The sequence below is a fragment of the Neovison vison genome, chromosome X (genome assembly GCF_020171115.1).
Source record: "Neovison vison isolate M4711 chromosome X, ASM_NN_V1, whole genome shotgun sequence".
Lineage (NCBI taxonomy): Eukaryota > Metazoa > Chordata > Mammalia > Carnivora > Mustelidae > Neogale > Neogale vison.
In genome coordinates this window covers 70,730,042-70,800,026 of record NC_058105.1, presented here as the reverse complement: position 1 = coordinate 70,800,026, position 69,985 = coordinate 70,730,042, and the positions used below count along the sequence as shown (strand labels likewise).

The following is a 69,985-nucleotide window of genomic DNA, read 5'->3' as shown; positions in this document are numbered from 1 at the left end:
AGAGAGAAAGTCTGAAGCAGACTCTGAGCTAAGCATGGAGCCAGATGCAGGGCTCGATCTCATGAGCCTGGACATCATGACCTGAGCAGAAACCAAAAATCCAACACTTAACAGACTGCGCCACCCAGGTAGAGCAATTCCTCTATACCTTTTGGGCACACTGATCCCCACATCTCCCCTCTGCCTGACAAACTATGCTCACTCTTCATGGAAACCCAGCTCCCAGGTCACCTCGATGGGCTTTCTTGATTTCCTGGGAGAGAAGGAGCAACAGTTACATTGTAAGCCTGGTTGTTTTCTTAATACATGAAACTTCTCCAGGGTTGCGACTAAGCTAAGCCAGTGCAGGCAGCTAGAGTGCAAAGCTGTTTTTTTTTTTTTTTTTAAAGATTTTATTTATTTATTTATTTATTTATTTGAGGGAAAAAGAGAGCATGAGAGGGGAGAAGGTCAGAGGAGGAAGCAGACTCCCCACAGAGCTGGGACCCCAATGCGAGGCTCAATCCCAGGACTCCGGGATCATGACCTGAGCCAAATGCAGTGTGGCTCAGCCAACTGAACCACCCAGGCAACCGTAGAGTGCAAAGTTCAAGGAGGTGCCCACTCTCAGGGTTTTGCAGACACCTACCCTGTACTTGCATGACCCTGACAGTGAGGGCCCCCTTGTATTTTGCCCCCTAGATACCTTGATTGCCTCACCCTAGTCCCAGGCCTGGTCCTCCCACCCTATCAGACTAAGGGATTTTTCAACACCAGACCCCAAGTTTTTACTCGGCTTTATAACCGTAATGACTAGTCCAAAGCTAGGCACAGAGTAGAAATATAGTTGAACCGATGACATTGGACTCTTCTCTGTTCCAGTAGGGGAAGGAAGGAAGGGAGCCAGACAGCTCTAGGCCCCGGTGAGGATGGGAGTAGATGGCAAATTTGACGGACCTCTTGTTGGCCTGGGGATGAGGACAGTTTTGGCATCTGGCAGATTGGGGGTCCTCCTGTTTGGTCATTCCCTCTCTGTTCCTTACACCAGGTATTTGGAGATACTCTCCAAGGTACCTTTTTTTTGGGGGGGGGACTTATTCTCTCTTAATTCAGTTTCTCCTTTAGTGATCTTGTCCAATCCTGGAGCTTCAGCTAGCTAGTTGTTTGTAGATCACTTCTAAATTGACATCTCACGCATGACGCTAAGTAACAGAAGTCAGAGATAAAGGCAAATACTGTATGATCCCACTTAGATGTGGAATCTTAAAAAGCTGAACTCAAAAGAAACAAAGAGTGAAACTGTGGTTTCCAGGGGCTGGCGGTGGGGGAAACGAGGAGCCATTGGTCAAAGTCTCTAAATTTCCAATTATAAGATGAATAAGTTCTTGGGGATCCAATGTACACCATGGTGACTATAGTTAACAACAACATATTATGCACTTGAAAGTTGCAGGAACACCTGGGTGGCTCAGTCATTAAGCATGCGCCTTCGGCTCAGGTCATGATCCCAGGGTCCTGGGATCTAGCCTGGCATTGGGCTTCCTGCTTGGCAGGAGGCCTGCTTCTCCCTCTTCCACCCACCCCCACCCCCACTTGTGTTCCCTCTCTTGCTGTGTATCTCTGACAAATAAATAAAATCTTTAAAAAAAAGAAAGGAAGTTGCTAAGAGAGTAGATCTTAAATGTTCCCACCCCCAAAAAAGAGATGGTAATTTGTGATGGGGTGGAGATATTAGCAATATATAAATATATAAATGTATCAAATCAGCATAGCCATAAGCCCTAAACCTATACCATATGTCAAGTGTACCTCAATAAAACAAAACAAAAATAAACACCTCTCTTCTAAGCCTTAGACCCATATTTCCAACTGCCTAGTGTGTATGATAGTATCTAGCATCCATATTGCTCTTTTTTTTGGGGGGGTGGGCAGAGGGAGAGAATCTAAAGCAGGCTCCATGCCCAGTGTGGAGCCCAACATGGGGCTCTATCTCATGTCCCCGAGATTGTGACCTGAGCCGAAATCGAGTGGGATTCTTCACCGACTGAGCCACCCAGGCCCTGATACTGTTATTTTGGGTCCATTTTTCTGTGTGGCCTTTGCAATGGTTCTCTGAGAAAGCTGTGGCAAGGATATGATTTTTAAGGTGAGGCTCAAAAAAGCAGGACTGTCCAGGTCTGAGTGGTGGAGCTTTGAGTAGAAAGTCAAGTTTGGGTATTCTCCAGCACAGAAGTGTCTCAGGAGAATCTCAAACCCAACATAACCAAAACCTCCACTTGTTACCAACCCCGTCCTACTCCTACTCTCCGGCAAAGAAACAAAAACAGAACCACCACTCTCCAAGCAGCAAGGCTAGAAACCTAGGATTCACACTCATTTCCTCCCTCTCCCTCAGATCCTGCAGATTTAACTTTGAAATATCTGAATCCAGCCTCTCTTCCTACTTTATACCCATTGCATGCATGAAGGCCCACAGACTCTACCAGCCTCCATTCTTACCTGCCCCCACCTCCCATCCTTTATAGTGTTGTCAGGGTGGTCTCCTCCCTAAAGCAACAGATTGGATCCTGTCTCTCCCTGACTCCCTGACTTGAAAACCTCAGTCTGGCACTTCCCTTCCCTGTGGCTTTGATTGGGTGGAGCCCCCAATCCCTCCCACTTACCGAGGCCCAGGTCAAATGCCATCACCCTCAGTGAACTTAGCGCACATACCTCCCCATAAACTGGAAACAAGTTCCTTATTCCTCTGTTCTCCCACAGTACTGGATGTATTTATTTCACTCTGCCAGTCTTAGAACTGTGCACAGGTTCCCTTGCAGCCTGGGAGCTTGCTGGGGATAGGATCCGGGTCTAATTAATCTTGGTCTTCTCTGAAGCATGTAATCTGAGGTCCTTGACATAGTAGGTCCTTAATGGAGAGCTGCTGAATTGATTTTTTTCCCCCGTAAGTATTTGGAAACCCGTAATAAAGAGGACCGTATTCCCAGTGGATTCCTTCAGCAAGGCAAGCAAAAATGATTCCTAGACTGGGGCAGGACACCCCTACTTCTTCACCCCTTAAGAGCTTTGAAGCTGTCTGGCACTGGTCCCCTATATCCCTCGCTGCACCAGACGCCGCTCTCCCTCCCCCAGAGAAGGCAAAAGACAATTTTAACTCTTTATTTGAAACAAACAATTCCAGAGACAGAAGGTTAGTCGTGACAACAGCTTCTCACTACAACACAAGGGTGGGCATGGCTCACGGAAGGGACAGGCCAGGCGCCTCAGAACAATATATACAATTTAAACAGTGGCTAAACTGGTGACAGTTATAAAAACACAAAAAGGAGGCTGGGGAACAGCAAAGCCAACAGGGAAAGAACTGGGCACCCCCTTTGCTGGACACTAAAAGTTTTCTGGAACTACAAAGGCAAGGTGGGGAAGAGAGCTGTCGGCAGTGGGGGTGGGACCCCTGCCCACAACTCCTCGCCTGTCCTTTGACCACAGATCCCATCCTGCACGACCTGGGGCCCCTACAGGCTTGGCCTGGCTCTTAGGATGGGGCAAGAACAAAAGCGGGGAACCCAGCCCCAGTCCCAGTCAGAAGGTAGTTTTTTGCCTTGGGAAACTCTGTCCATTGAACTAGAGGGAGGCAGTTCCAGAAGGGGGCTAAGCGTGTTGACACCGTGGCTCATGCCAACCTAAGACGGCAGAGAGAGACAAACACATAGACCAAGGGGACAGGAGTCGGCTCCCCATACTTAGAGTCATTCTCTGCCTTTGAGGGAAAGAAAGCATTTGGGGGGTTTCAAACGTGCAGCACCAGGGGTCGGTGCTTGCAGGGGTGGGAATGGGGGATACAGTGGCAAGGGGGTTCCAACCACCAGTTATCTCACGGGAGGGGAAGAGCATCTAAGTTCCACGTCGTAGGTAGGGGGTCCCCTCATTACTTTCAGATCTTTCGTAGAAGACCCTCCAGCATGGTGCTGGGGAAGAGCAGAGAAGGGAGTGAGCACAGGGCAGAGAAGGCAGCTGGGTTTCTTTCCCTGGCCGAACCTAAGAACGGGGAGCTTTACCTACGCGGGATGGGTCAGGAAACCCAAAGCCAACAGGATCACCAGAGCTATCAACACTCCATCCAGAGTCTGGCCCCAGGAGAACAGGGTTTACTGTGAAGCGTAAAGACAGTGGCCTCGCTGGGTTTTGCCCATCACTGGGAGCCCAGTCCCTGGGGAGAAAGGACTGGGACCCTGGGGCTGTCAAGTGGTAATGGAAGGAGGTAAAAGCCAGGGGTTCCTAGGGAAGGCAGGGGACGGAGGAGGGCAGTCAAGGGCCCTTTCAAATGAGTAGCATTGGTTCCCGGGCCAGGCGCCCTGCGGGACACGACCCCAGGCCAGGTGTCGGTGTGAGAGACAGACACAGCTAGCACGCAGGCTCAGTCCAGGTCTTCCTCCCCAGGACGACCCAGCTCCTCATAAATCTCACGCACAGCCAGAATACGATTGAGCATACTCTCCAACATGCTGCGGTCCATGGGGATGACGGAATACCAGAGAGGGGACTCCGCGATGCAGGACCGCTCGGGTTGCAGGTAGAAGACATCGTTGCGAGTCCGGAGGCTTTCGGGACTGCAGTGATGGGGAAGGGGAGTGGGAGGGGGGAAGGTGGCAGAGGGGTGGTGGGGGGGGGAGGACAGAGATCAATGTGGGGCAAAGAAGACCCCTGGGGTCCCCATGCTAACGTCATTCCTGCATAGCCTCCAACTCACCATTTGGAGAGATAGAATTCGTAGAACTTGACCGGGCAGCGGAGGGGATTCATGCGGTTTTCACGCTGCTCCAAGATAGGGGCTTCGTCTTCTCTCTTCCGTTTCCCAGGCCCCGTGTCTGCGGAAGAGGCAAATGGCCCAGAGTGGTTAAAAGCACAGTGCTCATGAACCACCTTCCAAAAGCGCGGTCCAGGACATAGAAGGCCTCAGGATGCCCAGTACAGTCTCAGAGGGAAATAAAGGCAGGAGGAGAGCTGGTGACAAGCAAATGTCCTGTGTGCATGTGTGTGGGGGGGTGTCGCTCTGCAGGCCTCCCTGGTTCTCACCGCCAAAACCTCTCTTTATGATCTCCCCCAAACAGATTTCCTAAAGAAGTAACCTCAGAAGTGATGTGCACATGCTCCAAAACAGGCCTGACTCTGCAAGGCTGGGCTGGCCTTCCAGGCAAGAAATGGCCCCAGTCCCGGCCCCTGGGACATGAATCCAGGGGGAGGCTTGGGTCCAGGGCAGTGACCTCAGCAACCGCACGCAGAGGGGCCAAGACTCCAGGACCCAGAGCAGAAAGCAAGGTGTGGTTTCTGTCATGCCCACGAGCAAGGAGCCAGGGAGAGTCTCCCTTCCACGGGCATCAACTCTCCCCCACAGCCAAGCACACCCAATGGCTTCCTACCTGTCCGCCACCCCCTAAGAAAAGGAAACTGCCTGGAAATGAGATGAGTTAGGACATAGGCAGCTGGATGACCTCCCACGGATGCGAGAGCCACTGACCAGCTGTCCACACCTGCTTTGCCAGCCCGGGCATGGGGGGGTGGGGAAGCGGAGGAGAGGGCCGGGCCGGTGGTGAGGCAAGCAGAGGGGGTAAAGATAAGAGTGGGGGGTAGCCTCGTACCTCGCCCTTTTCTCTGGCGGACTGGGGCATAGTAGCGGATGCTCACCACCTTGGTGGTGCCCCGAGGGGTGGTACACTTGCGGGACTGCCGCACCACATTGGTGAAGGAGAGCTGCATATGCTCCTCGGCTGTCTGTAGCCCAAAAAACTTCGTGTTGAAGAACATGAGAGTATTGAGGAGGACGAAGGGCGAGTAGACCCCCAGCTGCTTACACTCCCAGAGGTGCTCTTCCTCCACCCGGGAGAACACCGTATCTGCAACGGTTGGGAAGGAGATGCCAGTCAGAGGGGATCGCCCGCCCACACCCGACCACCTCTGATCCCCGGATGTCCTGCTCACAAGCATGTCTGGCACCATCCCCATTCAGGGAAGCACCCACCACAGATGAAGCCGTGGCGCTCTGCCAGAGTAGACGGTGGGGCTGGGCTGGGTTTGGTTTTTAAGTAGGCTGTGCACCCAGCATGGAGCCCAGCGTGGGGGGCTTGAACTCAAGACCCTGAGATAGGACCTGAGCTGAGATGAAGAGTCAGACACTAGGGGGAGGTGGCTGGGTGGCTCAGTCAGTTAAGAATCAGATCACAGGGGCGCCTGGGTGGCTCAGTGGGTTAAGCCGCTGCCTTCGGCTCAGGTCATGATCTCAGGGTCCTGGGATCGAGCCCCGCATCGGGCTCTCTGCTCTGCGGGGAGCCTGCTTCCTCCTCTCTGCCTGCCTCTCTGCCTACTTGTGATCTCTGTCTGTCAAATAAATAAATTAATAAAATCTTTAAAAAAAAAAAAGAATCAGATCACAATCCTGGGATCCTGGGAGCAGGGAGTCTGCTTCTCTGTCTCTCTCCCCTGCCCTTCTCCCCATTCTCTCCCCCTGCCCCCGCAAATAAACAAATAAAATCTTAAAAAAAAAAAAAAGTCAGACACCCAACCAACTGAGCCACCCAGGCACGCCAAACCAGATTTTTTTTATGGTTTCCACCTGCATTTGAAGCTTCTCTTGCCACCCTCAAGTTATAAGCAGGCAGATGTAAACCTCAGGGAGTCCCACAGTGTCTTCTTTTCTTTCCGTGCTTACCGACCAAACCCAGACCACCTTCCTCAGACCCAGAGACAGCTTGTCAGACCCAAGTCAGGTTCAAGGACGGGGACCCCGGGACCCTAGCTCTGAACATAAGGCCCCAGGTCTGTAACTCCTGCCCTCTGAGTCTTGGTGAAGAGCAGTAGACCAAAGAGCCCAGAACTCTTGGAATGGCGCATTGAAAGACTGGAGGAAAGGGCAGAGGGACTGCTAAGTCCCCGTCCCTTACTGTTGGGGAGGAGCGTGGGCTGCCAGGTACTCAGAGACTTGTTGAGTTCTTGAACGAAAGTCAGGTAGTAAAGGTCCGTGAAGATGTTCACCATTCGGTTATTTTCCAGCAAGTACTAAAGAAAGAAAACCAAACGCACATAAAAAAGCTAGACTCTGGGGCACCTGGGTGGCTCAGTCAGTGAAGCATCTGCCTTCACCTCAGATCATAATCCCAGGGTCCTAGGATAGAACTCTGTATCGGGGGGCGGACGGGGGAAGTCCCTGCTCAGTGGGGAGTCTGCTTCTCCCTCTCCCTCTGCTGCTCCCCTTGCTTGTGCTCTCTCTCCCTCTGTCAAATAAATAAATAAAATCTTTTTTAAAAAGTGTTATATTTTAGGTTCTAAAGGAAAGACATGATGCCGAAGGCCCCAGGCTTGTTGACCTTGGTAATGAGGAGGCAGTGGGAAACAGCTGCTGGGTTATGTGACCCCGTGTGCTCTTCCCCAGGGATGCCCACCACTCCGAGGTGCTGGGACCTTGCTAGAAGAGGGGTTTTGGAAGAGATGTGTCATAGCTGGCTCCTCACCAACCCAGCCCCCCTCATCACATGACACATGGCCGACCTCTCCCTGTGGGAACTAACCACCCCCAACACTCAAGGAACCCAGGTCCGCCCACCCTTCCCTTCTTAGAAGGGTCTGAGAATTGCTGAGGGGACCTGCTCAGGGTAGGAGACAGGGTGGGGCACAGTGAGCAGGACAGGACCATTTCTGGTGGGACCCTGCCTGCTCTGCCGAGGGTGATGGCCAGTGAGGCAGTGTGCAAGGGGTACCTGTTGGATGCCAAGACACAGATAGTAGATACTGTCGGGTTCGTATCGTTCACCGTTGGGTCGAGTGATTTCTCTTACAAACTGGGCCAGGCCGTAGTTGAGTTCGGCAGCAGAGCAAGCCAGAATATCCTCTTTGATGCGCATCGGTTTGGCTGCAGGGATGTGCAGTAGAGGTGGATGGGATTAAGAATACTCCATGCGGAGAATTTCATTTCACTCCATTGTTAATCCCTTCATCCCTCAGTCGCATCTAGCTCTAGCACAAACCCACCCATCACACACACACAAAAAAGCCCTCAGCCTTGAAACCTAGGCAGTCCCTCCCCATCTTCACAAGATACCCCTCGGTGATCACAGCCTTATCACTCCCAGACACCATCACATCCTTCACATCCTAAGCTGAATCACAGCCCTGGCCCTCTTCCTCTTCCTCTCCCTCTCCCCACTCTCCTCCTTAGAGGGTACCCTCCCTCCGCCCCCAACCTACGGCCAAAACGCAGCTCATCCCCCTTGCTTGTTTCTCCATTGGCATATTTTGACTGCACCCAGCACTTCCAGGCATTGACACCATATGAATAGTTGAGCCCAGTACAGCTAGGCTGGCTGCTCATGGAGTCCCGGGAACAGCTCTCCGAAAGCACCAGCCGCTTTTGACCCTAGAAGGGGAGAGAAAGGAGAGGCGTGGCTGGGGCAAGGCCAGGGGCACCAAGGAAGCTAGGCAGGATAGTGCTGACCGCCGCAGAACCAGGGGACTGACATCAGAACACAGCAAGCGGCCAGAGCTCAGAGCCCCAGAAACAGCCCTGATGATCTCATGAACCCAGGACAGAGAAAGTTTGGTTGCGTCTCAGGACTCACCATGGGAGAGACAGGAGGGCAGGGAAGTCAAACTAAGGCTGCTGGCTTGGTTACGAGACACTCCCCCGAGTCCCTTGGGCCCTCTCCCTCTGCTGTGGATTCAGCACCCTAGCCCTCACCTTCCTCATGGTGCGGGGAAGGTCTTGTTCAGTAGACACGTCCTCGGGGCCTACCAGGCCGCAATCAAAGAGGAAGTCTACACTGGGGTTAATGTCCAAAGGATCTGTTAAGAGCAGAAAGGAAGAAGAAATCAAGGTTTTCAGATCTCAACCGGGTAACTCTCCTGCCCTACCCCTCCCACTTGGCCACATGCATGGGAGATGAGCATCCCACATGGCTTCACCATACGCAGTAGGAACCAGCAAAGCTGTACCGAGAACAGACTCAAAGGCACACAGACACCAAAGCTCCCAATGATGTGAATGCTTATAAAACTATGGAACTGTGTACTTAAATGCGGGTAAGATGGTAAATCTCAGGTCACGCTTTTTTGCCATGATTGGAAAAAACAAACAAGACACAGCTGTAAAATAGCGCGCCTATCCTGGGATCTCTGGCACTGGTCCCTGTGTGAGCCTTCTGTCATAGGGTCCCAAGGAGCACTCTTTAGGGTCATGCTCAGGCCACGAGGGTCACTCCTCGCCTGATGGCACGAAGGGTCCTCCTGGACTCCCTGGACACACTTTGCATCCTACTCACTCTTGGGGAAGTCAGCCTCCAAATCTTGCCCAGGCTCATCTAGGACATTGGCCATCTTCACAGCCATGGCCAGGACATCATCTCGAGCTGGCCCGAACAGGTCGCAGTCTTCCAGAAGCCCCTCTGCACTCTGGTTGCTCACAAGATCTGGGAGGCAGAAAAGGTAACCAACACTTCTGCCTAGGGCCCGACCCCAACTACTCCCCAGTCCTGCCAAGGCACCAAGATCACCACGCTCCACCCCCCAGGGCCAAGACAGGTGGGTTGCACCCTGTGTCCCACATCACTGTCTGTGGCATACCACAAAGGTCAGATGAGGCCTTGTCTAACTCCTCAGCCTCGGCAATCATTTCGGCCATAGCCAGGATGTCAGCTTCCAAGGGGTTGGAAGGGATCTTCACCTTCAGCTCCTCGATGGTCTCCACAATCTTGTCTGTGCTCTCCAAGGTGGTGGGCAGGAACATGGGCACAGGCACCTGGAGGCACAAGTCCCAACTAGACACTAAGAAGTGGAGTGGCCCGGGTGAGGGACAGCTGGCGAAGGGGAGGGTGGGTCTCAGTCCTGAGAGGGTAGAGGAGGCCGCAGTAGGAAGGGCCGTGAAACTCACCGGGATGGGCATGGAGAAAGGCACCGGGACTTTCTGGCAATACAGATGCATAGGCACTGGCACAAAGATGGGCACTGGGATGGGTAGCACAATAACCTGTGGCTTCCACTCTTCTGCCGGTAAGAAAGGGGTCTTCTCAGAGCCCCCACTCTGAGATTGGTCATGTCTGGCCTGGGGTCGGACGCTTGCTCATCACCCCCAAAGGCTTTGATGCACGCTTGGTGTCACAAACCCATGCCTGCACCAAAGGCTGAGAGACAATTCTCCGGTTCCACGACAAACATGCCCATGCTACATAAGCCGCCTCAAAACCCCCTGGTCCGGCTCCAGAGCGCATAGCTGGAGGCCTGGACTAAGGAACGCAGCCCCGGATATCTAGGTACCCCAGCTCACCTGTTTGACTTCCTTTGGACTTCATCTCCACCTTGCAGGAGACCCCCCGATTCTGCATCAGTGGTTTACACATGGCAGCTTTGTTTTTGCGGGGTGTGGCTGGGGGCGGTGGGGGCGGAGGAGGGGTGGAAGCAGTGGGAGCCGATCGGGTCTTTGCAGGGATCTGCAGAGACAAAGGAACGTTCGTGCCGCCAACATACCAGAGCCCCCGTTCTGAGACCATCCACCCCTCTGGCTTCGGCCCTGACCTTTCCCAGATTCCCATTTTCCTCTGGGGTCTTCACTGTATTGCTGTTCTCCACTTTGGTTTGAGACGGTGTCTGGGGCTTTGACTCAGGAGACTGACCTAGAGATCAAACAAATGAATGCTCTCATCTGAGGAACTGCTCTCTGTTTTCCTCGTCCCTGTCCCAGGAGAGCTCCGTTAAGAGGGGTGCTAAATGCAAATGGCCTATCTAGACTATCCTCTCCTTGCCACCCCAGATCTCGTCTTCTCTAGGCCCCAGTGACTCGGGCCAAGAAGACTTTGCTCCCAGCTGCCAAGAAGATCAAAAAATAGTTTCCCCAAGAACCCACACTTTAAGACCTTCCATGCAAATGGCCCTCAGAAGCCTGGGACCCCTGCAACAGTGGAGGGGCTGAGGGGACATTCTAGAAACAGTCGTCTTCAGTCTCACTAAAGGCAGAGCTTACGCGGACAACCCCTCTTCTCAGAAAACTAACCACAGCCCCCACAGCCCCCCACTAAGCCTGCCCCACTTGGGAAGGTGCTCCTTCGCTAAAAATACATCCTCCATAGAATCGCAGAGGACTCGAACTCGGAGAACCTTTAAACAAGGCTCCCCCTAGTCCTTGCACAGGCCCAGAAGCTGCAGGGGAACACGGCGCCAGGAGCTCTGGCCTAGGTGGAGGTAAAAACCAGAGCGCGAGAAGGGAGACACTGGGCCTGGGGTTAGAAGAGTCTGGGCAGGTTCTCACGGAGTGGGCACCCACCTCCCGTGGCCCCGCCTGGGACTTACTGTTCAGGAGGCTCTCAGGCCCACTTTGGGTGTCCAGATTGGGTTGGTTCTGCTGACTGTAAAAACGCAGCAGACACTGTTGGTTGCAGAAATGGCGGATCTGCCCACGCCAGTGAATGGTCTCCAGCAGCTTCCCCTGACGCTTACAGGCGTGGCACCGGGCAGCCTGAGGGGGTCGACCAGAGGAGGGTCAGCCCCACCTCCCTAAAACAGTGCTGGGCCCTCTGCCCTGGGGACAAGCCCTGGGCTCTATTCCACTGGGAGCCTGGGCCAGCCAGAGCCCCCTCCCCAGACATCGGCCACAGCCCCGCAGTCAGTGCATCAGCACCCCCAACACGGTGCCCCCACAATGTGCCATACTGTGCCCCTCACCTTACAGTACCACAGCAAGTACTTGCTCTTGCAGTCCTCGCTACAGAAGTCCCAGGTGCTGCCATCCAGCTGCTCGGTGACCCCACGCTGGCAGGTCTGGGAGCAGTAAGTACAAGTGATACAGCACAGCCCCAGCTTCTTCGTGAAGTCCTGTTTGTACAGCAGCACGCAGCCTGGGGAGAAGGCAAGAGGGAAGAGTCTGGAGACACAGAGATGGCCACGGGGGCTTGCGAGCGCCGACCTCTTCGAGGGCGTCCAAGTAAAAGCCCCAACAGCTTCAGGGGCCCGAAGCCTTCGGAGGAGCCCAAGGCTCTCGCCCCACAGCCCTCTGGCCTTCCCTGCCAGCCTCTAGGGCGGTGAGGTATGGGCCTCCTGCCCCTCGGCTGCCTCCTTACCTTCACTGCAGAAGCTTTTCTCCACCCCACTGAATCGAAGCTTCTCGTGCAGGAGCTTCTCCTGCCGGCAGTGCTCGCACTGGGATACCACCCCCCGAAGCCGCTTGAAGTCCTCGCAGCAATCCCGGCAGCAGAACTGGAATACCTGGTCCTGAGATGAGGGCACAAGGTGGGAGGACAGAGCTGTGATACCCGGCAGTGGCCACGGCCCAGCAGCCAGAGCCCCTCAGGCAGACTTCTGTCTGTCCGCTGTCCGCTCGGTTGTGCGGCAGGACAGTGGTGGGGGCGGGGGTCTTACCTGCCAATCCAAGACCTCAGGCTTGCCACTGAAGAGGCTGTGGCAGTAGTGACAGCTCAGGTGAATGCCCCCCTCAGGGCTTGTGCGCTGGAGGGAAGGAAGACAAGTAAGGGAGGTGCGTGGCGTTGGCGGCGGGGGGGTTGGGGGTGGGGAGTCAGGCTTGCTCTTGGCTCGGGCCCAGGGCCTACCTACCCCCAACTCTCATACCCTTTCTCTGTCACCACACCCTTCGTTAATCCCTGGTCCAGGGTTGGGAGTACCTGGAACTTGGTCCAGCAGCTCGGGCTGCAGAATTGGTAGACTGTGCGATCAACCTTGTTGTAGTAACAGGGGTCAGAGAGGCTGCGGCGGCAGAAGCTGCAGGGTCGGGGAGGGCCTGGGGCACAGAGAGAAAGGGAGAGAGAAAGAGACAGAGAGACAGAGAGAGAGACAAAGAGTACGCGCAAGAGAGAGACAGAGAGAGCACACAGAAGGTGTAAGGCAGTGCAGAGGCGGAACAGGAAACCCACGGGAAGATGGGAAGACGTGGCCGGGGCTGAGGTCGGGCGGCAGGGGTTACTTTGGAAGAGGGGAGTACGGGAGGTAGAAGGAAGGCCAGCAGGGGTCTCAGAGAAGAGGGCTTTGCACCTACCAGTGAGCCCTGCCTGCTTCACTTTGTAAGAGGTGGTACAGCACAGGGAACAGAACAAGCTGGTCTTGCCATTACGATCCACATGTGATAGCATCTCAAAGTTCTTACACAGGGTCTTGCACCAGACACAGGGGTACACACGTGTGTTTTTCTGTGAGGATGGGGAAGGAGAGGCTGAGGCTGGATTTGTCCCTTCACTTTTATTTGTTAAATTGTTTAAAACATGAAAGATTTCAGGCATACAAAAAAAGTAGAGATGGTGATATTAACAAAGACCTGTGTATCCACCAGCCAGCTTCAAAAATAAAACATAACAGATACAATTGAAACCCCCTTTATTTGTTTTATTCCTCCCGACCCTCGACCCCGTCAGGCACCTTTATTCGTCACCCGGGCACCGCACCCCCTTCCACAGCCCTCTAATGCACTACTCCCTCGGCCCCACCTTCTTGTACGCCCCCAAGCAGGTTGTGTTGCAGAACCGCTTTTGTTGGCCCTCGTGGAAGAGGAGCTCAGGGCCAGGGCTCCCGGTCTTGGTGTAGATGTAAGCCCCGCACTGGTCGCAACAGTTGGTTTTCAGTCCCTTGTTGGCCCGGAATTTGGAGAAGCATGAATCGCTGCAGAGCCGGTGTACCACGCTGCCGTTGCTGACCTCGTGCAGGACCTGCCGTGTACACACACGCACACCATGAGCAGAGGCCTGCGCACCACCACCCACCCCGGAGCAAGGACCGCCCACCCCGCCTCACCCTAGACCTTCAGAGCAGACAGTGGGCCCAGGGACCCCCCAACCTGCACATCGGGCTGCCGACTTGATGGTGAGGTCCTGGGAGGCAAGGAAGGCTGGCTGCGTACATCCTGGAGAAGCTCTATCCTTGAATACGCTCCCTCACGGTGGCTGCCTCTCCCCCACCACACACTCCCCTCTTCCACAGGGCCTGGCCCCTGCAGCCCCAGGAGTGCAGGGGCAGCTCAGGGCCAGCCAGGCTCTGCAAATCCGGCCCGCATCAAGCTTCCTCACCTCTCCGGTCTTCTGGCATATGCTGCAGCGAGTGGCATCGGCGGGATCCCCGGACTGGGGGATTGGGCGCTGCTGCTGGGCCTCATACAGGGACAGACAGACGGATGTGCAAAACTCATGGAAGGAGCCTCCTGAACCAGTCTGGGCCACAACCGAGTCCTTGGTGTTCCAGATCTCCCTGGAGGGGGTGGGGGGTGAAACAGGTTCAGATATTCACTCAGCACTACCCTCTCCTTTTACCAGCTCCCATCGCCCCCCATCCTCGGGGACTGGTGACCACGGGCCCCCCGAACTACTCTTACTCTACTCAGGCCCCCTTCCTCACCTGCCTGGCTCCCAGTTCTGCTCCACTAGGTGCTTGCCAACACGGTTTCTGTCTCAGCCATTATTCCCAGCCTGCTCCCCGCCCTCCCCGCACCTGGAGACCTTCACGTACTTCTTGCAGAAGGTACAGGTCTTTTTGCCCGAAGGCTTCTTAGAGAAAGTGGTGAGACAGGATGAAGAGCAGAAGAGCTGGGGCAGCCCCTTGCGCTGGTAGGCAGTCTGCCCCTTCTGCAGTGGCGTCCGGCAATGCGCACAGGTCATCTTGGTGCCCACTGCGGAGCGCCCAGCCCTTTGGGCCACACTCGAGCGGAGGGACATGCGAGGGGACCGCCGGGGCCGGAATGGCACAAAGTCCTCATCGTTGGGGTCATCTACCATGGCATCAGAATCCTCATCTGACACTGGAACTGAGGAAGTGGGGAAAGGGGCAGTGAACAGAGGCAACTGGACCGGACCAGGTCTCCTGCCATCCTCTGAACCCATCAGGTAGCTCAGCGGATACTGGATCCCCTGGTGCGACGGGCAGGGGGGGCAGGATCCCCATCCCCCTGGTTCCTGCCTTTCCACCCCCACCCCTAGTATACTGGTATCTTAAGCCACTGGTGTCACTCTCCCTCAGTCACTCCATAATCGCCTAGAGAGGGCACGGGAGGGCTCCAAGTGAGAAGACTCAGGACAGGGATGGCACAGCTGAAATAGGAAACTCCATTCTCATTGCTGTTGTTTTCAATTTCCCCCACTGCCCCTGGTTCCCATGCCAACCCACAGCAGAAACAGGCACTTCACACTCTGCAGGGTGCAGGAGATCCTGGCCAGCCACATCCCACTCGGTCACACTTCCTCAAGTCCTACTCACTGCTCTCAGTGGAATCCACAACCTCAGGTTTCGGAGGCTCCACTCTTCTAACGCGCTCGCTTCTCTTCTGTACCTTGGAAACAGCGGAGGGAGGAAAGCTGACACCAGGGGCAGGCTAAAGGGCCTGCTGCACTAGTGCAGGGTGGGGGGGGGTACAGAGGTGGGAGGGGGAAGGGAGAGTAGGGACCCTTGGCCCAGCCCTTAGGAGGAGGGAAGAAAAGGGGGCTGGACTTTCTCCTTCAGAAGCAGGAGACACAGGAGCTCCCGCCCTCCTCCTAACTCTCCTCACACACACCCTCCACTGAACAACATCTGGGAGGGAAAATGAAGGGTCTGTCCTTTCCAGAGCTACAGGGGGAACCAGACTCCTTCCAATCCCCTCCCTCCCCCTCACCCGCTCAGGCGGCTTCTCACTCGCCTTCCCAGTCAGGCCATCTCCTGCAAAGGAAGCAGAAAACAGCCTAAATCTTGAGCCTGCCCTCACCGCCCCCTCCCTGGCCCAACCTCTGCCTCCATTCCTGGGGAAGGGCTTACTCAAAACTGAAAGGGAAAACTCAAGTGCCTGTGGCTTCTTGGGGCCCCTGAGGGTTACCTCGAGCTCTGCACTAAGGGGAGCAGCTATTTTCCATTAAAAAAAAAGTCCTAGCTTTCCCACCCTCCTGTCCCAATCATTGAGAGTTAAGGAAATGCAGGTAACACATGCTTTCCATCAGAGGACTTCTAGTTCACTAACAAAACCAAATGCAACCACCCAAAGGTAGCAAGGGGAAAAGGAAGCATTGACGTATGGATAGGTTCCCCTGGACTCAGGTGGTTCTGTAAGCCCCAAGCCACTGGTCACAAGCTGGGAGAGGCAGAACAGGGGAGAAAAGAGAGCCCCTCAAGCCCGGGCTGTGCCTCCCCCATCAGAGGCACAATTCCAGGCCCTGTGTTTATACCATTCCCCCTAAATCGCTATATTGTTGGTGGCTCCAGGACCCAGTTATCATTCATCAAACCCAGAAACCCCACTCTCTTCTGGAACAAAATAGCTGGAAAGACCTTAGCACCAAGAAGCCTGGCATCCTCTCCAAATTCTGAAGGAAGGATGCTGGCACCAACAGCCCACTGGGGTTAAAAAAAAGGGGGGGAACCTCTCCCAACAAATCCACTCTTCCCAACCCACCCCCTGAAACCTCACCCCTATTCCTCTCCCACAGCCACTGAGCTGCCTCTCCACCCTTATCTTCCTTCATCTTTGCCACACCCCCCAAATCCTCCCTTCCAAATTCCCAACTCTTTCTCTATATATCCTCCTCCCCTACGTCTTATCCAAACATACAACCATCCCTCCTTACCCCTTCCCTCTCACCATCCTGGATTCTCCAGCTGATTAGACAACCTACCTGGCAAGGAAGGGTGTGCAGGAGGGCTAGGGCCCCCAGGTTTGGTTTGAGAACTGTTGATTCCATCCCCCAGAGTCTCTCCCACTGAAGGGCTGGGGGGACCATTTGGGCTCTGTGGCTGCCCTTGGGGAAGCTCCTCCTCCTGCCCAGGGGAGCCCCTTCTCCCTGTAGCTATGTTGGTGGTCTCCTCCTCTTCAATATGGGGGGACTGCAGTGTTATCGGCGAATCTGGAGCCAATGGTTCTAGTAGCCCCTCTGGTGAAGAGGGATTTGCCCCAGACCCTGCCTCAGGTGGTACCACCTCAGGGGTCTGGCCCCCTGGTCCAGGCTCTAGGGTCTGATCTCCTGCATCCCATGCAAGGGTCCCCTCAGGACCATGGTCCACCTCTGGGGGAGAGGGGGCTTTATAGAGCAGCCCCCCCAGCCCCAGCAGCTCAGTGGCTCCATCCAGGACTCCAGGGTCTTTTTCCAGGCCAGCAGGAGTATCAAGCAGGTCCAGGGCTCCTGAGGATGGAGAAGGGCCAGGGGGTGCCCATCCTCGAGTTGGGGCAGTCTGGGATTCCAGTAGGTCCTCTCCAAATTCCATGTCTACTGGAAGGTCTCCAGCCAGGGGCTTCTCTGGCAGGGTCAATGGGTCAAACGGGCTGGGGAAATCACTGGGGTCCATGAGGATGACTGGATATGGGCTGTAGATTAGGGGTAGAAGAGGGGGCAGAAGAGGTGGTCTTCGCCAGAATGCCTTCTTATATAGGTTCTGGGACACACCCCATCATCCACTTGGATTTCTCTTGAACAGCCCCCACCACAACCGACAAGCATTTCCACAGGCTTTAGTCCGAATGACCACTCCCCCCCAATACAGCGCCCCCTGTGGGGAGAGGCGTTCCCCGCCCTGGCCCTGTGCCCACACTCGCCCGGCAGTCCGTCGTTCCACCCTCCCGCCTGCCCCCGCCACCCCATCTGCAACTCCAAGTTCCCCTCCCCCCTTACCTTTCACTCCCCCCCGGGGAACTCGGGCTGAACGCCCCCTTAGAGTCTCCTAGGACCGCAGCCACCGAGAGCCTTTCCCACCCCCGCGGTCTCAGTTCCTATCTCCTCCCCTCTCTCCTGGAGCCCCCCAGCTCCCCAGTCTTTACCCACCCTGTCTAGCCCCACCCCCCCTCCCCGCGTAGCAAGGTCCTCCCTCAGCCCTTCCTTCGCCCCCACAAACTGCCCTTTCTAACCCCTCCCCCCCGTTACCTTTCAGGGTCGCCCACTTCCTCAGCCCCGACCCCATTCCTATTGCTCCCCTAGTCCTCCCTCTCCTGTTGCCCACCCCCCACCTCAGGCATTTACAGGAAGACATTTTGGAGCTACGATCTCTCCTTAGACCCCCCCCCCCCGCCTCCTGGCTACTGCGAGATCCCGCCTGCAGGTTCGGTTCGGCTTGATGAGGCCCGACCCCTACCTGCGGCAGGGTTAGTGTAACGGCTACAAGCCTAGAACTGCAGACAGCGACGGCCCCGCGCTCGTTCTCCACCTCCCTCCCTAGCAGCCGGGACAGGGGTCGCGGCCCCTTTAAATGGCAGCGCCGTTCACAGCGCCCAGCGCTCTGCACCAGGCGGGCGGGCGGCGCCAGCAACCAACCCCATTGGCTGGCTCGTGGAGGGGGCTCGCGAGACAGCGCCGGCCCCCGGCGCGAGACTCCCAGCCCAGTGGCCGCCTGGAAATTGCGGACTGGAGCCTAGTCGCTGGAGATGGAGCTTGAGCCCCCGCCTGGGGCCCCGTTAGTTGAGGAGGAAAAGATAGCCTCTGGAGCTTTGAAGCCGGCCCTCGGGAAAGGCGGCACCCCCTCTCCATGGAATGGCCGAGTACACTAACCCACAAAAAATAGATCTACGCACCTGCTTCTCTTACCTGGCTCAAGAGTCTTCTCCCCCTTCCCAACCTCCCCCCGTCACACCCGTGCCCGCCCTACCTCCTGGAGCCCACTCTACCCGTGATCCCCTCCTCTCATTCAAATGGTTCCCGGTCCCCTCCCCCTCCCCGTGTCTCTCTTCGCTTCCCACTCGTGTTCAGCCCCCCAGCGTCCGCCCCCCCCCAACAGTCCCTACCTACGCCATGCAGCAGGCGCTTGCCAAGATTACCCTCCCCCCAACCCCACCTCTCCGGGGCCCGCCCCCTGGGCGACTGCTGGGGTAATGAGTGACAGCGGAGTGGCGGGGGGAAGGCAGGGACCCAGCCCTCACGTGCCCCTCCTTCCCTTGTCTGCAGCCTTGGGCTCCCCTAACCATTCTGAATGTCATAGTTGTGGGGTGTCTTAAGCCTGGTCTCCAGCCACCTGGGGCGGGTTAAATGGCTCTGGCTCAGTGACAACGCCTATGCAGTAACCGTTACTGCCTGATGACCCCAAAACCAGGCCCTGCAAAGGCACTCCCCCACTCCCTCAACGGTCTTAGGGTAAGTTCTGGGATCTTCTCCCTGAATCTTCCTGCAGGAGCTCCCTGCATTATCTCTCCAGTAGTTTTCCTCACCAAGGCCAACAGCTCCGTTTCCTCCTTTCTCTCTCTGTGCCTCTCTCTTCCTCCCTCCCTCCCTTTTTCTGTCCTTGTCTCTTTCCTCCTCCTCTCTCTCTCTCTCTCTGGCGCGCACTCTCTCCCTCCCTCTCTCTCTCCCTCTCTGCTAGTCTCTTTTTGTCTCAGTCTCTATCTCTGTCTCTGCCTCTCGTATGCACGAGCACGCACGCGCGCACACACACGCCCCCACCACCACCCGCACCCCCTCCCTCCCGCTCCCGGATGGTCCTTAGCATGTGGGTGTGGCTGAGGTTGAAGCTTGAGAAGTGGGCTAGGGGGAGGGGGCACAGCGTTAGGCCTACCGGTTAAAAAATATATATATATGTGTGTGTGCCAGGATCCTTGCTCAGTCCCCATTATAGTTAGAGCACTTTGCAGTCCCCGCCCCCTACTTTCCTCCTCCAACCCCCGAGGGCTGGAGAGCTTTTAGTGTCTGAGATCCCAGAGGAGGCTCGGGCCGGAGGGGAGTCCTGCCACAGATTTAGGAACGTGTAGATTCGGTGTCCAATGCCTGCTATAGCTTGCCTCTTTGCTCTGGGCCTTCCTTCCCACACTAAGCCTCTCCTGGCCTTCTGGTCCTAGGGAGTTTTAGCCTCCCTCCTCTCACTCACTTTTCCCAGAAACCTTAATCCTTCCTGGCTCCCCACATGGCCTTGAGATTATCTTTGCTCTCTCTGGTACACAGAGATAAAAGGAAGACTTTCCCCCCTCAGGTTTCCCAAACCCAGCTTCCTTTCGGTCTTAACCAGTATTCTGTGTACCTATTCCCCACCTTCTGCTTACTTCCATGTCCCTGTACCTCCCTTTGCATTTTCAATTTGTTCCATCTCGGTTAGTCCACCTCCTTCTTTTGTATTGCCTGCCCTTCTCAACTCATGCTTGGATCCTTGGCTCGCCTGGTTGTAGAGAATGCCTGGTTTCAAGCTGAAGGGAGACAATCTAAGGAGGGATTAATGGTGTATTACTAATTCAGAGGCAGCATGGTGGCATGGAAGTGTGTGGGCTCTGGAGACAGGCGGGGGTTCTAATCTCAGCTCTGCTCACTTTTTAGCCATTTGACTTCGGACAAGTCACTTGTCAAGTCACCAGATTTTAGTTTTCTCTTCAGCACAGATAAGAAAGCCATCTAAATGTCCAATAACAGGGGATTGGTTAAGTCGGTTTTGTCTATATTCATTCAATGGATATACTCATTAAAATGTGGTTACATTAGAAAAGAAGAACCAATGACAGCACACCACAGATAATTTTCAGTGCAGTGGACGCATGTCACACATTATCAAAACTCACAGAACATATGACGCCAAAAGCAAACTCTTATGTAAACCATGGGCTTTGAGTGATAACAATGTGTCATCAATTGTAACAAATAAGGGGTGTTGATCCAGGGAGTGCCAGGAAGGTACACAGAGACTATATGGGAAGTGTCTGTACTTTCAGCTCACTTGTGCCGCAAACCTAAAACTGTTCTAAAAATACACTTTAGTCTATTAAAAGAATAAATGACACACAAAAATATTCCTGTTATGTTGTTTTTTATTTTTGTTTTTAAGACATCTCTATACCCAATGTGGAGCTTGAACTTACAACCCTGAAATCAAGAGACTCATGTTTTACTGAGCCAGCCAGATGCCCCGTCCCGGAGAAATAGGAGTTAAACCATGATGATAACTTCGTAGAGAAATTCTATATATAGTTGACCTTGAACAACATGGGTTTGAACTGTAGCGGTCCACTTACATGTGGATTTTTTTCAATACAGTACAGTACTGTAAGTGTATTTTCTTTTCCTTACGATTTTCCTAACAGCATTTTTTTTTCTCTAGCTTGCCTTATTGTAAGCCTATAGTATGCAATACATATAACGTACAAAATAGGTGTTAATCAATGGTTTATGTTACTGGTAAGACTTTCTTGTCATCAGTAGTAGTTAAGTTTCGGGGGAGTCAAACTTGGATTTTCAACTGTGCCCCTATCCCCACATTGTTCAAGGGTCAACTGTACAGGTATACATAGAAAAAGACTAGAAGGAAATACTGGCTATAATACCTCATAGGGCTGCTATTAAGGGAGATGTACACCTATCCAATGTTGAATAGATACCGCTTCATAGGTTACTGTTATCATTAAAAAAGAAACATACCTGACTTCATGCATGGTCTGGGACTTTGCACACTGAAACCTTTGTGTCCTTAAAACAAATACATTTCTTTTGGTCTTTGACTAAGCCAAGAGTACCCACAGTTGATAGGTTTGAATATGTATGGTCCACTGATGAAAGGCTGTAATATAAAAGGGGGGGGGGTTGGTTAAGAGTGTGGCCTGCAATTCAATGCTCTCATTTTTAGCCTTGCTAGTTATCACACAGTACTCAATTCTGTTACTTGTTATTCATCAGTTATAAAGCACTCAAGTGCTGTAAGCACTGTACAACAGGTAAAAACTCAATCCCTCTCCTCATGAGAGCTCTTTCATTTTAATTATGTATGTGTGTGTGTATGTATATATATACACATGCACATACATATATGATTTCTGATTACAAAAATATATTAAATGTTCACATAAAAATTTTATAAAACATAAAAAGTCTGAAGAAAAAAGCATTGATCACTCATATCCTACCTATTAAATCTGGAGATGACCTGTTTTTGATGTATTTCTTTCTAGTTCTTTTTTTGCATCATTTTTTTTTTAACAAAATTGGGATTCTCTTGTACGACATGTTCTACAACATAATTATAATGACTGTGTATTAGTTCATCGTTTGGATTCTACCATGCTTTATTTAATTACTGCTGGATGTCAAACTTTTTTTTGTACCACAGGCAAGCCTACATATAACCTGGTCAAAGAAATAGAGGTACTGTTTGGCAATCATTTGATTAGAGTCAGATTCACTCTTTAGAAACAACTGTGGAAACACATGGATTCCTATTTAATGTTTTATACCATTTTGAAGTACCCTGGAGTGAAGAAAAGGAAATAAGTATTTAGGGAGACTAGTGAGCTCCTCAACCACAGAGACCAGTTTTTACTTGTCTCTTTCTCCAGCATCTAGCATAGTCCTTGGTACTCAATAAATGTTTGTTGGATGAATTGATGAATGTGTGAATAAAGGACAGAGTGGGGGAAGCCCCAACGAACTCAAATTGCAGAAATACTTCTAGGATGTAAGGCTTAACAAGGGCAAAGATAAAACTGAAACAAGAGAGGAAAAAAGGCAGGAAGGCAAAAATAAGGAATCTTCATCTTTCTCTTTAAAAAGAATTAGTATAAACCTATGACTATATGGTCAATTAATCTTCAATAAAACAGGAAAGAATATCCAATGAGAAAAGGACAGTCTCTTCCACAAATGGTGTTGGGGAAACTGGAACACCTTCTTTCAGTATACACAAAAATAAATTCAAAATGGATTAAAGAGCTAAACGTGAGACCTGAAACCATAAAAATCCTGAAGAAAGCATGGGCAGTAACCTCTTTGACATAGGCTGAGGCAACTTTTTCCTAGATATGTCCCCTGAGGCAAGGGAACCAAAAGCAAAAATAAACTATTGGGGCTACATCAAAACAAAAAGCTTCTGCGCAGCAAAGGTAGCCATCAACAAAACTAAAAGGCAACCAATGGAATGGGACAACATATTTGCAAATGACATATCTGATAAAGGGCTAGTATCCAAAACATATAAAGAACTTCTAAAACCCAACACCCAAAAAACCTCATTCGATTTAAAAATGGACAGAAGACACGAAGAGGCATTTTTCCAAAGAAGATATGTAGATGGCCAACAGTTTCATAAAAAGATGTTCAGGGATATGCAAATCAAACCTACAATGAGATGTCACCTCACATCTGTCAGAATAGCTAAGACCAACATCACAAGAAACAACAGGTGTTGTCGAGGACGTGGAGAAAAAGGAACCCTCATGCAGTGTTGGTGGGAATGCAAACCGGTGTGGTCACTGTGCAAAAGCAGTATAGAGGTTCCTTAAAAATTTAAAAATAGAACTACCCTAGCATGCAATTCTTGATCTTGGGGTTGTGAGTTCAAGCCCCGTTCTGGGCCTAGAATTTAATTAAAAAACCAGAACTAACCTATGAAAATTAAAAATAGAACTACCCTATGATCTAATAATCTCACTACTGGGTATTTACCCAAAGAATACAAAACACTAATTCAAAGGGATACATGCACCCTATATTTATAACAACATTGTTTACAGTAACCAAGATATGGAAGCAGACTAAGTGTCCAACCATTGATGAGTGGGTAAAGAAGATGAGGTAGATACACATACAATGGAATGTTATTACATACAAGACTGAAATCTCATTTGCTGCGACATGGATGGAGCTAGAAAGTATAATGCTAAGAAAAATAAGTTAGGGGAGCCTGGGGGGTTCTGTCGTCAAGTGTCTCCCTTCAGCTCGGGTCATGATCCCGGAGTCCTGGAATTAAGCCCCGCATCAGGCTCCCTGCTCAGCAGGGAATCTGCCTCTCCCTCTGCCTGCTGCTCCGCCTTCTTGCGCGCACTCTCTCTCTGTCAAGTAAATAAAATTTTTAAAAATCTTTAAAAAAATAAGTTAGTCAGAGAAAGACAAATACCATATCATTTCCCTCGTACATGGAATTTAAGAAACAAAACAAGCGAGCAAAGGGAAAAAGAGAGAGAAAGAGAGACAAACCAAGAAACATACTCTTGGTTATGGAAAACAAACTGATGATTACCAGAGGGGATGTGGGTGGGGGTTGGGTGAAATAGGTGCTGGGAATTAAGGAGTCCCTTGTGGTGATGAGCACGGGGGTGATGTGTGGAGTCGTTGAATCACCATACCATACACTGAAACTAATGTAACACTATACGTTAACTAAGTGGAATTAAAATTTTCAAAAGAGAGGGATTAGTGAAATATAGTGAAAAGACACCTATTCCTCCTTACCAGAAAGTCTAATTGTGGCAGTCTGACCTACTAGTGTGCTTCAGACTATACTCTCCTCTTTAACATTTCCTCTGTCCTGTCCAAACATCTCCCCCAGCTTTGGAGGCGACATATCCCAATTGCCTCCACATAAGATCAACTGACATTATGAGACACACCCTACGATCTATGTGGGTCCCAAGGTCCCTATAGACTTTCTGCTATGGCACTATCCCTCGGGAAATCAACTTAGGTTAATAATATTTCTTTGAGTTCCATTTACACTTTTTTTTAAAGATTTTTTTTTTTTATCTAGAGAGACAAAGTGAGAGAGGGAACACAAGCAGGGGGACTGGGAGAGGGAGATGCGGGCTTCCCACTGAGCAGGGAGCCTGAGGAGGGGCTCGATCCCAGGACCCTGGGATCATGACCTGAGCCAAAGGCAGATGCTTAACGACTGAGCCATCCAGGTGCCCCCACTTCTTTTTAAAATAAGAGCTTTATTGAGGTAGAATTCATATATTACAATATTTGCCCATTTGCTGTGTATAATTCAGTGGATTTTAGTATATTCATGGACCTGTGCAACAATTACCATAATTTTACAACATTGTCATCATTTTTTAATTATTTTAATACCAGTGTAATCAACATACAGTGTGGTAGTTTTTTCAGATGTACAGTATAGTGATTCAACAATTCTATACATTACTCAGTGCTCATCATGATAAGCATACTCTTTTTTCATAGAGAGAGGGGGGAGAGGCAGAGGGAGAGAGAAAAAATATTTTTAAAAATATTTTATTTATTTATTTTGGGAGGGAGGGGCAGAGGGAGAGAGGGAACCCAAGCAGACTCCATGTTGAGCATAGAGCCTGGTGCGGGACTTGATCCCATGAACCAAAGACCGTGACCCAAGCCAAAATCAAGAGATGAACACTCAATCTGCCGAGCTACCCAAGTGCCCCAAGAGAGACAATCTCAAGCAGGCTCCACACCCAGCATGGAGCCTGACATGGTTCCATCTCACAACTGTGAGGTCAGGACCTGAGCTGAAATCAAGAAGCAGATGCTTGGGGCGCCTGGGTGGCTCAGTGGGTTAGGCTGCTGCCTTCAGCTCAGGTCATGATCTCGGGGTCCTGGGATCGAGTCCCGCATCGGGCTCTCTGCTCGGCGGGGAGCCTGCTTCCCTCTCTCTCTCTCTCTGCCTGCCTCTCCATCTGCTTGTGATTTCTGTCTAATAAATTAAAAAAAAAAAGTAAAAAAAAAAAGGAAGCAGATGCTTAACTGACTGAGTCACCCAGACACCCCAGTAAGTGTACTCTTTTTTTTTAAAGAATAATATTAATCCCCTTCACCTATTTCACCTGTCCCTGTCCCCCCCCCCATCAGTTTATTCTCTATAGCTTAGAGTCTGCTTTTTGGTTTGTCTCTATCTCTTTTTTTTTTCCTTTTTTGCCTTTTTCATTTGTTTTGTTTCTTAAATTCCACATATGACTGAAATCATATGGCATTTGTCTTTCTCTGACTGACTTATTTTGCTTAGCATTATACTCTCTAGATCCATTCGTGTTGTTGCAAATGGTAAGATTCCATTCTTTTTTTTTAATATTTATTTATTTATTTGACAGAGAGAAATCACAAGTAGATGGAGAGGCAGGCAGAGAGAGAGAGAGGGAAGCAGGCTCCCTGCTGAGCAGAGAGCCCGATGCGGGACTCAATCCCAGGACCCTGAGATTATGACCTGAGCCGAAGGCAGCGGCTTAACCCACTGAGCCACCCAGGCGCCCAAGATTCCATTCTTTTTTATGGCCGAATAATATTCCTCTCTCTCTGTGTGAGTGTGTGTGTGTGTGTGTGTGTGAGAGAGAGAGAGAGAGAGAGAGAGATACACCACACCTTTATTCATTTATCTATCAGTGGACACTTAGTTGCTTTCATAATTTGGCTATTGTAAATAATGCTGTTATAATCATAGGGATGCATGTATCCTTTCAAATTAGTGTTTTATATTCTTTTTTTAAATATTTAATTAATTTATTTATTTGACAGAGAGAGAGATCACAAGTAGGCAGAGAAGCAGGCGGATGGGGGGAGCAGGCCCCCTGCTGAGCAGAGAGCCAATAAGGGGCTCCATCCCAGGACCCTGAGACCATGACCTGAGCTGAAGGCAGAGGCTTAACCTATTGACCACCCAGGTGCCACTGTTTTGTATTCTTTTTAATTTAAATTCAGGGGCACCTGGGTGGCTCAGTGGGTTAAGCCTCTGCCTTCGGCTCAGGTCATGATCTCAGGGTTCTGGGATCGAGTCCTGCATCGGGCTCTCTGCTTAGCAGGGAGCCTGCTTCCTCCTCTCTCTCTCTCTGCCTGCCTCTCTGCCTACTTGTGATCTCTCTCTGTCAAATAAATAAATAAATAAATAAAATTTTAAAATAAATAAATAAATAAATTTAAATTCAATTTATTTATTTCAGTGCAATTAATTAACATATACTGTATTACTTGTTTTAGGGGTATAAGTCTGTGATTCATCGGTCTTACATAATATCTCATTACAACACATACCCTCCCCAATATCCATCACCCAGTTACCCTATTCCTCCAGGCCCCCTCCCCTCCAGCAACCCTCAATTTGTTTCCTAAGATTGAGAGTCTCTTATGGTTTGTCTCCCTCTCTAGTTTCATCTTCTTTCATTTTTTTTCTCTCTTCCCCTATGATCCTATGCCTTGTTTCTTAAATTCCACATATCAGTGAGATCATATGATAATTGTCTTTCTCTGACTTGTTTTGCTTATGGGCAGAATACCCTCTAATTCCAACCATGTTATTGCAAATGGCAAGATTTCATTTTTTTTAAATGAAATTTTTAAATTTTTATTTATTTATTTATTTATTTATTTATTTTTTCAGAGAGAGAGAGAGTATGAGCAGGGGGGAGGAGGCAGAGTGAGAGGGAGAAACAGACTCCCCGATGAGCAGGGAGCCTAATGCAGGACTCGATCTCAGGACCTTGGAATCATAACCTGAACTGAAGGCAGATGCTTAACCGAGTGAGCCATCCAGGTGTCTCAAGATTTTTTTTTTTTTTTTTGGTGGCTGCATACATTCCAGTGTGTGTGTGTGTGTGTGTGTGTGTATCACATCGTCTTTATCCATTCATCTCTTAATGGACATCTGGGCTCTTTCCATAGTTTGGCTATTGTGGACACTACTGCTATATACATTGGGGTGCAGGTGCCCCTTCAGATCACTACCTTTGTATCTTTGGGGTAAATACCCAGTAATGTGATTACCAGGTCATAGGGTAGTTCTATTTTTAATTTTTTGAGGAACCTTCATACTATTTTCCACAGTGGCTGTACCGGTTTGCATTCCCACCCATTTTCATCATTTTAAAAAAGGAAAGTCTGTATGCTTTTTTAAAAGATTTTATTTTTGCAAGAGAGAAAGAGAGAGAGCACAAGCTGGGAGGGAGGGACAGAGGGACAAGCAGACTACCTGCTGAGCAGGGAGCCAGAAGTGGGTCTTGATCCCAGGACCCTGGATCATGACCTGAGCCAAAGAGAGACGCCCAACCAACTGAGCCACCCAGGCACCCACGAAAGTCTATATATATATTTTTTTCTTTTTTAAGATTTTATTTATTTATTTGACAGAGAGAGATCACAAGTAGGCAGAGAGGCAGGCAGAGAGAGAGAGAGGAGAAAGCAGGCTCCCTGCTGAGCAGAAAGCCCGATGTGGGACACGATCCCAGGACCCTGAGATCATGACCTGAGCCGAAGGCAGCGGCTTAACCCACTGAGCCACCCAGGCGCCCCAAAAGTCTATATTTTTTTAAGATTTTTTTATTTATTTGTTTGACAGATAGAGATCACAGGTAGGCAGGGAGAGAGAGAGAGAGAGAGAGAGAGAGAGGAGGAAGCAGGTTCCCTGCTGAGCAGAGAGCCTCATGTGGGGCTCGATCCCGGGACCCTGGGACCATGACCTGAGCCGAAGGCAGAGGCTTTAACCCATTGAGCCACCCAGGCGCCCCAAAAGTCTATATTTTTAAGCTAGATTCTCCCATCCCCCCCACCCCTGTAGCCTTATGTAAGCACCACTCTACTTTCAGTCTCCATAGATTCACCTATTCTGGACATTTCATATAAGTGGAATCATATAATATGTGATCTTTTGTGACTGGCTTTTTCACTTAGCATAATGTTCTCAAGGTCCATCCATGTTGCAGCATGTATCAGAACATATTCCTTTTATGGTTGAAAAATATTCCAGGGGTGCCTGGGTGGCTCAGTGGGTTAAAGCATCTGCTTTTGGCTCAGGTCTTGATCCCAGCAGATCAAGAGTCAAGCTCTCTGATCAGTGGGGAGCCTGCTTCCCTTCCTTTCTCTTTGGCTGCTTCTCTGCCTACTTGTGATCTCTGTCAAATAAATAAATAAAATCTTAAAAAAAAAGAAAAATATTCCACTACATGGATATACCATATTTTACTTATCTATTTATCAGTTGATGTACTTGTTGGCTATTATGAATAATACTGATATAAACATTTGTATACAGAAATTAGAGTGATGAGGCACCAAGCTAAGAACCCTGATAGCAACCAAGAACTGGAAGAGACCAGACTGTCTCTCCTAGAGCCTCCTAAGAGATTCTGAAGAATCACAGCCCTGTCCACACTTTAATTTCATCCCAGTGATACTGATGTCAGATTCTGCCTTCCAGAACTGTGAGAGAATACATTTCTGTTATTTTAAGCCATCAACTTTGTGGTAATTTTTTTAAAGATTTTATTTATTTATTTGACAGAGATTACAAGTAGGGAGAGAGAGAGGAAGGGAAGCAGGCTCCCCGCTGAGCCGAAGGCTGAGGCTTAAACCACTGAGCCACCCAGGCGCCCCAACTTTGTGGTAATTTTTTACAACACTTCAGGACAGTACTACAGTGGTCCTTCTTAAGTTCAAACCTATCATACATAGAAAAAATGTATTTTCTCTTTGTCTCTCAGTCTCTTTGTCTCTCTCGCTCTCTATAAATAAATAAATATATAAATACACATGCACACACAGAGGCGCTCATGCACACTTGTGTGCATCTGTGATAGTTTGGAAAAAAATGCACTAAAATGTTAACAGCGATTTCTCCATAATGGGATTATGATGATTTTTTTTATACTCTTGTTTTTTAGTTTTGCCCTCAATAAGCATATATTACTTTCATAATCAGGAAAAAACAACATAGGAACACCTGGATGGCTCAATCAGTTAAGTGTCTGCCTTCCACTCAGGGCATGATCCCAGGGTCCTGGGTTGGAGCCCTACATCAGGCTCCCTGCTCAGTGGGGAGCCTGCTTCTCCCTCTACCTGCCACTCCCCCCTGCTTATACTCTCTCTCTCTCTGACATAAATAAATAAATAAATAAATAAATAAATAAATATCTTTAAAAAAGACAAATACATCAGGCTCCCTGCTCAGTGGGGAGCCTGCTTCTCCCTCTACCTGCCACTCCCCCCTGCTTATACTCTCTCTCTCTCTCTCTCTGACATAAATAAATAAATAAATATCTTTAAAAAAGACAAATTTGGGGGGCACCTGGGTGGCTCAGTTGGTTAAGCATCTGGCTTCGGCTCAGGTCATGTTCTTGGGGTCCTGTGATCAAACCCCTGAATGTGTTTCCCTGCCCAGCAGGGAGTCTGCTTCTCCCTCTGCCCTTTACCCTGCTCGTGCTCTCTCTCTCTCAAATAAATAAATAAAATCTTAAAAAGAAAACCCATAAATTACTTTAAAAAATCTTCAATGTCTCCCCATCACTTACAAAGTAAAGTACAAACTCCTAAGCACAGCACAGGCCCTCGATTATTTGGCTTATGCCTATCTCTCTAGCCTAATTTCCTATCTCTTAGCCTCCCCATTTTTCTTCAGCCAGGCTGAATTACCTAAAACATAGGTCATTCTGCTTCTGATCCATTGCCAATTAGTCTGACTTCAACCTCTTGATTAGGACCCAGTTCAAAAGCGTTCTTTCTTGTGAAGCCATTCCTGAGCCACTCATGCAGACCCCTGCTAACTTCGATTTACCACTTTACCTCTAATACGGTGCTATTATTTTTTTAAGATATTATTTATTTATTTTTACAGGGAGAGAGAACAAGCAGGCCCTAGGCAGAGGAAGAGGGAGAAGCATGCTCCCGCTGAGCAGAGAGCCCCACCCAGGTGCCCCTGGTGCTATTATTTTATTTGCCTAGAGTATTGCAATTATTTGTTTACATCAACATTTCTGTTTATGTTGTGATTGTCTTGAGGAGATACATGCAAGTACAACAGTCTTCCTTTTATTTTGTTACCAAATATTTTCCAACATAAACAGCTGTTGTGATTTTTAACAAAGTATACATTCATTAGAATGTTACTGAACCCAGGGTAACATCCAGTCCCGCAGCAGTTTCCTTGCTCAGCGGGGAGCCTGTTTTTTCTTCTTCTCCTTCTGCCTTTCCCCCTGATTGAATGCTCTGTGTGTGTGTCAAATAAATAAAATCTTTTAAAAAAATGTTACCAAGGAGCACCTGGGTGGCTCAGAGCATGGGCTCTCTGCTCAGCAGGGAGCCTGCTTCTCCCTTTCCCTCTTCCTGCTGCTCTGGCACTTGTGCTCTCTCCCTTTCTCTCTAATAAATAAATAAATAAATAAATAAATAAATAAATAAATAAAATCTGAAAATAAATGTTACCAAATCCATAGTAGCTTTTCTATAATTTATATTTTTTCACTGGAGACACTAAAAACCATCATGTGGGTGTCTATAAAATATTTTATTTTATTTTTTAATATTTCATATTAAAAAGTCCTCATAGATCTTTATGCATTTTTATGGGAAGAGAGCGAAAGTATTTTTTAAAGTGAGAAGTCATGGCTCAAAAAAAAATGTATACCTTAGCTTAATCCTATGTGTATTAAAAAAAGTATAAACATTTCTTTTTGACTAGGTAAATACAGACATTGCAAATAGAAATGGAAGAAAGTGGTCATAATTGTAACCAGAGGGAGAGATTTTTCTCTTTATACTCTTAGGTATTGTTTTTTTTTCCCATGAGCAGGGAAATAAATGTTTTTCAGGAATAGAGGTGATATTTTTGTTGTTATATTAGAGGTGTTACTCATTCTCAAAAAAAAAGTTTGGGAAAAATTGGTCTAGAAATGTCCAATATGGTAGCCACTAGCCATATGTGACTATTTAAATTTTAGCTGATTAAAATTAAATTAACAATTCAGTAACTGAGTTGCACTACTCTTATTTCAAGCCCTCAATGGCCACATATGTAAAGCCAGTAGTTACTGTACTGAACAAAGCAAATAACATTTCTTCTTTTTTTTTTTAAGATTTTATTTATTTATTTGACAGACAGAGATCACAAGTAGGCAGAGAGAGATAGAGGAGGAAGCAGGTTCCCCGCTGAGCAGAGAGCCCAATGTGGGGCTCGATCCCAGGACCCTGGGATCATGATCGGAGTGGAAGGCAGAGGCTTTAACCCGCTGAGCCACCCAGGCGCCCCTTCTTCTTCTTCTTTTTTTTCCAAATATTTTATTTTTTTATTTGACAGAGACAGAGAGAGTACAGGAAGGGGGAGACTCCCCATGGAGCAGGGAGCCCTAGGCACGGCTTGATCTTAGGACCTCGAGATCATGTTCCCAGCTGAAGGCAGACGTTTAACCTTCTGAGCCACCCAGGCACCCCGCAAATAACATTTCTGTCCTTGCATAAGTTCCTACTGGACAGTGCAGGTCTAGGTCACTGTTGTCCGCACATAATGAGGCACCAGTTGGGACACCCTGAAACCCTGAGTGTGAATTACTTAGCGGGAACGAACTATAACCACAGATCAGTTGAGACTTGTAGCTCTTGATTAACAACAGGGCTAGTTTGGCATTACTCGAAAATGAAAGCGCCTACCTGACTGGTATCCTACAGAATATAAAATCAGTCTGATCTGGAGGCCTACAATGTATCCATGGCAATAAAGACACCTGTTGAATCTCTTTGTGATTCACAGGAACAATAGCGGTGTTTGGACTGCTGGGTTCCCTGGTTACCATGGAAATAGGTAGTTACAATTGTATTTAATCACAGAAACTAAGTTATAAATCCCCATCATCTCCTCCACCCCTTTCTATAATCATAACCATAACCATAGCCATAGTGATGACTGTTTCAGTTGGGCTTCATGAGTAGACCTGGCGGCAGAAGCAACTAGAAATATAAGTATGCAATGTCAGAGGGCAATCCCTAATGAGGAAGTGTGAAAAAAGAAACATGGCGGGGCATTTTTTCAGAAGGAAAAGGCTAGATCTACCACACGGATACAATGACATTGTTACTCTTGCTTCTTGCACAGGCGCAGTGCAGGAGTTCTCAGCGCACGCCTACGCGCACTTTTTCGCACCTTTTCTTCTCTTGCCACTTTCCTCTCTCCTTTTTCGCCCTCTCCTTTGCCTCTACCATTACTTGGTTTTTCAGTCTTTCTGTTAGCCTGATTAGGCTCTCCTTCCGACCCTCCATCCCCCTCCCCACCACTTTATCCCCCTCCCCCTTCCTTTACCGTCTCGAGCAGACGACAATTTGCGCATGCGCATTAAGTAGAACGCCTCGCTCTTTGTCCCCCATCTGTCGTTCACACGAACTCGAACCTTTCGCGTTCGGTAGCCAATAGAATCGAAGAAATGGCGGAAAAAGGATTCCGCCTCTGGAGATAAACCTTGACTGGCAAGGCAGATAACCAATCAAGGACGCCAGTTTGTACCCCTAAGGAGGCACCGAGGTCCGTCGTCTCGTTTCCGGCGGTCGCGCGCTCTTTTCTCGGGACGGTAGAGGCCGTGTAGCGTCGCCGTTACTCTGAGGAGAGAACAGTGGTAGAGGGTGAGTTTGGGGACGACTTAGTTCTTGTTTGAGAGGAGAGCAGGATTTTTTGCGGCAGGAGGCTAGGGAGAGGTTAGGTTTGGAGGGAGGTTGGCCATTCGTTCCAAGGCCCCTTAAGGCCTTGTCCCCGCCGCCACACGGCCTCTTCAGCCCACCCGTGGGGGCCCATTGCTTTCCGCTCTCCTTGCTTTCTATTTAGCCTGGCTCCCGTTGCCGTTCTCGCCCCGTTGCTTTCTGCTACTCATCTTCGATTCTGATCCCTGTCAGTTAGTTCCCCAGTCCTTTAGCCGTCTTGGGCCTCAGGGTGTGGGGTCTATTATCCGAGAGCCCTGAAGTCGAGCCTGGAGGAGGAGGCGCTTTGTCGGCGCTCCTCCTCTCAGCCTCGCGAGGCCATTAATTCAGAATGAGAAATGGGGGGGGCCCAAGCGATGTTTCTTTGTCAAAACTCTAGGCTGGGAAGTTCATTTGCTAGTGCAGACCCCGCGGCTTCCCTGGTCAGGTTCCTGTATGCCTTTTTTTTTTTTTTTTAAGTCTTGTTGCCTAGCTACTCGACCCATTTATAGCATCACTTTTTAAAACGAAAATTAATTTTATGGATTTCCTATTGGGTATTTTCCTCTTGGGGAAACTATTGTTGTCACCTGAAACCTTTCTTCGTGTTCTTAACGGGGAAGTTGAGGTTAGAGACGACTTGGAGGTACTTTGCTATCAACCGAAGTTGGGGTAGGTGTAAGGTTGCCAGGTAAAATACCGGACGCCCCGTTAAATTTGGATTTCACATAGCAAATTATTTTTAGCATCCGTTTCATAGGGTTTAATTACTAAAAGGTCATTTTTAAAGTCTGAAATTCAAATTGAACTGTACGTTGTGTATTTTTATTTGGTAGATCTGGCAACTCTCTGCGGGGGGGCACTGATTAGATTTATGCTGTGTTTTTGTCCAACTTCTTTGTTGTTAAATGAAAGGTCTTAAGAAGCTCCTGGAAAAGTACCTTACCATATCAGTGCATTCTGCAGCTTTCAGGCAGATCCATATGCATGCAGCCCTCTAGGTCGGTAGATTTTTTACCAGATTTCCCCACCCCCCCCACCTCCCCAGCTTCCACTTAAAAAAAAGTCGATCCTTTTCCTGAAAACTGATTTCAAATATGTGTGATGTAGTGTTTGGTCTTGTACCTAAACCACATTTATGCAGTCACACTGTGTCCAGTAGCCCCAGTCTTTCTAACCCAGCAGTACATATTTTCTTTCAAGAAAAGTCCCTCATCAGGGTTAGTCTTTGGGATAGATAAGTGGACAAATCCTTGATGCGGATCTTTGTGCTTAGTTCTTAGAGGCCCAGTGGTTAGGGGGCAGTGAATTTATTGCTCAAGAGAGATTTCTGCACATATTTCCGTATTATGTTGGTGGTCATCATCAGAAATAAGTGATAGGGACAGTACTTACTTAGTACTTGCTCCTTTGTGGGCACTGTTTTAAGTGACTTACACAGTATTATTTAGTCTTAACCATTGAATGCCTTCTTGGGAAAGAGTAAACTGGAAGGAAGGATTGTAAAGATTAGCATCGTAGAGACATTTATTCAGAAACACAGAGGTAGGCAGTTTGGTTGTAAAAAAAAATGATTTTTGCTGGAATCCAAAAGAGAAGAGGAAGAGTGTAATTAATGATATTTGTCTAACTACAGCACCAGCTGAATGCAGAAATACGGATAGTGGTTGCCAGCAGGAACAAGTGCTGTGTACACGATCTCATTTAGTCCTTAAAATAACCAGCCCTGTGAAGTTGCCATTGTTACCCACACCTTACAAGTGAAGAAACTTGAGGCTCAGAAGTTAGGTGACATGGCTAGTCAGTTTGTTGGATATAAACTTTGAAATCAAGGTGAGTTTGATTACTAAGCTTGTAGCATAGTGATGAGAATGAGCTTTAGAGTTAAAATAGTTGTGAGTTCCACTCCTTGCTCCATCACATTTGGGTAACCTTAGATGGACATCAGTTTTCTTACCCAGGAGATAATAGTTTTGAGCTCTGAGTGAGAGTGCAAACTTAGCACAGTGCCTGGCATATAATGATTGGTAAATATCTGATACTATCATCTTCACTACCAGACTACACATCTAAAACAAAAAATAACCTCCCTTGAAGTTACTTTACATGGTTTTAGAACATCCTAGCACTTTTTCTTCAAGGAGGTAGATCATTTCTACTAAGAAGTTATAAAATGGCCTTTTTGAAAAGGAGTGGTGAAATTTGGTTACGATGTGTATACAGAGTTTTTAATATTTGAGTTTTGAGTGGATCTCTATGAGGATTTTTATAAATGTGTAAATATAAATTGTGGATTCCTGAATCGGATGCGAGATACTGAGGCTGGGGCCACTGATTCCCAGATTAAAGGCTGGAGAAAAAAAAAGAGGGTCCTTGGATTCTAGCCAGGGGTAAGAAGGTAAGAACTTAGTTGGAGAAGTGGCTGTGAAGATAACTCAAGTTTCTGCTATAGGCCAGTTTGGAGTCAAGGGGAAGGGAGGTGTTTAATAGCTGGGACTAAAATACTTAAAGATCTGAATCTAATGCCAACTTAACCCCATCCCCAAAAGTTGCTGGGGTTGACTTCATAAATTTTGTATGTTTTAATTTCCTATTTTTATGTCTTATTTTTAGAAACATGATTGCCCTTTTTTTTAGAGGAAAAAATGCTGCACTGTGGGTAAGAGTAACAAAGATAGATGCGATTATTCTAAGAATTTATTATAAGGAAGTAGTCAAAAAGAGCTATAAGCAAAAAGATGTTTACTGCACCATTCTAATTGGAAAAGGGTGAAAACAAATGTCTCATGGTAGGGGGTAGTTTAGTAAGTTAGTATATATCCACATGGTAGCTGTTAAAAATTGTAAGTGTTAACATAGAAGTTAAGAAAAACAACATACAGTACTGCAGTAGAACTTCATTATATTGAAATGATAATGTATGCTTTGGAAGGTAAATAAGTAAAAATGGAAATTGTGGGAAGAATATTTACTCATGGATGTGCCTAAGATTTAACTAAGAACATTGTTTATAAATAATGGTGAAAATAGGAACAACCCAGGTGTCCCAACACCATAGGTGCTTGGTTGACAGCCAAATACTGTGTCCGTTAAAAATTAATGTAGAAGAAAAAAATAGTGTAAAAGATTGAGTGACATAAAAGCTCATCATCATGTAATAAAGTAGAAAAAGCAGGTTGTAAAATAGTCTTTATAATCTTTCATTTAGAGTACATGCAAATAAATCAGTGACTGGGAGGGTAAGTAACTGACTTCTGGTGGTGGATTTTTATTTAATATTTTTGTTTCTAAGTTTTCTATATTAAAGATAGATTTTAATAAAATCTTTTAGGAAGGGGGGGGCACCTGGGTGGCTCAGTGGGTTAAAGCCTCTGCCTTCAGCTCAGGTCATGATCCCCAGGGTCCTGGGATCGAGCTCTGCATGGGGCTCTCTGCTCGGTGGGGAGCCTGCTTCCCCATCTCTCTCTGCCTGCCTCTCTGCCTACTTGTGATCTCTGTCAAATAAATAAATAAAATCTTTTTAAAAAGATACATATTGTAATAGGTACCTTGTTAATGAGAAATGTAAGTTTGATGAAATGATACAAATAAGATTCAGGTCTTGGCTTATGTGTCAATTCTCCAGTGAGGCTTACCTCAGCTCTGTTTAAAATTGCAGTCTTACTAGGCACCTGGGTGGCTCAGTTGGTTAAGTTTCTGCCTCCAGCTCAAGTCATGATCCCAGGGTCTTGGGAATGAGTCCTGCATGGGGCTCCCTGCTCAGCAGGGAGTCTGCTTCTGATACACTGCCCCCCCTGGCCCTGTTCCTATTCTCTCTCTCAAATAAATACAATCTTTTTAAAAATTGCAGGCTTACCCCTTTCACTCCCTATCGACTTCGTCCCTGTTTCTTTATTTTCTAGTAGCACTTATTTCTTATTAAGTACTATGTAATTATTAGGGGTTTTTTTTGTTTTTGTTTTTTTGTTTTTTTGTCTAACTGGAAGGTAAGCACAACTGAAGGCAAGAATCTTTTCTTTTGTTCATTGATGTATCCCAGGCACCTATAATTGTGCCTAGTGAATAGCATTCAGTGAATATTTGTTGGATGAATTAGTAAAAAAAAAATTAGTAAATGATCAATAAGCTATAAACAGGGCAGTTTTCATTTTTGCCTGCCTTCTGTTCTAGTCTACATGCATTTTTGAGGGGAAAAAAACCATTTCCTGTTTCTAAAACCTTTCCCTTTTAAAACCTCAAACATTTTTCTTTTCTTTAAAGATTTTATTTATTTGTAAGAGACAACATGAGTGGGGAGAGGGACGGGAAAGCAGATGCCCCACTGAGCAGGGAGCTGGGACTCTGGGATTGTAACCTGAGCCACCCAGGTGCCCCAAAATGTCAAACATTTTCACATGTACATGGTCTTCATAATTTTTAATGCTGTGTAACACTCCACTGAATAGATGTACCATAATTTATTAAAAACTGTACCTCTGATTTTGGGTATTTCAAGTCATTATTTTGTTTCCTTAAAGGTCATCACAGTGATTATTTCATGGATATGGTTTTTAAATTTTAAAATTACATTCTTTTGGGGGAGGGCAGAGGGAGAGGTAGAGAGAAATCCTAAGCAGGCTCCACGCCTAGCACAGAGCTTAAACGGGACTGGATCTCAACAGCCCTGAGATCATGACCTGAGCCAAAATCAAGAGTCAGATGCTTAACCTCCTGAGCTGCTCGGGCACCTCTAAAATTATATCCTTAGGGTAAATTTCTAGGAGTAGAATTTCCTGAGTTACAGAATATGAACAATTTGATAGCTCTTGTTATTACTTGTTTTATGAAACAAGAATTTGATAATTAAGTTGTTTATGTTTTGGAGGGATGTGATAAGAAATGTATTAGGAAAACTTTTATATACATAAAAAGTATTCTCATATACCCCAAAATCAGTAATTATCAAGTCATTGTCACATTTTCTTTGTCTGAGAAATCAGTTTTCTCTATTTTAGAGGAATCATGCAATGTTACCAATAAATGTTGATGAAGAGGTCCTTGTCAGCATTTTTCCTTGAGCTAAATTCTGACTAGGTCTTGTTTAAGGGAAAGGATTTAGGATTGGCTTTGCCCTTTTATTGCTGGTGAGCTGTCCTTAAATGAGGAAGATGGTCCTCAGCTTGTTAACTAGATCAATTAGAAAATTTCCATTTTAAAGCCATTAGTTTTTGAATTCACTCTGGATTGTACCAGGAATTTTCCTTTTGTTTTAATCTTACGTTAATTTTTAGGTGAGATTTAACATGATTATATATTCATCTTTTTTTTTTAAAGATTTTATTTATTTATTTGACAGAGAGAGAGATCACAAGTAGGCAGAGAGGCAGGCAGAGAGAGGAGGAAGCAGGCTCCCTGCTGAGCAGAGAGCCCGATGTGGGACTCGATCCCAGGACCCTGAGATCATGACCTGAGCTGAAAGCAGCGGCTTAACCCACTGAGCCACCCAGGCGCCCTATATTCATCTTTTTATTTGATGCTTTTCATTGCTTTAGTAGTCACTTATCTTCATTGTGATTAATAACCATATTTACTGAATGCTTACTATATTTCAGTACTAAGCTAGTGTTTTCACATGTTTATGAATCCTCATAGCCATCTTGAGAGGTATTTTTATTAGCTTCTTTGTAACAGCTTAAATTTGTGCAGAAGTGATTTACTAAGTAGTACATAGCTAGTGAGTACTAGGACCATGCTTCCAATCTAAGTATGTCTAACTACACAGCCCATACTTTCTCTACTGTTCATTCCATATCTACTGTAGGTTGGGACTACAGAGTACCAGGTAACAAAATTTAATAGTCCTTGTCCTTGTAATAAGTAGAATCTATTTCCCTCAGTATGTTTTAATATTATGATAGAGCTAGTTTTTAGGCAGTAGCTTCTTTGGGGAAAGTAGTTTCCAATTAATGTATAGAACTAGTGAACTGGAAGTTTCTTCAAGCTACTCTGATGCAAGCTGTTCTCATTTAGTACTTGTCTAGTTTCTCCGTGCAGCATAACTGCTAAAGTCTAGTGGTTTTTAGGTTTTTGAGTGGTGCAACTTTGCCATACTTGTTTACAATAACCAGTTTGAATCTGGCAAAAGCCAGGATATCAGAGATGATTAGTGACACGTAAATCATCAGGAAGGTGACTGATTAGTCCTGAATGTATTTGGCAGTCCACATTTTCCTTTTAGGGTGCAAAAATGCAGAGCAATAAAACCTTTAACTTGGAGAAGCAAAACCATACTCCAAGGAAGCATCATCAGCATCACCACCAGCAGCACCACCAGCAGCAACAGCAGCAGCCGCCACCGCCACCAATACCTGCAAATGGGCAACAGGCCAGCAGCCAGAGTGAGTACATGCTTGTAGGGGGGTCAGAATAGGTTCCCTCTTGGGAAAGGTTTCTTGGTTTTTAGATTAGTCTCTTGGGCTTAAAAAGGAATAAGCCTTTGTGGCACACCTTTTGCTCTTTTTTCCCCTATTTACCTCTTAATACTTGGGATAGAAAAGGGTGATTCACTCAGAGGAGGAGCAGACATGTTGGGTAGCAGATGAGTACAAGTTGCTGTGTTGTGTTAGTGTATTCTGCTAAACAGATGTCTCTGTGTTTCACCTCAGAGCTCGGTTCTTAGAGGTAATCATCAGATTGGTAGTTAGAAAATGTAGAACAAGTCTTTAAGGGAAAAGAAGTCTGGTACTGAGTGTTATACTTTAAGCCTGGGTTCTGTGCCAGCCCGTTTTTAATCAGAGTAAACATTCTTTAAAGGCATGTTCCATTCATTCAGCAAACTTTGAGTACCTATTGTGTGCCTTTAAAACTAGAACCAACCTAAACCCTCTTTTATTTCCACCCTCTTTTATTTCCAGAGATCCCTACAAAGAATACTGTTTCCTAACTCATTTCCTTTCATTCCGTTAACCTAAGCATGAAAGAATGGGAACTGTTAAGGTTTTGAAGATTGGTGAGAGATTGGGAAAATGGAGCAATTATGTTTCAATTTTATCTTTTAAAGATTTTATTTATTTGAGAGTGAGTGAAAGTGCATAAGTAGGGGGAGGGACAGAGGGAGAGGGATAAGGAGACTCCTCACTGAGCAAGGAAGCCCAGTGTGGGGCTCGATCCCAGGACACTGGGATCCTGACCTGAGCCAAAGGCAGACACTTAACCGATTGAGCCATCAAGGCACCCCTATGTTTCAAATTTTAAAAACTGATCTCTTCTGGCATAAGTCTCCTTGACTTGCTTAATTTTCTCTTTGACCAATAGCTTATGTGTTGTCTTTCTGTCTCTTAGTCCGGGTGTCTCCTGACCCTTAGTAGAGCTATTGAGAAGTACTCCCAGATGTCTGCATACTGCTTTGACATTTTAAGGTCCAATTTACTGATAAGTGGTTATTGGATAGATTATTTTGGGAAATGGTGTTTGACTTCTTTACAGCAATTGGGTTTCCTAATCTAACAGCAGTTGTACCTCTTTAAGAATGTGACTGTAGATCTCTTTGCCCAATCTTTTGAGTGACTGTGTATTCTCTCAGATGAAGGCTTGACTATCGACCTGAAGAATTTTAGGAAACCAGGAGAGAAGACCTTCACCCAACGTAGCCGGCTCTTTGTGGGCAATCTTCCTCCTGACATCACTGAGGAGGAGATGAGGAAACTATTTGAGAAATATGGGAAGGCAGGCGAAGTCTTCATTCATAAGGATAAGGGCTTTGGCTTTATCCGCTTGGTAAGCAACAATGGGCTTTTAGAGTATGTGCTCTGAAAGGTGGGGAAGCCGGGGAATGATGGATATGGAAAATTAGGCAGTGGACATAATTCTCAAATGGTCTGTTTGTTAAATGTTTAATAGTTATAGTTGGTAGAACAGGACAGAAGATAAAAGTTTTATTTTTATTTTTCCTCATAGGTTTTGTTTTGTTTCAAGGGCAACATAGGTTTATTTGTCTAGGACACTGAGACTAAAATATGCTCTTTGGAACTTCTGTTTTAATTGGTAAATTTCAAACATACAGAGATAGACACAATAGTATAGTGAACCTATATATACTTCATGCCCAGCTTTAATAATTATCAACTCAATTTTATTTTATCTTAGTAATGATTAAGGTTTATATAATTTATTTTCCAAGTTCTTGCCTATGTATTATCTCACTTAAGACTTTTTGAAACTATGAAGGGACAGTCTTATTCATATCTATTTTTTTAAAAAATTTTAAATTGTGTTAAAATACACATAAAATTTATTTATCCGTTTTTAAGTGTAGACTTTTTCATAAAAACTGATTTGATTAAGAAACATGTTTTAGTATATGAGGGACGAACTTTTCTAAGCATTCTCTACATAAACAAGGAACATAATGTGTTAGCAAGTTCACTAGATACCGTGGTCAGAGCTAGTTTTCATTCCAGATCTACCATTAACTCGAGATTACATGGGCAGGTAATTTTTTCTGGGGTTCAAGGTTCCTCTTTAGTAATACGAGAAGGGGTTCCCATTAGGGTCTGTGGTTCTAAAGAGGTCTCATGAAGGGCATACATGATTTTTGTTAAACTTGTATGTAGCTAGTGAAATTAAAATATTCTGGCTACTATATTGTAATTACTGTAATAAAATTGTAATTTTATATTACATTTTTTATATTACATGTATAAAAATTGTAATAAAATATTCTGGCTCCTGGTCATTGCCCCAAAGATCTGTTACCACTTGGGTGAATAACCTACGATACTGATGACCATAATAAGTGATATTAACTTCTAGAATTTCCAGTTGATTTATTGCAAGGATATCAGAGCAATTAACTATCCCAAAGAGTTATCTGAAACATGTAATTTATATTTTTTCAGTACTATGAAGGTTTCTTTGTGTGTTGTCAGGGTTTGGGGCAGGTAGACATTTTATATTGGGCTGTGCTACTTTTGACTCTTGATGCTGCACATGTGGTCTTTGTCAAACTCGAGTTATTCCAACTTTCCTCTGCTTTATAGGAAACACGAACCCTAGCGGAGATTGCCAAAGTAGAACTGGACAACATGCCACTCCGTGGAAAGCAGCTGCGTGTGCGCTTTGCCTGCCATAGTGCATCCCTTACAGTCCGAAACCTTCCTCAGTATGTTTCCAATGAACTGCTGGAGGAAGCCTTTTCGGTGTTTGGCCAGGTGGAAAGGGCTGTGGTCATTGTGGATGATCGAGGAAGGCCCTCAGGAAAAGGCATTGTTGAATTCTCAGGGAAGCCAGCTGCTCGGAAAGCTCTGGACAGGTGCAGTGAAGGCTCCTTCCTGCTAACCACGTAAGTGAAGGGGTGCTTTTAGAAATAGACCGTAGGTCATAACTTCCTTCGGTGGTGTGGGAAGGTAACCTCTAGGAACCATGTTTTCGTGTTCACTTAAAGACTTTGGATATTATAATTCTAACTTTTTAGTAGGGTTTTCAGTGTAATCTTACTTAAATTAACAGAAATAGTATGAGGATTAAGAAATAAACCTTTCAGTCTTCTAGCAGGTTGTTTAATCAGTGTTAAATCTCCCCTTTGAAGTCTTAGAACCTTGAAAAGTTGTTTTGTGCATGCAGCATCTCTGTTTACTTGACGCCATTGTCTGGAGTTTTCTAGATACTGGATATTTAAACTGCACTTAAGTATCCTATCTACTTACTTTGAACATCTTTTTTTTTTTTACTTTGAACATCTTTAAAGCTGTATTCTGAGATTTAAAGCCTCATTCCATCCTGTCAACCCCAGATTCCACATAATGCCATTAAAAGAACTTGGTTACTTGGGACTGGGTGTAAAGACTCCTTCAGAAATGTTTAATTGTCCAGTCCTGATCCCTAACTACTTAGCCATGCCAATGGCAGGTATAGAGGGGAAGCCTGCTATAGGGTATAATTTGACTGACACTGAGCTGCTTTCTCCCAGATTTCCTCGGCCTGTGACTGTGGAGCCCATGGACCAATTGGATGATGAAGAGGGACTTCCAGAGAAGCTGGTTATAAAGAACCAGCAATTTCACAAGTATGTAGTTCTAATAGATTCCCTTTTAGGTGCTTGTCTATTCTTAAGGAAGCTTGTAAAGGGATGTGTCAAAGAGGCAGGTCTTTCCTGTAGCTATTCATTGGCCACCATAGTCTTGGCCCTCAGGAGGAATGCAGTGCTTGGGTGGGGGGGAATCTTGGACACAGTTTTAATAACCCAGGAACCTTGTCTACAGGGAGCGAGAGCAGCCACCCAGATTTGCACAGCCTGGCTCCTTTGAGTATGAGTATGCCATGCGCTGGAAGGCACTCATTGAGATGGAGAAGCAGCAGCAGGACCAAGTGGACCGCAACATCAAGGAGGCTCGTGAGAAGCTGGAGATGGAGATGGAGGCTGCTCGCCATGAGCACCAGGTGATGCTGATGAGACAGGGTGAGTATGGTCATACAGCTCTTCAATCTAGAATGAGAACAAGATGACTTTCTTCAGGAATGTTTTATATTAGTTGTTAGAGAAAGGCCTAAATCTCTGCTTTTATTCTCTGAAATATTTTGTTGATCTCAGTAGGCAGATGAGCTTGGAGATGTGACAGAGAATGTTGGATTCTGTGGAGAAGGACATAATAGGAGTGACTTCATTGTTGGAATCTGGATAGCTCAGATGGCCATGCGGGGATTATATATCCCCTTTGCTTTCTGGATCTTTCTTTATGGAAAATTATTAAGCCTATATGAGGAGAATGAAGAATGCTCTGGATTGGTCTGTTGTTTTCCTAGACTTGATGAGGCGCCAGGAAGAACTTCGGAGGATGGAGGAGCTGCACAACCAAGAAGTGCAAAAACGAAAGCAGCTGGAGCTCAGGTGACTAGCTCTGAACCCTCTCCTCTGACAGCTCTGATGTAATGTCTCATTCCCTTTTCCTGTTGCCCGGCTGCCTCATGCATTTGTCAGTATCGCCTGAAGGCTTCTCACGTTCTCCCTTCGGATGGGAAACATTTCAGAGGCCCGTGATTCTAGGAGTTACCCAGAGCTGCACTAAAGGGAACGCAGCTGAGTGCTGCTGTCAGGAGGCTCCTTTCCAGAAGGAAGAATTTTCCCCTGAAGGACACCTTTGGCTTGCTTTAGGGCTGAACACATTTAGCAGTGAGTTTCTTGGAAAGCTCTGTTAGCTTTCAGTAGGCTCTTGATCTCCCCTGTTAAGATAATCGGCTCAAGTTCTGGAATGTCTCTGCTAAATACTTTGGTCACTCTCTGTAGGCAGGAGGAGGAGCGTAGGCGCCGTGAGGAAGAGATGCGACGGCAACAGGAAGAAATGATGCGGCGACAGCAGGAAGGATTCAAGGGAACATTCCCTGATGCGGTATATCTCCCATGTGCCCATGATGTACCAGGCCAGTCATACAACAAACCCACCATAAGTTGTCCACTAGGACTATAAAACATACCAGGTTATGACCAGTTTTTGTATTCTGTGAAACTCCTTTTAGAAAGAAGAATTCATAGGAAGGAAAGGTAAGGTGTGAAGGGGAGTTCTTGCTTCACAGGCAACTTAGGATGGAGAGCTAGGGCCAGTGTTACACTGTTTAGACTCAGTGATTACATGATGAGACATATCCAGTTCTATAGCAGCCTAAACTAGTTCTCTGATGTCCTTGGCGTTACTGTGCAGATTGAGGTCCTTGAAGTCTTTGAAGTCGTCAGCTATCTCTCCCCTTGCCTTTTATCTATTCTGTTCTAGGTGACACTGACTTGGTGTCCTTGCAATTCTAACCTTGAACTCAACTGCACAACTAGCAAGGAGATGTTGGTTTTCCTCAGCTTGCCCTCAGTGTACTTGGAATGTTTTACCACTCTGTTTGCTTCCCTTAGAGTGTGGTCCTCAATGTATTGTGAATGGTAGAATGCAGTACTGTCTTGGACTGTCTTGAGTATTTCATATTTTTCAGAGAGAACAGGAGATACGGATGGGCCAGATGGCTATGGGAGGTAAGGACTTAGGAAGTTAATGGCTCTGATTTCCTTTTTTGTATGTTTCTGGTGAACTCAGTGGCTTCCCAGACATAGTCCAGATTTAAGGGGGCTGACATTTCTCTCAGGGAGCATCGTTTTGGGGGGTGGGTAACACATCCTTAGCTCAGAGGTCTTATTGAATTGTTTTCTTTTGCACAGAAAGACTGACAGTGTCTGTCTCCTGTACCAATCACACTGTTCTGCTTTAGGTGCTATGGGAATAAACAACAGAGGCGCCATGCCCCCTGCTCCAGTGCCAGCTGGTACCCCAGCTCCTCCAGGACCTGCCACTATGATGCCAGATGGAACCTTGGGATTGGTAATACACTGCAGAGCCTTACAGTAATTCTAAATGGTGATAGGAAAAAGGACTTTGATTTCAGTCCCTGTCCCTGCCTAATTTTACTACAGATAATAAGGTTTTAGGGTCACTGGTTTCCATTAAATGTAACCTGAAGGTCTTGATTTTTTGAATTTTGAACAAACCCAGTCTCTATAATTTGTCTAGGAGTTAGACTTGACTGTTGAGGTGCTATCCTGGGTTAACGGGGGTAACAGGTTTCGCTTTAGTTGTTATTGTTTTGGAGGGAAGGCAACTGAAGGTTAGGTATTAATCACATAAAATAGATTAGGAACCCAAAAGGCTTTTGGTTCATACTGAGTTCTAGTTCTAGTGTCAAAATTTTAAAACTGGGTGGGCATAAGATTGCTGAAGAGTGATGGCTTGTCCTTGTCCATATACTTAGTTCAAGAAAAGGGAGTTAAGTAGAACTTACTTAGTCTGGGAATTTGTTGTGTAATATTGCTTAGTCAATAGGAATTGGGATAAAAAGAAAGGTAGCTTGGTTGGGTGGGTCTATAATTCAGACAGCCTTCTTTTCAGGGATGTCAGCCAAGTTCTAAACAGTCTTAGTCACGCCTAGCACATCAAGAGCTTTGAATAGTCAGGGTGGGAATGGCCCCCCTGGGAAGGATTACAAATGGGTGGGAAGCTTGGGACATAGGTTCTATTGTAACTTTGCTCTCTTCTCTTCCAAGACCCCACCAACAACTGAACGCTTTGGCCAAGCTGCTACAATGGAAGGAATTGGGGCAATTGGTGGAACCCCTCCTGCATTCAACCGTGCAGCTCCTGGAGCTGAATTTGCTCCAAACAAACGTCGCCGATACTAATAAAAATTTCAATGTCTAGTTTCTCAAAAACCCTTTAAAGAAGGACCCTTTTTGGACTAGCCAGAATTCTGCCCTGAAGTGTTAGGGATTCCTCCCAATAGTTAGGTCTTCCTTGCCTGTACTACTCTGAGGGAGTTTGCTGGAGGTTGAGGGCAAGGGAGGGGCGATATTTAACAAATCAGTTCAGTGTGGTATATCGTTTAACTAATCAATTCTGTGTGGTGCATTCCTGAAGTCTCATGTGATTGTTGAGGGCCTGGGGTGGGGGGAACCATGGCAAAATGGATCCAGTTAGAGCCCCCATTAATCTTGATCATTCCATTCTTTGTCCATCCTGTTCTATTTGGTTTCTCATTATACCCTTCAACCCCAGAGACACTGCCACATAACACCACAAAAATAAATCCCCCAATGACCTTAGCCCCATTGTTCCATTCATTCACAGATGGGAATTCAGGCAAATGTCCACAGAGGTCACAGACAGCATACATACGGTTCTGTTATATCCCATATATTACCCCTTCATGTCCTAAGGAAGACATTTTCTCTTAGAGATTTTCATTTTAGTGTATCTTTAAAAAATCTCATGTTAAGTTGCCTCCATCTTTTTTCTTGGGTTTGGACAACCCAGGAATGGCCCTTTTGTGTCTATGATGTTGCTGTTCACAGCTTTTCTTGATAGGCCTAGTACAATCTTGGGAACAGGGTTGCTGTATGCTGAAGGTTGGACAGTAGCTCTTAGCCTTGCCTATCTTAGGTAGTTATGCTGTGCATTTTTTTTTATTGGTGTACCATGTTTGATTTGTCCCTGATATCTTTGGAGTTTTTCTGAGAAATGGAGCAGTAATACAGCATCAACTTATTAAAATACGTTTTAAGCCTTTTAATTTTCTGTGCTATTTTTGAAAGGGAATGGAGGGAGGGGAGTTCTGTCCCGAGATAATCATAGGTTCCATAAGGATAATTCTTTATCACCTTTTGCTCAAAAGTATGGATATCGATTTAGGCAAACTTGGGAGGTTGGATGCATACTATGGCTTATGTGGTTGACAAAGATTGGTGCTATTGGTATACAGAAGCAATCAGGATGAGCAGAAAGCTGCTGCTTGAAAGGAAGAAAATGAGCTGGAAGAACTGGGATACCTTCACTGAGCTGAAGGGGTCTCAAAATTGGGATTCATTTCTGAGCAGCTGCTGGTATGTCAGAGGCTTGGAATTGGCCTGGTAAATCTAAAACTGTCTCGGCGGTGATTAGCTGACCTCACCCAAGTTCCAGGTCCTAGTCTGCCTGATCCTTTTTTCTTGAGCCCCAGAGCTAAAATGCTCCTGAGTGTGCTCCTATTGGTTGAGAAGACCAACTAAAGTTCCCTTGCCCATGTTAGGAGGTGTACGCCTCCTGAACTAAAGATAGAAACAGCTGGCCCTTGCAGACAGCTAAAAGCCTCCAGACTAAGAGGTGTTCCCCACTCGGCAGCCAGACTCCTTGAGATACCCTTTCAGTAATTCTACCAACGGCCTCCATGTCTCTACTCTGCCATAACAAAGGCTGTGGGCAGCACTTTGACCCCAATGCCAACCTTCCCGGTGAGTAATTCTGACTTTGCCAGGGGGCTCCTAAGTGCTGGGGGAGTGGTCAGCTGTGGGCAGAATGTTAAAGGAGCAGAGAAATACAGTGTATCTGCCCTGCTTTAATTGGTCTGGGGGTTTTCAGTTTTATTTTTTTTTTTCTAAAGAAAAACCATGAGCATATAAATCTGGGGAAGAAGTAAGAGTAGTGATATTTGATATAGTTGCCTTTCCTTGATCCTTCTGCTGGTATCCACAGATTCCTGTTGCCATCACCCTGGGGTCCCAATCTTCCACGATGCACTTAAGGTGAGGAGTAGGCAAGAAGGGATAGCAAGACCATTTCCCAAAGGAAATCTACCCAGGAATCTAAGCTGAGCTGGGTCTTTTGTTACCAGGGTTGGTCCTGCTGCCGGAAGCGAACTGTAGATTTCTCTGAGTTCTTAAACATCAAGGTAAATTATTTACTTCCTTGGATTCTGTCCCTAATAGAAGGATTCTATACCTAATCCTTCTTTCCTTATCTGTACTAGGGCTGTACTGTGGGACCACACTGTGCTGAGAAGCTCCCTGCGGCCCCTCAACCTGAAGTGCCTGCCACAAGCAGTTCACTTCAGGAGCAAAAACCTCTGAATACGATTCCAAAGTCAGCAGAGACTTTGCGTCGGGAGAGGCCCAAGTAAAGAGAAAGTCCCTGGGTTTTTCCTACATTCATGGAGCTTCCTAGAAGTGACTAATGGGTCACTGGGGCTTGGGTACTAGGGATATGAGATGGGGCAAGTGTCAGGGTTTGTGTATATTTTATACCTTAGGGGAAATTTGTATTCAGAAATAATGTCTTTGCTTTAAGGTTGGTATGGGGGTGATGGGATAGGTGTTTAGAATCAATAGAGGAGATAGCTCCTCATAAATAAATACTTAGTTATAATACAAGAGAGATTGTTGAGGATGACCTGCCTTTTTTTCATTATGGAAAACATTAAAATGAGTTTTAGATCAAGAAAAAGGTGCAGTATTGGCAGCCAAGAGGCCGTAGAGAATAAATTAATTTTGTGGAAGTAGCATGAACAACAGAAGAAAGTCATGTTAGGTCCACAATTAGAAGAGGATGAGGATATAATGGGAGTTCTGCAGAGCAATGTTAGATTGAGAGCAACTGAGTAGATGGGCAGAAAAGCTCTAGGGATTTCCCCAGGGTTCAGGGACTTGGGATGTCCACAAAGATTATTGGCAATGGAGTTGCTACTCAACTTTTCCAACCCTGCCACCACTTTCACCAGATCTCTTTGACACCATTACCACTGGTGGGAGTATTGGAGCTGATGATCATGGTTAATGGGTCAGAACTAAATCACCCCACCCATACCCCCTAGGTCAGATTTCCCTCCAAAGCTGCTTCCACTAAATATATCCCAAGCCCTGGAAATGGCATTGGAACAGAAGGAATTGGATCAGGAACCTGGAACAGGTAAGTGGGTCCTCAGTAGGACAGGCTTTGCAGACTGGAATTTAGTGCAAGTGGCAATTAGGTGGAGGGAATAGATAGGTTCCTGACTCTGTTTCCTTTGCCCAGGACTTGACAGTAGTCTGATCCGGACTGGTTCCAGCTGCCAGAATCCAGGATGTGATGCTGTGAGTGAGAGCTTATAGAGGGTGCAATCATGTAGCTGAGAGATACTATACCTGGGATGACAGATACGAGGGTGTGTGGGGTATACTTTGGAATGACCTGATTCTTCTGATTCTCCTTTACCCATCTTAGATTTACCAAAGCCCTGAGAGTGATGCTACTCCATGTACCTACCACCCAGGAGCACCTCGATTCCATGAGGGGTGAGAGAGGGGACTGGGTATGGTCTATAGGACCAGTTTCTCCCACTGTTTGATAAGGGGGACATGGGGGCTCATGGGGAGGGGAAAGGAGATTCAGTTGAATTATCTTCCTACCTCAGGATGAAGTCTTGGAGCTGTTGTGGTATCCAGACCCTGGATTTTGGGGCATTCCTGGCACAGCCAGGATGCAGAGTTGGTAGGCATGATTGGGGGAAGCAGGTAAGCCCCAGCTTTCCCGAACTTTTGATTAGAACCCAATTTCAGAAATAATTTCCCCCTCCTTGTACCTCATGGCCAAGCTCTCTAACTCCTCCCTTTTGTACAAACCAAATAAGATTCTGTTCCTTACCTTCAGCAGCCTGGAGGCTTTGCAATATGGAGTAGTGTTAATCTTTTCTGAGATTCTGTGTCTCTTCTTTAGACACACCTGAGAACTTTCCTTGGGTTAAGCATTCATTCTTACCACACACATTTCACATCTTCTCTTTAGCTGCCAGCATCTTGCCGTCATGATTGGCATCAGACAGAGTCCTTAGTAGTGGTGACTGTATACGGCCAGATTCCACTTCCTGCGTTCAACTGGGTGAAGGCCAGTCAAACTGAGGTGAGGAGTGTCTGATCCTGGATGGGAGGCTGGTGAATTGAGGGATACAACAGTTTTACAGGCAGAGTTGCTGTATGCAGCAAACATGTGGGCTCCATAGTCGCCTGAGAGGAGGGTAGAGCTAGTAGGTCAGGGCTATCTGGCTGACCTGTGGGTATAGGACTCACACATCTGGGCTGGTTCTCTGTTGTAATAACTTGTTCTTACCTTCTGGGATTGTTACTGCCCCTGTAATTCTTCCCTCTCAGCTTCATGTCCACATTGTCTTTGATGGTAACCGTGTGTTCCAGGCACAGATGAAGCTCTGGGGGGTAAGTGAAGATAAGGGACACGAGGGGGGGAACATGGGGTGAAAAGAAGGGCCAGACTGGAATGAATAGCCATTGTCTTGAGGGAAGGAACTCTGGTGGGAAAGTAGAGGTTTTCTCTTCATTTGCTTAGTCTATTCTCCCCCTTTCTCTCCCTTTTTTCTCTCCCCTCCTTCTTCTCTCCTTTCCTCTTTCTTTCTTATTATCTCATTTTATTTCTTCCCTATCTTGTTTTGCCCACCTTACATTTGTTTATTTTTTCTTTGTCATTAATTACTACCCCACCCTCACCCCAATCCTTTTGATTTCCTCATTTTCTTCTTCTTCTGTGTTCCTCTATCTTTTCCTCCTCCTCAGGTCATAAACGTGGAGCAGAGCTCTGTCTCCTTGATGCCATCTCGGGTTGAAATCTCCTTGGTCAAGGCTGACCCAGGATCCTGGGCCCAGCTGGAGCACCCCGATGCACTAGCTGAGAAGGCTAAGGCAGGGGTTGGGTTAGAGATGGATGAGGAAGAATCTGAGGATTCAGATGATGATCTGAGCTGGACAGAGGAGGAGGAAGAGGAGGAAGCAATGGGGGAATAGTGACACCAGTCAAGTATCTAGATAAGACCTCAGTGATTCCCTTAGAATCTCAGAGACCAGGATATGGTTGGCCATGTGGTGTCATTGAGCAGCAGCAGGCTGAAGGAGGGGAGAACAAAAGTGTCCAAAACATGCTGTTTTTTCCCTTAAATAAATCTTGTATTCTGCAGTTTCACATAGTGTCGTTCTCTCACCTCACTAAGATTGTATTCATTCCTCCCTACTTCTGTGTGTCTTTAACACACGTGTGAAAACAAGCACATGTACATTCAATCTGTTCTTTATAATCACCAGGTAATTTACTGAATACTTATTGTGTGCCCAGTTGTATATTAGGTGGTTTAGAGCTATCCTTTTTTTTTTAAATATTCAGTAAGAACCATACACTATTTTTTTTTTACTTTTTAAAAAAATTTTTTTTCCAGTTTAGAGCTATCTATCTGAGAAACAAAAGTCTTATTTGTTCCCCTCAGGAAAATTATAGTCTGGCTGACAGACTAATCCACATGAAATAATAATAAACATTATCAGGTGGTTTAACTGAGTGTTAAATTGTGCAGTACAGTTATTAAGACCTATAGTTGTTGAGAGAGAGTGGAGCGATTAATGTGGACTATAGTAGAAAGGGAAAGCTCCATGGAAGGATGTTTTTTAATAGCTATGTTGGGACACAATTCACATACCATACAATTCACCCATTTAAAGTGTAAAATTCAGTGATTTTTTTTTTTTTAGTATACTCAGAGTTGTGCAACCACTATCAATTTTCATCACTCCAACAAGAAACCCTGTACCTGTTAGTGTACCCAGCCACTATCAGTATCCCCCCAAAATCATAGCTGTGGGCAACCACTAATCTACTTTCTGACTCTATGGATTTTCCTATAATGGATATTTCATATGATTGGAATCATGTAATACATGGTCTTTTGTAAGAGGCTTCTTTCACTTAGCATAATCTTTTCACCGTTCCTCCATGTTGTAACATGTATCAGTACCTTATTCCTTTTATGGCTGAATAATATTCCATTGTGTGGCTATACTACATTATGTTTATTTCATCAACTGAGGTACATTTGGGTTGTTTCCATTATTCTGAATAATGCTCCTATGAACATTTATATACAAATTTTTATGTGGACTTTTGTTTTCACTTCTCCTGGATATATACCTAGATGTATAATTTCTGGGTCAAATGGTAACTTTAACCTCTTAAGAAACTACAAGACTGTTTTCCAAAGGGGCTGTACCATTTTACATTTCCAATAGCAGTGTAAGGGTTCCAGTTTCTCCACATCTTCAATAACACTTGTTATTTGTTCTTTTTTTAATGGGTGTGAAGCGGAATTTCATTATGGTTTTAACTGCATTTCCCCAATGCTAATGATGTTGAGCATCTTTTCATGTGCTTATTGGCCATTTGTGTTCTTATTTGGAGAAATGTCTATTCAAGTCCTTTGCCCATTTGTTAACCTTGTTGTCTTTTTATTGCATTGTAAGAATTTTTAAAAAGATTTTATTTATTTATTTGACAGACAGAGATCACAACTAGGCAGAGAGGCAGGCAGAGAGAGAGGAGGAAGCAGGCTCCCTGCTGAGCAGAGAGCCCGATGTGGGACTCGATCCCAGGACCCTGAGATCATGACCTGAGCTGAAGGCAGCGGCTTAACCCACCGAGCCACCCAGGCGCCCCTGAGTTATTTTTTGTATATGGCATGAGGTAGGGACCCAACTTTATGTTTTTGCATGTGGATATCTAGTTGTCCCAGCATCATTTGTTGAGAAGGCTATTCTGTTCCCACTGGGTTTTCTTGGCACCCTAGTTGAAAATCAATTGACCAAAAATGTAAGGGGTAAGAAATAAATTTTGAATGGAAATTTTTAGAAATGAGAAATTTTGATGGGTATGGAAGAGTGGGGAGAGCCAAGCTGAGGCTGGAAGGTGTTTTGTTTTACTTTTTGTGTTTTATTTTAAATTCCTGAAGTAATACTCAGGAATTACTCAATGTAAAATACTCAGTGCAGAAGTATGTAAAGTAAAAAGTAAATGTTACTCTTTAGACTCCTTCCAAGCTTAGTCCCTTTGCTATTTGTAACCACTGCTAACATATCAGAGGATGCGTTTAAGGGAGGGAACAAAAAAGTTAGTTGAGTTAAACTGGATTGGAAGGAGGCTAAAATTCTAGATTAAGGATTTTGAACATGATTTAAAAGGGAGTTAGAGTCAGCTCTATCACTGAAACTCATAGCACACTATATTGAACTTCAATAAAATTTTAAAAAGAGAAAGGCAGTATACACCTTTTAAAAATGTAGATTCTTTTTTAAAAGATTATTTATTTATTTATTTGAGAAAGAGAGAGTGCGAGCAATAGCATAAGCAGTGGGGAGGGACAGAGAAAAAGGAAGAAACAGATGCCCTGCTGAGCAGGGAGCCCAATGCAGGGTTCCATCCCAGGACTCTGGGATCATGACCTGAGCTTAAGGCAGTTGCTTAAATAAGCCACCCAGGTGACTCATTAAAATGTACATTCGGGCACCTGGATGGCTCAGTGGGTTAAGCCTCTGTCTTCCCCTCTGGTCATGATCTCAGGTCCTGAGATCGAGCCCCGCATCGGGCTCTCTGCTCAGCAGGGAGCCTTCTGCCTGCTTCTCTGCCTACTTGTGATCACTGTCTGTCAAATAAGTAAAATCTTTAAAATAAATAAATAAATAAAATGTAGATTCTTAATCAGAGGAGTGATAATCTCTTGAGTCTCCCTTGAGTTGTATTTAGTCCCTGGCTACAGGGTGGCCAGGAATCTGGGAGATTCAAACTCTAAGAAACTTCACACTAGGAAGTTTCACCAAGCCTCAAAATGATCTCAAATTCTTTTCATAGCACCCTTTTCTCTCAGTTCAGATTCAAGGAACGTAAGGTCTCATTGGGAGCTAGAAGTAAAATGGAGGTAGGAGAACGGACATGGGCAGCAAAGGAAAGGGGTCAGAGGATAGCATGGCTGAGAATTTGGAGATTGAGGCAAGATTAGGGGATATTGGAGAATGCATCCAAGGAATGCATCTCTATCTCACAGAGAAGTTTGATCACAGTTAAAGGGGCTTCCTGGACTTTCAGGATATTCAGCATTTCTGGCTCATTTCTCTGCTCTCATACTACAGATTTAAAGTGCAAATAAATTTTCCCCTTTGACCTGAACCTTTCAGGTTTTTTCAAACCCTGGCAGCAGTTTACTTTTAATGTCATTTTTCTATAGGTGAGTTGACATCAATAGGGGCTTAGGTGGACATTTAAAAAATTTAGAGGTGTAGAATGTGTATAGAAAAGTGCAGAAAGTGCACTGATCTTCAATGTACAACTTTTTTCTATCTTATCAAAATCAGGGGACCAGCAACTACCCAGAATTCCTGGAGAGGATGAAGGTGAAGAATCAGAAAGTTCAAGTAACCCTTGTTGTATATAAACTTGATCTATAAAATTTCAAGTTTACAGAATTAATAAAGTAGCATACTTATTTTACACAGTCCAAAGCCTAAAATGTAAGAAAGTTTCAAACAGGTGCATAACATTAACAATAATAACAACAACAATAACCATAGCTACTGTTTCTCATACAAACTAACCTGTCAGGCACTATGCTAAGAGCTTTGCATGCATTAGCTCATTTACTTCCCTACTTCCTATCATCACATGTACATATTGGTTCACATTGGCGCAAATCCTCTCCTTACTTCCTTTACACTTCTCATGTCTTCCCATTGTGCTTTGTATCCTGATCCCTCACACCTTCCCAGAAACTTTACACTACTAATTATCCTTTCTCTCCTGTTTATTCAACCTTTCCCTCTCATTGGATATTTTCATTGACCTTTAAACTTGCTCAAGTCTCCGATTTTACAAAAACAATTTCACTAGACTACATAACCCTTTCCAGCTGCTACTTAACTCCTTTCTCTCCTTTATAAGTGAACTTTTTTTTTTAAAAAAAGATTTTATTTATTTATTTGACAGAGATCACAAGTAGGCAGAGAGGCAGGCAGAGGGGGAGGGGGAGCAGGCTCCCCACTGAGCAGAGAGCCTGATGCGGGGCTCCATCCCAAGACCCTGAGATCATGACCTGAGCCAAAGGCAGAGGCTTAACCCACTGAGCCCCCCAGGCGCCCCTGAACTTCTTGAAATAACTATTCATTTTTTATTTCCACCTTCCTATTCCCTTCAAAACACACCTTAATCTGACTTCCAACCCACTCAGTCTGTGGTGATAAGGTCACTTTGGGCCATCAAGTCACTAAATCCTGTGGATACTTTTTGGTCCTTGTCTTACTTGATCTCATAAGCAAAGACTGACACTCATAATGGTTTCTTCCTTGAAATACATTCAATACATTGGCTTCTATGACCCACAGCTTCTCTTGGTTTTCCTCCTACTTATCTGGCCACTCCTTTCAGTCTCCTTTGCAGGCTCTTCTTTTTCTACCTGGCCGTCAAATGATGAAGTTCCTCAGGACTTAGCCCTAGTTTGCTCTTTTCCTATATATAACTCTTCTAGACATTCTCAGTTATGTCCGTGACTTAAAATACCACCCACATCCAGATGACTCACACATGTTTATCTCTAGGTCATAGCTTTCCTTTGAGGTCCAGATTTGTATATTACAGTAATAATAGCTAACACATATATAGAACAGTGTTTGGCGTATATAGTAAGTACTATATAAGTGTTTGCTATTAATAGTACTATATTACTCTTCTTTCTCATCACCAAAAGCTTTCACTTCAGACTATTAGGTTGGGGTGTTTTTTTCTCTTAGGAGGGACACATCTTCAATATCCTGTTTATAGTGTTTCAATAAGAAAATGGGATTTTCTTGACAGTCAGATTTTGCTAGTCCACAAAGTGATAACATGTTTCTTGTTGTTGTTGTTGTTGTTGTTTTAGTGATAACATGTTTAACATACCATTCATTGCCTCAGCTCTAGGATTAAGGGAGATTGTATTCACCTGCTGAAAGAATAAAGCATCATGTATAAAATGCCACTGTGCTAACCACTTCCACCCACATTATTTTACTTAATCCTCACACCTGCTCTGTGAGGTAGGTATTATTGTCCCAGATTTTTATAAATGAGGAAACCAAGACTCAGGGCGGGAAATAGCTTGCTTGAAGTAACACAGCTACTGATTAAAACTCATTCATTGCTGAGAGCTGTCCTAGAGCCATCTGAGAATATCCGAATCCTAAGGACCCAACTGGGGTCTTAGAAGAGGGGTCTTAGATGCCAAGCATAACACCAAGCCACTCTAGTCTAGCAGAGTCCCTTCGACAAGCCTGTCTAGGCAACAACAAAGCACTTGGTGGATCAGTGATACCTCACATTGATATAACACCTTTCAAACAACTTTTACACCAGATTCAGAGTTACTATTTCTGGGATCCTTGCCTCCACTGTCCCCTTTCTCCCTTTCTGCTTCCCAAATCCCAGAACACTCGCTACAGGGAGAACTGAGCAGACCAATATAAATTCTTGCTGTCCAATTTCAACTTGGTCCTTGCAGCTGCTCAGCAACTCTTTTATTTGTCTCATACGTTCCCTGGCACTCTCCCCACAGAGGCTCTTAACAGATCTTCCTCTTCTCAAATTCCAGCTCCTCCTGTTCCACTCCTTCAGACTAATGCACACACTTTCTTGAGATGCTTGACAATTCAATAACATTATTTTAAAGGGCTTTTTTTCTGTAGAGAATTTGAAGCATATACAGAAGTAGAATAGCATAACAAACCCCATTTACCACACACTCAGCTTCAACTAGTATCAATTCTCACATATTCGTTTCATCTATTTCCTCCTTTCTACATTATTTTGGAGCATATCCCAGACATGATATCATTCCATACTTTAATATTTCAGCGTGTATCTTTAAGAGGTAAGGATCCTTTTTTAAGAAAAATCATAGTTGTAATACCATTTGCACACAGGACGCCTGGGTGGCTCAGTGCATTGAGCCTCTGCCTTCCGCTCGGGTCATGATCTCAGGGTCCTGGGATTGAACCCTGCATCAGGTTCTCTGCTCAGCGGGGAGCCTGCTTCCTCCTCTCTCTCTTCCTGCCTCTCTGCCTACTTGTGATCTCTCTTTTTCAAATAAATGAATAAAATCTTTGAAAAAAAAATACCATTCACACACAAAAGCAAGCAATATTCCCTTTAATATCATTAAATGCCAATCAGTATTTAAATTTCCAGTAGTTTCATAAATGTCAAAAGAATTTTTTACACCTTTTTTTTTAATCAGTATCAAAATAAAGCCTACACATTGTGATTGGTGGATATGTATTGTATGTCACTTTTATCTGTCTTTTTAAATTAAGCTCTATGCCCACTGTGGGGCTTGAACTCATGACCCAGAGATCAAGTCATATGCTCCACCCACTGAGCCAGCCAGGCACCCCCTATATGGGGTTTAAAACTTTAAAACTAAAGATTCTCTTTTATCCCTTTTTTTCTTATAACTTTTTATTGAGGAAATCAGATTATTTTCAGTAGTTTCACACAGTCTGGGTTTTGCTGTTTGCATCTCTGCTGTATAGTTTTAAATGTTTCCTTGACTTCTGTTACATATGTTGGTAAAATCAGTGTCTGTACCATGCATCCTCTATATCTGTTGTCCTGTTTTCAGTGGGATGGAGAAATTGTCCATGTGACCAAAGAAGTGGAAGGTGTCTGGCTTGGCAAGTGACTCAGGAAAGAGCTAGGACTCTTTAGCAGTACTGAAACAGATGGTTGGGGTCAGAGCTCAATAAATAGTAACAGAGATCCAGGCAAGATAGGATGGGTGAGGGGCTGTGCAGTGTCAGATTTCTGTTCTGCTGGTATGTTGAGCAGGGCAGGCAAGGAAGTGGTGATCAGGCTGAAGTCAGAACTGGAAAAAAAGATGTAGTACTTGAGGCAGCAGTTGGGATTATTTCTCAGGGGATTACTCTACTTGCTATACCCTGTTTTCTAATTATATCTTATCCATTCATTCCCACCTCTGTGCCTTTGTCCAGAATGTTTCCTCTGCTTGGATTATCATCTCCTTTGTCTCCATTTATCCAAATCCTATTTATCTTTAATGGCCAGTGCAAGCTCTTTGTTTTCCATACTTTTGCTTGTGGAATAATAAAATATCTCTAAAAGGATAAATAAGAATATTGGTTGCTTGGGGTACCTGGGTGTGTCAGTTGGTTAGGCATCTGACTCTTGGTTTTGGCTCAGGTTGTGATCTCAGGGTCACAGGGATTGAACACTGTCAGGCTCTGTACTCCGCACACAGTCTCTTGAGATTCTCTCTCTAAAAAAATAAAACCTAAAGAAAAAAAAATACTGATTGCTTTTCCAGGAGGGAAATGATGTCCAGAGAACACGGCTGGAAGGGAGAAAGATATTACCTATTTGTTGCAGGAGGGACAGTTAATTTGATGCAAATGTCTGCTATGAATTTGGTAGAAGTAGAAGCAGGGAGATTGAGTAGAATGAGGAGGGTCTGGAACAGCCTCTGCGGGGAGAGTGCCAGGGAACGTATGAGACAAATAAAGGAGTTGCTGAGCAACTGTAAAGGCCATTTTGAAATTGGATAGCATGAATTTATGTTGGTCTGCTCTGTTCTCCCTGTAGCAAGTGTTCTAGGATTTGGGGAGCAGAAAGGAAGAAAGAGGACAGTGGAAGCAGGGATCCAAAAGACCATAACACTAAATCTGGTGTAACTGGGAAATAATAACTGATCTAGATAAATTGAGAGGTAAAGTACCTAAGGGTTCCACTGAGATTAGAGTTGAAGAGATCAGAGACATAAAAGTTGTTTGGAGAAGTGTTACATCAATGTGTGATATGAGTGATTAACCGAGGGCTTCACTGGTTCCCAGATGGGCTTGGCAAAGGGACTCTTCTAGGACTCCAGGGTTCTTAGGTTTTGGATATTCTCAAATGGCTCTAGAATAGCCCTTAGCAATGACTGGGGTTTTAAGGAGGAATTCATCATCAAACTTGGAGCTTCTGCAAGAGGCATGGTGGGAGGAGTAGCAAAAAATTAAACTACTCTTTATTTAAATCTGTCTATTCTGTTATCTTTTTCTATCTCTATATAATATATACATGTATCTCAAATGAGAATATATATTTAATTCTTAGAATAGTGTATTAAAAGCGTTATTATTATTATAATTTCTTAAAGATTTTATTTATTTGGGAGAGAGAGCCAGAGATAGAGAGAGCACAACCTGGGGGGAGAGAGAGAAGCAGGCTCCCTGCTCAGCAAGGCCTTGGGATCATGGCCTGAGCCAAAGATAGATGCTTAACTGACTGAGCCACCCAGGTGCCCTTATTATCATTTTTATAAAACACGAAGAAATTGAGCTTCAGAGGGGTTACATAATTTTCCCCAGGTCACAGAGCTATCAGGTATCAGAGCCTGGGACACAAATCTAGGTCTTGACTACAAAGCCCATGTTCTTTGGTGTTCCAGCAGTATTTTCCAACAAACACCTCCCTCCACTAAATGAATCCTATTTTGCCAGTGACATCTGTAATTGTGGATCCATTGTCACCAAAAATAGTTATACACCAAACTGAAAACTTTTGACGAGTAAGGATTTAATTGAGTAGGATGGAAGAGATAGTTGAAGGCAGTGAAACTAATTGAAGATAATTGGCAGTGGTCCAGGGGAGAAAGTTAAGGCTGTAGACTAAGTGGGCATGGTAGTAAGAATGGAGGAAGGAGTCATAGATGTAAGAGGTATGTCTTAATTCAGGCTGCTGTGACAAAGTATCATAGACTGGGTATTTTATAAACAACAGAAATTTATTTTTCCACAGTTGAATTCTGATGAGGGCCCTCTACCAGGTAGAGAGCAGAGAAAGGAAGCAAGCTCTCTCATGACTCTTAAAAGGGTACTAATCTTATTTATGTCCTCATCTAATCCTAATTACCTCCCAAAGGCCCTACCTCCCAATACCATCATATTGAGGGATAGGGTTTCAATATATGAATTGTAAGGGGACATAATCAGTCTGTAACAAGATAGTCCCCAGGTAAGAATGAAAGTAATGTGGCCATGCTCTTCTGTGTTTCTTAAACTTAACGCAACTCACTCCTTCCTCAATGTCTCTGTAATATCTGATCCCCCTTCCAGGTTTTTGAATAGCTGGCTCCTTCTTTTCATTCATATTTCAGCTCATGATAGATAACCAATTCATTATCTTGAAAATTAATTCATAAAGAGAGAATCAAGCATTTATCCTGCCTTTCCTATCTGAATTGGGTAACAAGATAGATGGAGTGGTACGTCTTTTTGCAAAACTATTCCAGTGAATGAAAAGAAATAATAAAATCAGAGCATCACTTTTTGGGAATCCTTGATAAATAGCTATAAGTAGTAAGCATCAACAGGTTTAAGATTATAAAGAGAGTGCTTTAAGTGCTTTAAGATTAGTAAGAGATGTCAGACATTGTGTCCATCCTATAGTCATACCAAAGAGATGGAACCCAAGTTTGATTTAGTCTTTCTTTTTTTTTTTTTAAAGATTTTATTTATTTATTTGACAGAGAGAGATTACAAGTAGGCAGAGAGGCAGGCAGAGAGAGAGAGGAGGAAGCAGGCTCCCTGCCGAGCAGAGAGCCCGATGCGGGACTCGATCCCAGGACCCTGAGATCATGACCTGAGCCGAAGGCAGCAGCTTAACCCACTGAGCCACCCAGGCGCCCTGATTTAGTCTTTCGATCCAGCTGCCAGTTTGTAGGAAATAGAGGAACTGCACAATGCCTGTGTAATCAGCAAAACCCACAGTGAGAAGCTTTACAGGTCAAACCGCTCAAGTTTCTACACAAAAGAATTACCTCTTAGAGAGGCCTTTCTTGACCATCGCCTCTAAATTAGCACCTTCTGTCCACGTTACTATCACATTACCCCGTTTGATTTTCCCCATAGCCTTTATCATCAACTGAGGTTTCTTTACATGAGAAACAGTATAGCATTAACAGTTAAGAGGACATACTATAACATCAGCCTGCCTGGATTCAAATCATGACTCCTCCACTTACTAGCTATATGATCTTAGACTACTTAAGAGTCATGTGCCTCAGTTTCCCCAACTGTAAAATGGGATTAATAATAGTGCCTATATCATAAGGTCATTAGTAGTATTAAATGAGTTAACATGTCTAAAGAGCTTAGTATAGGTACTGATAGAGGGTAAGCATTATAAAAATGATAGCACTATTAATGCATAATCAGTTTTTTATTTGTACATTATTTTTTTCACTGGACTATAAGTCTGTACTTACATGCCATTCCCAGAACCTAAAACTGCCTAGCACATATATGAGACATGCTTAATAAATATTTGTTGAACGAAGGGCCTGAATTAGAGTAGCAAAGAATAGATAGGAAAGAGACATGTAAGATATTATTTAAAAAGAAATAAACCTTGGACTTAGAGATTTTTTTTCTGATATGGGATGGAATGGTATGAGATGACTACTCCAAGGCTTCAAATTCAAGTAATAGGTAGAAGGTGAGTGCTTTTAACAAAAATAGGAGAAGTGGGAACTAGAAGTAATATTTGAAAATTCTGATAATTTTATTTTATTTTATTATTATTATTTTTTTAAAGATTCCATTTATTTATTTGACAGAGAGAGATCACAAGTAGGCAGAGAGGCAGGCAGAGAGAGAGGAGGAAGCAGGCTCCCTGCTGAGCAGAGAGCCCGATGCGGGACCTGATCCCAGGATCATGACCTGAGCCGAAGGCAATGGCTTAACCCACTGAGCCACCCAGGCGCCCTGATAATTTTATTTTAGATATGAGCTTGAAATTATGGCAAAACATAAGTAGAAATGCTAGCAGGAAGTTAATTATAAATGCAAAATTGGAATTCATGAGAAAAGTCAGCACTGAAAATAGATTTGATTATCATCTTCATCAATGTGACACTTAAATATTCAACTTTCATCCTTAAAAAAACAAAAACTCCAGAAGTTGAATAAATGGAAAATAAATATTTGAACCCTTAAATTTATCCTACAGAGGAATTCACTGTTAGTTTGGTGTATATCCTTTTCTATGCATTTGCGAACATACTGGCATATAACATGTAGGGACATAGTAAAAGTCCAAGTGGCTATCTATATACATATGGAAAAATTTGTTTTACTTTTTGGACAATTTGAAATCATTCTTTTTTTAAAAAAAGATTTTATTTATTTATTTATTTTTTGACAGAGATCACAAGTAGGCAGAGAGGCAGACAGAGGTGGGGGGAAGCAGGCTCCCTGCCAACAGGGAGCCCGATGCAGGGCTCAATCCCAGGACCCTGGGATCATGACCTGAGCCAAAGGCAGAGGCTTAACCCACTGAGCCACCCAGGTGCCCCAATTTGAAATCATTCTATAGTATTTTTCCATTGCTTGCTTAATCATTAAATATGTCACTTTATGGTCTGTGAAGATATTTCCATGTCAGATCTCAGACATTCTTTTTTGTACTGTATTGTACTTGATTGTACATATATGCCATAATTTATCTATGTGTTCTCCTACAGATGGACACTTAGGTTGTTTCTAGGTTTTTGTTATACAAATTATGCAGCAAGGAAAATCATTTGACATGTTATCTTTGATTATTTGTGCTAGTATTTCTTTTCTTTTTTTAAAGATTTTATTTATTTATTTGACAGAGAGAGAGATCACAAGTAGGCAGAGAGGCAGGCAGAGAGAGAGGAGGAAGCAGGCTCCCTGCTGAGCAGACAGCCCGATGCGGGGCTCGATCCTAGGACCCTGGGATCATGACCTGAGCTGAAGGCAGAGGCTTTAGCCCACTGAGCCACCCAGGCACCCCTAGGGGGTGAGCATTTTTTTTTAACTGAATATCCATATATAGACTTTTGGTTAAACTTAGTTTTCAGTGGCGCCTGGATGGCTTAGATGGTTAAGTGTCTGCCTTTGGCTCAGGTCACGATTCCAGAGTCTTGGGATTGAGTCCCCGCATTGGGTTCCCTGCTCATCGGGAGCCTGCTTTTCTCTAAAAAATAGTAACAATAATAATAATAATTAGTAAATTAACTAACTTATTTTCCAGCCCCATGTGTCATTCATACTCCTCTTGTCTTAGATCCTGGAGCCTTTCCATAGTTTTACTGGTGAAATTGCCCCTTCTCATCTGTATCCTTTTTTTTCCAGTTTTTTTTTTTTTTTTAATGTAAGCTCCATGCCCAGTGTGGAGCCCAACATGGGGCTTGTACTCACAGCCCTAAGATCAAGACATGAGCTGAGATCGAGAAATGGACACTTAACTGACTCATGCCCCTGGGTGGCTCTGTATCCTTTGCACTAGACCAGAATTTCTTCCTAGTTAGTATTTCAGGTACCATTTCTCAAATGGCTTTCCTGGTTCTAGAGAACACCTAGAACTTTTTGTCCTTTGGGTTTGTACATACTTTATATATTAGTATACTTTTAGTAGTGTCTCATAAGGATTCTGAAATGCTGTGTTTTTCATACTAAATTCCCTCATAAGGGGTGCCTGGCTGGTTCAGTTGCAAGACCAGCGTGCAACCTGGTCTTATGGTGTAAGTTCGAGCCCTACCTTGGGTGTAGAGATTACTTTAAAAAATAGATAAATTCCCACATGTAACTGTCTCTCTATTCAGTTCTACTTGTTTATTTGTCTATTTTTTTTAAGTAATCTGTACACCCAATGTGGGGCTCCATTTCACAGCCCAGAGATCAAGAGTTTCATGCTCTACCGAGTGAGCCAGCCAGGCGCCCCTATTTGTCTATTCTTGAAGCTTATCACACTTTTATATAGCAATTTTATGTTGGGTAGGCAAGTCTTCCCTTATTTCTTTTTTCTATCTTTTAAAAGTTTCTTGTCTTTTTCTGTGTATTCTTTCAGATAAACTTCAGAACCAGCTTGTCTGGTATTCCCACCCTAGCCCCCCTCCAAATCCCAATGAGATTGTTATGGAAATTTGTAATTATTTGAAATTTTTTTCAATTATGAAACCTCTCATTCAGGAATATTGTGCATCTATCTATTTTTCAGATCTTCATACTTATAGCCTTCAGCAATATTTTGTAGTTTTATTCATGTAAATGTTTTGTACATATCTTTTTTGTGTGATTTTATTTTTAAGTAATCTCTACATCCAACGTGGGGCTTGAACTTGAAACCCTAAGGTAAGAATCAGATGCTCTACTGGCTGAGCCCCACAGGCACCCCTTTTTGTATGTTCCTTGTTGGATTTACTTCTGTCATTTTTTCCCCACTACTATGAATGGGATCTTTTTCCCCATTATATTTTCTTTTTTATTATTATGTGTTTTTTTGTTTTTAAAAATTTTATTTATTTAGGGGCACCTGGGTGGCTCAGTGTGTTGAAGCCTCTGCCTTCAGCTCCGGTCATGGTCCCAGGGTCCTGGGATCGAGCCCCGCATCTGGCTTTCTGCTCAGCAGGGAGCCTGCTTCCAACTCTCTCTGCCTGCCTCTCTGCCTACTTGTGATCTCTACCTGTCAAATAAATAAATAAATAATCTATTAAAAAAGATTTTTTAAATTTATTTGACAGAGCGAGCAAGAGAGGGAACACAAGCAGGGGGAGTGGGAGAGCGAGAGAAGCATCTTTCTTATATATCTTATCTTATATAAAGATTGGCATCTTTCATCAATTCTCAGCTATTTTTTCTTCAAATCCTGCTGTTTTCTCTCTTCTTCACCTGAACTCCAGTTGGATATCACCTGTAAGGATGGGGCCTTTCAAACTTGGGCTGTGGGGAAGGGGGGCAATTGGGTACCTCAGTTGGTTAAGCATCTGACTCTTGGTTTTGGCTAAGGTCATGATCACATGGTGGTGGGATCGAGCCCACATTGGGCTCTGTGCTCAGCACGGGAGAGGGGGAGTTTCTGCTTCAGAGTCTCTCTCCTTCTCCCTCCCACTCAATCTCTCTCAGATAAGTAAATAAATACATAAATACATAAATCGTTATAAATAAATAAATAGACTTAAGCTGTAGGCCACCAGAAATCAGATGACTTCAGAGCAAAAGTCTGTTCCAGCACTTACCCAGCAGAATTGTGGTTATTCATTGTTTCCTCTACTCTCAATGTACCATATATATGTGTACATATATATATATATCACTATACACACTTATAAATATATCTTGAAATTTATTCCATATCACTGTATAATCTACCTCATTCCTTTTTTTCATGTATTGAGGTATAGAACTTATATTTTAGTAAAATGCATATATCTTAAATATATATATATATATTTTTTAAAGACTTTATTTATTTATTTGACAGGCAGCGATCACAAGTAGGCAGAGAGGCAGGCAGAGAGAGAGAGAGAGAGAGAAAGAAGCATGCTCCCTGCTGAGCAGAAAGCCTGATGTGGGGCTCAATCCCATGACCCTTACATCATGATCTGAGCTGAAGGCAGAGGCTTAACCCACTGAGCCACCCAAGCACCCCAAGTATATATTTTTATATGTGTATACATTTATGTAAAAGCCCCCACCAAGGTCTAAATACAGAACATTTCTAGCACCACAGAAGGCTGGCTCCTTTTAAGATTTTATTTATTTATTTGAGAGAGAGAGAGAGTGTGTGTGTGTGTATGCACGAGGAGGGAAAGGAGCAGAGGGAGAGGGACAAGCAGACTCTGCACTGAGTGTGGAGCCTGGCGTGGGGCTTGATCCCACAACCCTGAGATCATGACCTGAGCCAAAATCAAGAGTCAGGCCTTTAACTAACTGACTGAACCACCCAGGCGCCCCGTGCGTTATTAGTTTTAATAAATAATGCCAAATTGCCTTCAAAGAGGATGTATTATATTAAATAACAATATACATGAGGGCCTGTTTCCCACCATCTTTGCCAACTATTAAATATTTTTGTCTTGGGACGCCTGGGTGGCTCAGTTGGTTGGACGGCTGCCTTCAGCTCAGGTCATGATCCTGGAGTCCCGGGATCAAGTCCCGCATCAGGCTCCCAGCTCCATGGGGAGTCTGCTTCTCTCTCTGACCTTCTCCTCGCTCATACTCTCTCTCACTGTCTCTCTCTCAAATAAATAAATGAAATCTTTAAAAAAATATATTTTTGTCTTTGCCAGTCTGACAGGTAACACATAGAAACATGTAGTTAATACATATTTTAACTAAAAATACATGCACATGGTAAGAAAATTCAAGCAATATAAAAGGATATACAATGAAAGTTATATATTACCCCTACTCCTAGTCCCTCGTTCCCTTGGTTCTCTTTCCAGAGACTACCACTAGTCTCAGTTTCTCGTGAATCTTCCAGATACATTCTGTGCAAATCATGCACATGCAAGTATAAATTGGTGTATGTGTGTGTGTACATGTGTCTGAGTATCTCTATCTGGCAGATATTTTGATGAAAACAAATTTACCTTCCCCCTTCCCCTTAAAAATCTATCTATATCTATATACCTATATCCATTTCTTCTCCCTTTTGTTCACAAATGGCAGCAGGCTATTCACTCTGCTTTTTTCACAACGTATCTTTGAGATTGTGTCATAATAATACATTTACAGCTGCCTTTTCTTTTTTATGATTATATCATTTATTGACCAGTTCCAGGCATTTTCATCGTTTTCAGTATCTTGTTATTACACGCGGCCTCCTTTGTAATACAATATAATAATAATTGAAGTGTGTAATACATACTTCATTTGTATACATCTGCCAGTATATTCATAGGATAAATTCCTAGAAGTATGGTTCCTGGATCAATGTGGTTAGTGGTGGATGTGATTCCCTGCCCAACTTCCATTCTACATCTTCCCCATTGCTTAGTGCTCATAAAGTTTGAAGCGGTGGAATTGATCTCAGCCCCAGCTTCTGGCTGGGGGGCACCACCCTCCTAACCCAATCAGGGTAAACCCATCCCCCATGCCTTAGTGATTGGTTCTGACTATCCAGGTCATAGCCAATGAATGCAAACCATTCTCCTTTCAAGGAGATTGTTCAGGAATGGGCCATTGGCCCAGTTCAAGTAAATGAAATGGTAGAGGATGTTTGTTGAAGTATATGGGAGAAGGTTTTGGTTTTGGTTTTGTTCTTTGCTTTTCTGAGACGGATAACAAGCCAATTTTGTCTTTTCTTTTGGACAGTGTGGTGTGGCTGATGTGGAGCCTTCTAATGCTACAGCCCTTTTGCTACCAAGAAGGAAGTCAAATTTATGATGAAGCTCACACTTTGGAAGACAGATCTGACAGAAGGACATTAGATCCTTGGTGATACTTTTGATCCATGGAATCAAATCAACTGCAAAGTTCTCTCATCTGCTGGAATTTGCATTTGTATGAACCAATAAATTCTTTTTATTGTTTAAGCCTATTAGAGTTAGGTTTTCTGTTTCCACTAAAAAGGCATATGTACTTGGGGCACCTGGGTGGCTCAGTGGGTTAAAGCCTCTGCCTTCAGCTCAGGTCATGATCCCAGGGTTCTGGGATCGAGCCCCGCGTCAGGCTCTCTGCTCCGCGGGGAGCCTGCTTCCTCCTCTCTCTCTGCCTACTGGTGATTTCTCTCTCTCTGTCAGATAAATAAAATCTTTTTAAAAAAAAGGCATATGTACTTTAGAAGTTTTTGATAAGTTGCCTTCCAAAAGTTATACCAATTTTATAATGCCGGCAACATAGTACAAGAGTGTCTGTTTTGCCCCACTCTTGCCAAAACAATGTATTGTCAAATTTTCTGATATTTCCATTTTTACTGGAAATGAGTGTTATTGTGCTTTTAACACAGTCTTTTTATCATGAGTAAGGTTAAGCATCTTTCTAATGTTTCAAAGTCGCAGGTATTTCCTTTGTGTGTCTGTGAATATAGGTGTATATTGCTCATGTCCTCTGCCTAGTTTTCTATTTCTCTTTTTCTTATTGCTTTGTAGAAGCTTTTTGTATACTAAATAGAAAATCAGGCCTTTGTCAGATGGGTTGTAATATATTTTCAGAGTTTCTCCTTCGGCTTTTGATTTTACCTTTATTTTCTATTTTTTCAATTTGCATTTTTTCTATGCAGCATTTTACTCCCGGGCCATAAGTTTTTGTTTCTTCAGTTTCTTCTGTGATACCTCTTTCTTCTGTGCAACCTCCTCTTCTGGTTTAGGAGCAATCTGCTCTTTTTCAGTAACGATCATCTTGATGTGGCCATGACAGCTCATGTACAGGTTAATCGGCCATGAGCCCTATAAATTCTACACTGCATCTTGGGGGTTTTGTTCACCTGGATGTGCTCAATGACCAGAGAATCTACATCTAAACCCTTAAGTTCAGCTTTACTCTCTCATTTTCAAGCATGTGCAGTAAAAACTCAGCACTCTTCTTGGGCCACTGACTCTGTGCCCAGCCCACTGTTTGGCCTGGGCACACCTACCAACTCCACCATTGTAGTGAGGGAATGGCACACACTGCTTCTGTAAAGTGACGTCTTTCAGGTACTTGGTGGCTTTTTGGATATGTATACACTTGCCGGCCTGTGCAGTTCCATGTGTGTTATTAAAGAGAACACAGAGATTTGAACCTCTTGATTTGCATGATTTCATAGGATTTTCTGGGTCAAGCAAATAGCAAACCATTTTCAGAGGTCACCTCAGGCTGCTTAGGGGAAGAGGAAGAGCAGTGGCTCCTGGGAGAATTCATGAGAACTCGATCTCCTATTTTCATTTTTTAAAGATTTTATTTATTTATATATTTGACAGAGAGAGAGAGAGAGAGAGATAGCAAGTGAAGGAATACAAGCAGGGGGAATGGGAGAGGGAGAAGCAGGCCTCCCACTGAGCAGAGAGCCTGATGTGGGGCTTGATCCCAGGACCCTAAGATGATGACCTGAGCCGAAGGCAGATGCTTAACAACTGAGCCACCCAGGCACCCCTATTTTTATATTTTTTAGTGGCCAAATATGTATAACATAAAATTTACCATATTTTTTAAAGATTTTATTTATTTATTTGAGAGAGAGAGAAAGCACAAGCAGGGGTTGGGGGAGAGGCTTAGGGTAAAGGAAAAGACTCCTTGCTGAACGGGGAGCCCCATGCGGGGCTCAGTCCCGGGACTCTGGAATCATGACCTGAGCAGAAGGCAGACGCTTAACTCACTGAGCCACCCAGGTGCTCCATGACTGTGTGATTTTTTATTCTTTTTTCTGTTAATGTGGTGTATCACATTGATTGATTTTCATATGTTGAACCATCCTTGCATCCCAGGGATAAATCCCACTCGGACATGGTATATGATCCGTTTAATGTGCTGTTGAAATAAATTTCCTAGGATTTTGTTGAGGATTTTTACATCCATGTCCATCAGGAATATTGGCCTGTAGTTGTCTTTTCTTGTGGTGTCTTTGTCTGGATTTGGTATCAGAGTGAAGCTGGCCTCATAGAGTGAATTAGGAAGTTTCCTCCTCTTCAGTTTTTTTTTTTTTTTTGGAAGAGTCAGAGAAAGACTGACGTTAATTTTTCTTTAAATATTTGGTTGAATTCACCAGTGAAGCCATCTGGTCCTGAGCTTTTCTTTGTCAGGAAGTCTTTACTGTTTCAAATCCTTACTACTCACAGGTCTTTATGGATTTTCTACTTTTTCCTGGGTTGGTTTTGGTAGATTGTGTGTGAAAGGGACATATTTGTTTCCTCTACCAAGTGAATATTTCTGTATTCCAACTGTGTGGGTGTTTTTCCCACACCAAGCAATTATCCACATCTCTCTGCAGACTCTGAGTGTTCTGTAATTTAACTCGATTCTGACACTATCTCCTGGAGATAGCATTGTATCCCACACGTTAAGGGCTCAGTTCCACAAGTCTCCCCCCACTTCAGATGCCAAT

At 44.9% G+C, this 69,985-nt stretch overlaps 3 protein-coding genes across 6 annotated transcripts; 2 read left to right on the top strand and 1 right to left on the bottom strand.

The window, feature by feature from the left end:
• Window positions 1-3,123: 3,123 nt before the first annotated feature.
• Window positions 3,124-18,702, bottom strand: ZMYM3 (zinc finger MYM-type containing 3). 3 transcript variants are annotated; one of them, XM_044234314.1, is made up of 25 exons: window positions 18,680-18,702; window positions 16,587-17,272; window positions 15,596-15,639; window positions 15,202-15,274; window positions 14,458-14,752; window positions 14,022-14,199; window positions 13,446-13,664; window positions 13,001-13,151; window positions 12,630-12,745; window positions 12,370-12,456; window positions 12,072-12,222; window positions 11,677-11,849; window positions 11,305-11,470; window positions 10,534-10,631; window positions 10,286-10,448; window positions 9,893-10,005; window positions 9,586-9,760; window positions 9,285-9,431; window positions 8,705-8,808; window positions 8,215-8,383; window positions 7,728-7,879; window positions 6,915-7,029; window positions 5,616-5,870; window positions 4,727-4,844; window positions 3,124-4,586 (listed from the first exon to the last, which is right to left on the bottom strand). In XM_044234314.1, exons 2-25 carry the CDS (start codon window positions 17,251-17,253, stop codon window positions 4,394-4,396), a joined length of 4,122 nt encoding a protein of 1,373 aa, XP_044090249.1. In that variant the 5' UTR covers window positions 17,254-17,272; window positions 18,680-18,702; the 3' UTR covers window positions 3,124-4,393. The 3 variants fall into 3 exon arrangements, with proteins under 3 accessions (XP_044090249.1, XP_044090248.1, XP_044090250.1); XM_044234313.1 differs by lacking the exon at window positions 18,680-18,702 and adding an exon at window positions 18,034-18,195; XM_044234315.1 differs by lacking the exon at window positions 18,680-18,702 and adding an exon at window positions 18,034-18,195 and having other exon boundaries at window positions 15,202-15,268.
• Window positions 18,703-32,773: 14,071 nt separating this feature from the next.
• On the top strand, window positions 32,774-46,603 carry NONO (non-POU domain containing octamer binding). 2 transcript variants are annotated; one of them, XM_044235727.1, is made up of 12 exons: window positions 32,774-32,972; window positions 34,660-34,856; window positions 39,241-39,400; window positions 40,585-40,778; window positions 42,041-42,342; window positions 42,970-43,065; window positions 43,262-43,458; window positions 43,803-43,887; window positions 44,284-44,386; window positions 44,973-45,012; window positions 45,246-45,355; window positions 46,075-46,603. In XM_044235727.1, the coding sequence occupies exons 3-12, from the start codon at window positions 39,250-39,252 to the stop codon at window positions 46,207-46,209; spliced, it is 1,413 nt and encodes a 470-aa protein (XP_044091662.1). In that variant the 5' UTR covers window positions 32,774-32,972; window positions 34,660-34,856; window positions 39,241-39,249; the 3' UTR covers window positions 46,210-46,603. The 2 variants fall into 2 exon arrangements, with proteins under 2 accessions (XP_044091662.1, XP_044091661.1); XM_044235726.1 differs by lacking the exon at window positions 34,660-34,856 and having other exon boundaries at window positions 32,775-32,972.
• A 369-nt stretch (window positions 46,604-46,972) lies between these two features.
• ITGB1BP2 (integrin subunit beta 1 binding protein 2) lies at window positions 46,973-51,105 on the top strand. The gene is made up of 11 exons (XM_044235728.1): window positions 46,973-47,793; window positions 48,035-48,084; window positions 48,174-48,230; window positions 48,309-48,454; window positions 49,149-49,243; window positions 49,349-49,407; window positions 49,538-49,608; window positions 49,728-49,827; window positions 50,099-50,212; window positions 50,461-50,523; window positions 50,878-51,105. Exons 1-11 carry the CDS (start codon window positions 47,730-47,732, stop codon window positions 51,103-51,105), a joined length of 1,047 nt encoding a protein of 348 aa, XP_044091663.1. The 5' UTR covers window positions 46,973-47,729.
• The last annotated feature ends 18,880 nt before the right edge of the window (window positions 51,106-69,985 follow it).

Coding starts and splice junctions, on each gene's coding strand:
- ITGB1BP2 (XM_044235728.1), top strand. CDS start 47,730: ATGTCTCTACTCTGCCATAACAAAGGCTGTGGGCAGCACTTTGACCCC. Junction 48,455..49,148: donor TTGCGTCGGGAGAGGCCCAA/GTAAAGAGAAAG, acceptor CATACCCCCTAG/GTCAGATTTCCCTCCAAAGC. Junction 50,213..50,460: donor TGAAGGCCAGTCAAACTGAG/GTGAGGAGTGTC, acceptor CTTCCCTCTCAG/CTTCATGTCCACATTGTCTT.
- ZMYM3 (XM_044234314.1), bottom strand. CDS start 17,253: ATGGACCCCAGTGATTTCCCCAGCCCGTTTGACCCATTGACCCTGCCA. Junction 14,753..15,201: donor TGTGGATTCCACTGAGAGCA/GTGAGTAGGACT, acceptor CCACTTCCTCAG/TTCCAGTGTCAGATGAGGAT. Junction 9,761..9,892: donor CTTTCTCCATGCCCATCCCG/GTGAGTTTCACG, acceptor TTGTGCCTCCAG/GTGCCTGTGCCCATGTTCCT.
- NONO (XM_044235727.1), top strand. CDS start 39,250: ATGCAGAGCAATAAAACCTTTAACTTGGAGAAGCAAAACCATACTCCA. Junction 39,401..40,584: donor GCAACAGGCCAGCAGCCAGA/GTGAGTACATGC, acceptor GTATTCTCTCAG/ATGAAGGCTTGACTATCGAC. Junction 43,888..44,283: donor CGAAAGCAGCTGGAGCTCAG/GTGACTAGCTCT, acceptor CACTCTCTGTAG/GCAGGAGGAGGAGCGTAGGC.